The sequence below is a fragment of the Strongylocentrotus purpuratus genome, unplaced genomic scaffold, assembly GCF_000002235.5.
Source record: "Strongylocentrotus purpuratus isolate Spur 01 unplaced genomic scaffold, Spur_5.0 spur5_scaffold_14, whole genome shotgun sequence".
Classification (NCBI taxonomy): domain Eukaryota; kingdom Metazoa; phylum Echinodermata; class Echinoidea; order Camarodonta; family Strongylocentrotidae; genus Strongylocentrotus; species Strongylocentrotus purpuratus.
In genome coordinates, this window is record NW_022145599.1 from 28,277,137 (window position 1) to 28,338,084 (window position 60,948).

Sequence of the window (60,948 nt, forward strand, 5' to 3'; positions counted from 1 at the left end):
TAGAAGTCGAATGATAAATTATCACCATGAACTGATTAATGTTTTGTATTGCATTTCCAATTGCTGCTCAACTTTATCACCATCAGGCTATGCTTTTTTTTAACATTTTCATGACACACATGTTTTATAATCTCGATATAGTTCCCGGACTCTTTTTTCTATTTATTCCACTTTTAAAAAGGGCTATGGAATTATTATGATTTAAAACGCCTTTTCGACGGGCAATTTTCGAAGGCAAATCTCGGGCGTGAAATCCTGCAACGGCATTTTATGTTTTTTCCTTGAGGCCACTTAACAAAATATACATGTTTAGCATCCCCGCCCGCTTCCTTTTTGGGGGCCGCCTCCTATTTTTTATTTTTTGGGAATTTTGTTTAAATTTTTTTTTATTTAATTTTTTTTTTATAATTTTTTTATTTTTTTTAAAGAAAAAAAAAACATGAAAAACACTGCTAAAATGGATCTATTAATGATTTAAAAAAAAAAAAAAAATGTCGGCGGCCATCTTTAAAAAAAGCCCGACTGTCAGGGAAAATGTACCGAGCGACCATTTTGAGCGGCCAGTTTGAAAGAAAGAAGAAAAAAAGAAAAAAGAGGGCCTCCTTCCTATTTTTCGAAAAAAAGAGGACGCTAATAAAACATTTTTTTATTTTTTATTCGGCCTTAGAGTGTACTTTTCTTTTGTATTCGCTCCGTAGAACTCTACTTTATCAAACAGCAAGGTGAAATGAAAAGAGCGTCATCTTGAGTAGATCGTTTGTTTGATGTTATCCTTCTTATCCCTAATAAGAAAACCTTCAATTTATTAGAACCAAGTCATTGGAGGAAAAAAAAAACAGGATTTGACTGACAAAATATAAATTCTCCCAAGCTCAGGCTGTGGCGATGTGCAACGCGTAGCGTGAATATGAATGACGGGAGAGAAAGATAATTCCTTTGTCCATTATTACGATGCTAGAATCATATCGCGATGTGGGAATTATATAAATATATTGATAATCATTCAAATTACAAACATACACAAGCGACCCAAACAGTAATCAATTTGCCGACTATAACCGCATACATGTAGTCCTTCACATCATTCGTCTTTTATTTTTGGTTGTTGGGGACAATTAAACTCGCAATTAAATAACCATTAATCGTACATAGTCATTTTTATTTCACATTTCATACAGTTGTCACAAAAATTAAAAGGAGGCGTATTAAACCCAACAAAAATAAATCATAATTTATTCTGATCAAGATGAACGAGTTGATTGCCCCCCAAAACAAAGACGATCCCACCAGACAAGTTCATGCGGTGCTGTAGCAATGTACATCGCAAAGCTTCGCCACAATGATTGGAAAGATAATACCCCGCCCGTTACGACGCAAAACGGCGCGAGAAGAATAGATTGCGACGCGAGAAGAATACATCATTTTTTTTTACAAACAATGGAATTTTTATTGGAACAAAAACCGGAGGAGGGGAAAACAGACTTTGGCCGACAAATACTTTCTGTATATCAAGTTTAAGCTTTTCCACGCATCACGAGCGAGAACAATGACGGGAGAGATAATCTTCCATCGCCTGGTGGGGCGCAAAAGGGCGCAAGAAGAATAGAGCGGGCTTATACCAACAATAGACAGTTTCTTTTCATATGCAAGAATCAGGTGAGGGTGACTATTGCGCCCCTTCGCGCCCCTTTGCGCCTCAATGCGTCTCTTGGGACGCGACTGTTCTATTCATCGCGCCCCGACGCGTCCGGGCACAGTCGCAACTTTGGAAGGCTCCCCTAACCCTTCACCCCACAAAAGCAACAGCTTATGCAATTTGCGTGCTGACAACTGTTCATGTCCTTAAGATCATTGAATACTTTTGATTTAGGGCAAGTCAATTTGTAATGGGGGGGGGGGGTGGGGGGATTAATCTACTGGTAGAGGAAGCTGGTCAACCAAAATTTCTTGGGCCAGTTGGTTCCAACCCCAAATTATATTACTTGTGCATTTAGGTTGATTAAATTTTGGCAATGATAAAGCACCTGTCAGTAAATGATATGATCATGAATTTCTATAGTTTCATGTTGACCAGGGTGTAGCAGTGACTCTTTCACATGTACTAACAAGAATTGCATTCTGAATTGTCAAACTTGTGACTGTTTCAATGATTGTGGTGACTTTTCTGATGAGGAGTATTGTCATAAGCATACACATTTTTCTTCAGTTGACTTGTTCAATCTTGTGAATTTGAAATGGCATCATCCTTTCCAGGTCACAAGGTCCTTTTTTCAAGTTTGCAACATAGAATGCAGCAAAATTTTAAAAGTCTGGGTTTTGATATATTGACTACCAAAACAATTGTAAATCATTGCGACATTTATCTAGTTTATATTTTTGCATGCATATGCACATGACTTTTAGTTCAACTGGCATTAACTGTATAAGTGCACTTTATTCCAGCAACCCCCCCAGCAAACTCGTCCTGCTTCGAGTGTGCATCTGACTATGAATGTGTGTATGATCCAAGCTGGGTTTGCGATGGTGACTATGATTGCTTTTACGGAGAGGATGAATTGAACTGCACAGGTAAGATTGAAATTGTTTAAAATCACAGTACTATTATGTAAATTGAATGTTGCATCACTCTCTTGCTCAATGTGGCAACACTATTATGCAGAAGGTTACAGCTCACTTATTTTGAATGTTTCAACTCTCTTGTTTTAATGCTGCATCACACTTATGTTAAAGATGGCAAGATTCTTAGGTTGAATATTGCGACACTTTTTCTGTTCAAGATGGAAGATGGCAACATTCTTAGGTTGTAAAATTACTAAAATATAGCAGTTGACAAATTAATTTCATTTATGCTAACCCTTCACCCCACAAAAGCAACAGCTTATGCAATTTGCGAGGTGACAACTGTTCATGTCCTTAAGATCATTGAATAATTTTGATTTAGGGCAAGTCAATTTGTAATGGGGGGGGGGGGGGTGGGGGGATTAATCTACTGGTAGAGGAAGCTGGTCAACCAAAATTTCTTGGGCCAGTTGGTTCCAACCCCAAATTATATTACTTGTGCATTTAGGTCGATTAAATTTTGGCAATGATAAAGCACTTGTCATTAAATGATATGATCATGAATTTCTATAGTTTCATGTTGACCAGGGTGTAGCAGTGACTCTTTCACATGTACTAACAAGAATTGCATTCTGAATTGTCAAACTTGTGACGGTTTCAATGATTGTGGTGACTTTTCTGATAAGGAGTATTGTCATAAGCATACACATTTTTCTTCAGTTGACTCGTTCAATCTTGTGTATTTGAAATGGCATCATCCTTTCCAGGTCACAAGGTCCTTTTTTCAAGTTTGCAACATAGAATGCAGCAAAATTTTAAAAGTCTGGGTTTTTATATATTGACTACAAAAACAATTATAAATCATTGCGACATAGTCACATTTATGTCCTTTATATTTTTGCATGCATATGCACTAGTGACTTTTAGTTCAACTGGCATTAACTGTATAAGTGCACTTTATTCCAGCAACCCCCCCAGCAAACTCGTCCTGCTTCGAGTGTGCATCTGACTATGAATGTGTGTATGATCCAGGCTGGGCTTGCGATGGTGACTATGATTGCTTTAACGGAGAGGATGAATTGAACTGCACAGGTAAGATTGAAATTGTTTAAAATCACAGTACTATTATGTAAATTGAATGTTGCATCACTCTTTTGCTCAGTTGACATGTTCAATCTTGTGAATTTGAAATGGCATCATCCATTTCAGTTCAGCTAGAAATATACGAATAAAAGACAGACTATAGCAAAACCTTTGTATATGACTATCTAAAATTATCAAAACTAAAAGCTTTCATCTGGGCCCTCCTTTATGAACCTTAATATTAACAATAAGAAAAGCTCAATTTCTACGACAAATTTGCTCTTTGCCAATCAAATGCGTTGATTTCAGTAGCTTTTAACAGTTATTGTAATTGATAACAATTTTAATGAAACAGGGCCCGGGTGTGGAGTAAAAAAAAATGAATGTTTAAATATGAAGAATATATGATTTTAGGGTAAAACGGTTAAATATTATGACCTTAATTGCATAAATTACCACAAATATGCAAACATCAGCTTATTTCCATGCAATTTGCATTCAGAAAATTATAGCACAAAAGATAATTGCAAGCGAATGAAATACTTCATCACTGCACACACATGTGGGAAGGAAGCGTCTATAGATTTGAATACATTTGCTTGATAAACGACTTTGCATAGTAGGCCTATGATATCGAGCAAATGGCGATGCCTATGTTGTCCTTAGAAACTGTACATTATGCTAAGAATATCTTGTTTTATATACCTCTCACATACACTTTGATGGGGGTATCATGTAGATTAATGGGCAAGAATACAATAAAACTCTCAGAATAACTTAAGTTATTTCTTGGGGTGAGGTTTCCTTTAATCATTTTAACAGACACAATTCATCATATTATTTTACATGGGTTTTCTTCTTTACACTACTAAATTTTCAGCAGTGCACCTGACTCTAGGAGAAATGTGTTTGATCTCATCACCAAACTATCCTTCATTATTTCATATCTTACACTTTAAACAAATATTAAAAAATAATTTTCTACATACTCTTAATTAATAGTGTTGAGAACAGTATGTGTGTGCATATATGTGTGATTGTATATTTCTTTATTCATACTGATTAACAGGCAAAAGTGAAATGAAACACATGCCTTTGTTTTATATTTAAGCAAATAATGCAATATTCTTTTGTTTTCCTAGGTACTACTACGGCTAGTCCAACCAATGACACGATTTCAGGTATTACCATGATAACTACTCCATTAGTAAACACGTCTTTAAACACTGCACTCAATTATTTCATATATCTTTAGACAAACGTTTTTAAATAATTTTCTACATACTCTTATTTCAGTGTTGAAAAGAGTAAGTGTGTGCAAATGTATGTAAGTGTGTGCTATTTTTATGTGCAAATACCCCATGTGTCACCTGTATTTTAGAACTATTTTATCTGACCTTCTTTGAACCTAAATGTGCATACCTTATATTAAGCTACATTAAGGGTTGTTGTTGATTTTATTTAGACACAGTAAAAACACACTTTCAGCCCCAAAGGCTGCGTTTCAGTATGTCCGTTTGTATGGTAATACCCAAATGAATTTGACGTCAAGATTACCATACACCGGAAAAAATACAATACAATCATATGAGCAAAAATAATGTTGGACATTATGGCAAAGTGCAATTGCAGTAAATAAAAGTAAATAAAATAGATTTTTTTAAAAGAATTTAAATCTATGACTTGAACCAATTTGATGATCTGCATGTTCTTTTTTCATTTAAACAGACAAAATTTATCATCAAATTATTGTACTTGGTTTATTTCTTACACTACTAAAGTTTCAGCGGTTAACCTGACTGTTGGAGAAACGCGGTCAATTTCATCACCAAACTATCCTCATGAGTATCCAAACAACGCCTATTATACTTGGTACATCACGGCTCCATCAAACTACTCTGTGATCATCACATTCATAGCATTTAATCTGGAATCTTGCTGTGACCATCTGAGCATAGGGAATGGTCATACACCTGGGAACTTGGCGGTAAAAACTTTCTCAGGACAAGATATACCAGCTTCTTTGAGGTTTGTGTAAATGTATACATTATTTATATTTGTGCATTTTTTAATGCACATGTACTTGCATTTTAACTTGAAGAAGCCATATGAACAAAATAGTGTTTCACCTATACATGTGTCTCTAAATTTGCACATGTGTGTGTGTTCATGTAACTCAAATGTTCTGTTATGGTGGGTGTGACGTCTCATCCCAACAAATTTTGATATAAAGTACCGGTACATTAGTTTTTGTTGTGTGTCAGTTTCTATATTAATGCAATTTTGTCATTTTGGTCGGTCTGTCTTTTGTCATTATGATAAGGATATTTCTCTATTAAAGAAAGTAGGTGATCTTGCTCTCAACAGCAAATCACTTTCTCCTGTGCTACAAACTGAAAACCTCTGAGACTCTGATGTTGTCTGCCATGTCTCAGATATTTAAAACCATTTTTGCCTGTACGACAGATCATGAGTTGGTGCCAGGAGGTTCCTTCACACTGGAAAAGAAAAGAAAGAAACGATGAAATCATACTTTGGTTAGTCTCTCCCAATGACATCTGATGTGGTTTTGGACACTGCTCTATGAAACGACTAACTATAATAATATGCAAATCAGGATGGTTTGCAGGCAAGCTACAGTTAGATGAGTTTTGGGGTGTTCTTGCAAATGCAAACAAAAATCGAAAGGATTGCTATGACTATAAAATGTTTTTTTTTTTATGATACTACGTCATTGGTGCTGAAGTGTGAAATAACAGTGTATCCAGAACATAGTGAATAATCAGATAATATGTGTTGATATCATGAAAGGTGTTAAAGAATTTTGTCTTGTTCTACAGATTGTACAGTTCTAATAGTTGGATGCGATTCACCAGTGACGGTTCAGTCACGCATCAGGGATTCCAACTGCAGCTAACAGTGATCCCTAGATCTTTAGGTATGTACACACATCTAGTTTTGGTTTTGGTTTAAGCTCATCTGGCCCGATTGGTGCAATGAGCTAAACAGTATGCAATTGCATTTGGCGTCCATCATCCATCCACAATTTCTAAATGCTTCCTCTTCATAATTTCTCATCCGATTTGGATTCTGTTTTGCTTTATGGATAGGGCTGGGTAGGGGGAGTGGAAACTTCTAAACAGAATTGTGAAATTTGTATTAATTGTGCTTATTCATGCAATATTTTGGTATGATTGTATTTGTATTATATATTTTGTATCAGTTGTGAATTGTTTATATACATGTACGTACCACCTGGAAAGAAAGTTTCTTCTTTCTTTGGAAGAAGACAATAAAATTCTATTCTATTCTATTCTAAAAGCTTTAGTGTTAAAATACTCTATGTTTAAGGTCACAACACTCCTATTTTCAAGTTTGCAACATAGAATGTAGCAAAATTATAAAAGTCAGGGTTTGTATAAAATCATTAACTAACAAAACAATTGTAATTCATTGCAAAATGTATGTACTTTATATTTTTGTATGCATGCACGAGTGACTTTTAGTTCAACTGGCATTAACTGTATAGGTGCATTGCATGTGATTTTTAAAAAAAAACCTTATTCCAGCGACCCTCCCAGCAAACTCATCCTGCTTCGAGTGTGCATCTAACTTTGAATGTGTGTATGATCCAAGCTGGGTTTGCGATGGTGACTATGATTGCTTTAACGGAAAGGATGAATTGAACTGCACAGGTAAGATTGCAATTGTTTAAAATCACAGTACTATTATGTTCATTGAATGTTGCATCACTCTCTTGCTCAATGTGGCAACACTATTATGTAGAAGGTTACAGCTCACTTATTTTGAATGTTGCAACTCTCTTGTTTTAATGCTGCATCACACTTATGTTAAAGATAGCAAGATTCTTAGGTTGAATATTTCAACACTTTTTCTGTGGAAGATGGAAGATGGCAATATTCTTAGTTTGTAAAATTACTAAAATATAGCAGTTGACAAATTAATTTCATTTATGCTAACCCTTCACCCCACAAAAGCAACAGCTTATGCAATTTGCGTGCTGACAACTGTTCATGTCCTGAAGATCATTAAATACTTTTGATTTAGGGCAAGTCAATTTGTAATGGGGGGGGGGGTGGGGGATTATTCTACTCTAAGAGGAAGCTGGTCAACCAAAATTTCTTGGGCCAGTTGGTTCCAACCCCAAATTATATTACTTGTGCATTTAGGTTGATTAAATTTTGGCAATGATAAAGCACTTGTCAGTAAATGATATGATCATGAATTTCTATAGTTTCATGTTGACCAGGGTGTAGCAATGACTCTTTCACATGTACTAACAAGAATTGCATTCTGAATTGTCAAACTTGTGACGGTTTCATTGATTGTGGTGACTTTTCTGATGAGGAGTATTGCCGTAAGCATACACATTTTCTTCAGTTGTCTTGTTCAATCTTGTGAATTTAAAATGGCATCATCCTTTCCAGGTCACAAGGTCCTTTTTTCAAGTTTGCATCGTAGAATGCAGCAAAATTTTAAAAGTCTGGGTTTTTATATATTGACTACCAAAATAATTGTAAATCATTGCGACATTTATGTACTTTATATTTTTGCATGCATATGCACTAGTGACTTTTAGTTCAACTGGCATTAACTGTATAAGTGCACTTTATTCCAGCAACCCCCCCAGCAAACTCGTCCTGCTTCGAGTGTGCATCTGACTATGAATGTGTGTATGATCCAAGCTGGGTTTGCGATGGTGACTATGATTGCTTTTACGGAGAGGATGAATTGAACTGCACAGGTAAGATTGAAATTGTTTAAAATCACAGTACTATTATGTAAATTGAATGTTGCATCACTCTTTTGCTCAGTTGACATGTTCAATCTTGTGAATTTGAAATGGCATCATCCATTTCAGTTCAGCTAGAAATATACGAATAAAAAACGGACTTTAGCAAAACCTTTGTATATGACTATCTAAAATTATCAAAACTAAAAGCTTTCATCTGGGCCCGCCTTTATGAACCTTAATATTAACAATAAGAAAAGCTCAATTTCTACGACAAATTTGCTCTTTGCCAATCAAATGCGTTGATTTCAGTAGCTTATAACAGTTATTGTAATTGATAACAATTTTAATGAAACAGGGCCCGGGTGTGGAGTAAAAAAAATGAATGTTTAAATATGAAGAATATATGATTTTTGGGTAAAACGGTTAAATATTATGACCCTAATTGCATAAATTACCATATGCAAACATCAGCTTATTTCCATGCAATTTGCATTCAGAAAATTATAGCACAAAAGATAATTGCAAGCGAATGAAATACTTCATCACTGCACACACATGTGGGAAGGAAGCGCCTATAGATTTGAATACATTTGCTTGATAAACGACTTTGCATAGTAGGCCTATGATATCGAGCAAATGGCGATGCCTATGTTGTCCTTAGAAACTGTACATTATGCTAAGAATATCTTGTTTTATATACCTCTCACATACACTTTGATGGGGGTATCATGTAGATTAATGGGCAAGAATACAATAAAACTCTCAGAATAACTTAGGTTATTTCTTGGGGTGAGGTTTCCTTTAATCATTTTAACAGACAAAATTCATCATATTATTGTACATGGGTTTTCTTCTTTACACTACTAAATTTTCAGCAGTGCACCTGACTCTAGGAGAAATGTGTTTGATCTCATCACCAAACTATCCTTCATTATTTCATATCTTATACTTTAAACAAATATTTAAAAATAATTTTCTACATACTCTTAATTAATAGTGTTGAGAAAAGTATGTGTGTGCATATATGTGTGATTGTATATTTCTTTATTCATACTGATTAACAGGCAAAATTGAAATGAAACACATGCCAGTGTTTTATATTTAAGCAAATAATGCAATATTCTTTTGTTTTCCTAGGTACTACAACCAATGACACGATTTCAGGTATTACTATGATAACTACTCCATTAGTAAACACGTCTTTAAACACTGCACTCAATTATTTCATATATCTTTAGACAAACGTTTTTAAATAATTTTCTACATACTCTTATTTTAGTGTTGAAAAGAATATGTGTGTGCAAATGTATGTGTGTGCTATTTTTATGTGCAAATACCCCATGTGTCACCTGTATTTTATAACTATTTTATCTGACCTTCTTTGAACCTAAATGTGCATACCTTATATTAAGCTACATTAAGGGTTGTTGTTGATTTTATTTAGACACGGTAAAAACAAACTTTCAGCACCAAAGGCTGTGTTTCAGTATGTCCGTTTGTATGGTAATACCCAAATGAATTTGACGTCAAGATTACCATACACAGGAAAAAATACAATACAATCATATGAGCAAAAATAATGTTGGACATTACGGCAAAGAGCAATTGCAGTAAATAAAAGTAAATGAAATAGATTTTTTTTAAAGAATTTAAATCTATGACTTGAACCAATTTGATGATCTGCATGTTCTTTTTTCATTTAAACAGACAAAATTTATCATCAAATTATTGTACTTGGTTTATTTCTTACACTACTAAAGTTTCAGCAGTTAACCTGACTGTTGGAGAAACGTGGTCAATTTCATCACCAAACTATCCTCATGAGTATCCAAACAACGCCTATTATACTTGGTACATCACAGCTCCATCAAACTACTCTGTGATCATCACATTCATAGCATTTAATCTGGAATCTTGCTGTGACCATCTGAGCATAGGGAATGTTCATACACCTGGGAACTTGATGGTAAAAACTTTCTCAGGACAAGATATACCAGCGTCTTTGAGGTTTGTGTAAATGTATACATTATTTATATTTGTGCATTTTTAATGCACATGTACTTGCATTTTAACTTGAAGAAGCCATATGAACAAAATAGTGTTTCACCTATACATGTGTCTCTAAATTTGCGCATGTGTGTGTTTTCATGTAACTCAAATGTTCTGTTATGGTGGGTGTGACGTCTCATCCCAACAAATTTTGATATAAGTACCGGTACATTAGTTTTTTATGTATGTCAGTTTCTGGATTAATGCAATTTTGTCATTTTGGTCGGTCCGTTGTCAGTCAGTCTGTCAGACTTTTGTAGGTCTTTTGTAATTGTGATAAGGATATTTCTCTATTGAAGAAAGTAGGTGATCTTGCTCTCAACAGCAACTCACTTTCTCCTGTGCTACAAACTGAAAACCTCTGAGACTCTGATGTTATCTGCCATGTCTCAGATATTTAAAACCATTTTTGCCTGTACGACAGATTATGAGTTGGTGCCAGGTGGTTCCTTCACACTGGAAAAGAAAAGAAAGAAACGATGAAATCATACTTTGGGTAGTCTCTCCCAATGACATCTGATGTGGTTTTGGACCTAACACTGCTCTATGAAACGACCAACTATAATAATATGCAAATCAGGATGGTTTACAGGCAAGCTACAGTTAGATGAGTTTTGGGGTGTTCTTGCAAATGCAAACAAAAATCGAAAGGATTGCTATGACTATGAAATGTTTGTTTTTTTATGATACTACGTCATTGGTGCTGAAGTGTGAAATAACAGTGTATCCAGAACATAGTGAATAATCAGATAGTATGTATTAATATCAGAAAAAGTATTGACACAATTTTGTCTTGTTCTACAGATTGTACAGTTCTAACAGTTGGATGCGATTCACCAGTGACGGTTCAGTCACGCATCAGGGATTCCAACTGCAGCTAACAGTGATCCCTAGATCTCTAGGTATGTACACACATCTAGTTTTGGTTTTGGTTTAAGCTCATCTGGCCCGATTGGTGCGATGAGCTAAACAGTATGCAATTGCATTTGGCGTCCATCATCCATCCACAATTTCTAAATGCTTCCTCTTCATAATTTCTCATCCGATTTGGATTCTGTTTGCTTTATGGATAGGGCTGGGTAGGGGGAGTGGAAACTATTAATTTTGCATATTCATGCAAATTGATTCAAAGTCACAAAAAACATTTTCTCCTTCATTCATTGACCAACTTTGATTTTTTTTTCTTTTACAGAGCTGAATGAGATCCGCAGAAATTTTTCATATAATTTTGAAAGTTTGCTTTAAAATTGCCCCCCCCCCCAAAAAAAAAAAAAAACCAAAAAAATGCAAGAAATTACAAGAAAAACCTTCTTCTCCATAATTCATTGACCAGTTTTAATTTTGTCTGTTTTCTCTAATAGAGCTAAGTTACATACACAAAAATTCTACACAAAATGTTGAAATATTGACTCAAACATCAATTATATTTTTTGCTATTACAGCAGAACCTAGCATAACGCTAAAAAACAGCAGAACAGGGATAGAATGACGCTAAAATGCAGCGGAACATAGAATTACGCTGAAATACAGCAAAACGTAGAGTGACGCTGATATACAGCAAAACATATAATGAGGCTAAAATACAGCAGGAAATAGAATGATGCTGAAATACAGCGGAACATAAAATGATGCTTAAAAATGCAGCAGAAAATAGAATGATGCTAAAATACAGCAGAACCTAGAATTATGCCAAAATACAGCAGAACCTAGAATTATGCTAAAAAACAGCAGAACCTAGATTTATGCTGAAATACAGCATGAAGTAGAATTATGCCAAAATACAGCAGAACCTAAAATTATGCTAAAAACAGCAGAACCTAGAATTATGCTGAACTACAGCAGGAAGTAGAAATTAGGGTGAAATGCAGCAGAACATAGACAAACAAATCAAGAGAACACAGAATTGCGCTAAAATACAGCAGAACATAAAATTAAACTAAAATATGTAGGATATGATATTTTAGTGTAATATATAGGGGAACCCTGTGTGTGCTCTCCTAATATTTCACTTGAAATCAACAAGATTTGTTACCGTTATATTGTGCTCCCCTTATGCTTGATGTCATTTAATTTCTTATATATATAACTAGATTAAAGATACTATGTCCCTTTTGCAGCCAACATCACATTATGTAGAACGTTGCAGGAATTATGAATATGTCATGAATGTCCTATCTGTGAAATTTAAATGTTAGCAGTGTCCTAGTATTCAAATTATGCAAGGAAACCCATTTACTTTCTAGACTTCCCTGTCAGACACTATTGAGTGACTGACTGACATCTTCTTTTTCTTTGGTAATAATTACATACATAAAATGAGCTGTATAGGTACATTTGTCTACATCAATAACCCACTACTTGTAATGACCAAAATCAAACTGATTGAATGTTTGTGCAGCACCAAACGTAAGACCATTCGGTACAAGGGTCTGAAAATCAGACTATTACTTAGGTGATTGCAATCACTTATGTGGATTCAACAACTAATGGTCGTTATTTTTGTAAAAAAGCAATTTTCAAACCCTTTCGTTTTGAAGGTAGTTCTAAATAAGAATTGTCTTTCAAATGCCGTTGGAATCTAACATTTTTGATTTTTTTTTTTTTTGACCTGCAAATTAAATGGGACATAGAACCTTTAAAGTGTGCCACAGGTTTTGTCAAAATTTGTGTAAGAACAATGTCATTTTGACATTGCAAAAAACAAAGGTTCTAATGTCTGCCCACTCATTCACTTTACATTCAGTTCGTAATTTCGACATGAAAATCTGTCTAGGCTTGTGGATAAAAGTACTAAATCGGATATATCTCATTACTCTAGCCACACATTTATTCAAAGAAGTGTTTTGGGTGGTCTTTTAACATTAACTGTTTATGTCCGTTGGGCCGTTCAATACTTTGGATTGAGGGCAAGTCGATTAGATATTACATCTGCATTTAGGTTGATTCAATTTTTATCAGTAATTGATTTGTTTATGAGTTTCTATATTTTCATTTTGACCAGGGTGCGGCAATGACTCTTTCACATGTATCAACAACAATTGCGTTCTGAATTCTCTAACTTGTGACGGTTACAATGATTGTGGTGACTTTTCTGATGAGGAGTATTGTCGTAAGCATACACATTATTCTTCAGTTGACTCGTATAATCATGTGAATTTGAAAGGGCATCATCCGTTCCAATTGGCGAGAAATAACTATAACGGACGATATCAAAACCTAAATCTAAAATAATCTAAAATTATAAAAACTGAAAGCTTTCAACTGTCTCAACACCTTGGCCCTGTTTCAAAAAACTTTTTATCATTAACAAGTAACAATAACTGTTACAAGCTACTGAAATCGTGGCATTTGATTGGCAGAAAGCAAAATTGGCATAGAAATTTAGCTTTTGTTATTGTTAACAAGATTTATAAAACAGGGCCCAGGTGTTGAGTTAATGATACTTATTAATGTACCTACCAGTTAGATGTTATTGAAGGCAATGGATCATAACAATTGTATTGAATTCCTTTGCAATTTTACTTTTGATGATGTCTTTATGCTTAGAATAGAATACAACACAACACCTCTACTACCTTCCTTTAAGGCATCGGGTAACATTGTTAAATCTGAGAGGCATGGTCCTACGTGTTATCAGTGTCTGTGATATGGTGTAATAATGAAGCCCTGAAAAAATTGCGCTTCAAAATGATCATGAAGTGCCTCAAAAGAGTAAAAATCTTTGAGTGACCGGTTTTACCACACTCATTTTCCCCAATAGACTGTAGTGTTATGAAAACCGTTAGGCAAACACAAAATTTGATTCCGATTTCCAATCATAAATATCTTGATAATGAGACAGGCGACAGGCTTGTAAAAGTCATGGGGTTCCTGACTGACCTATTTATAATTATCATTGCAGCATGAGCTAAATCCAGGATTTTGTTTCAGAATCTGAGACAAAGCTACCCAATCCCTTAATATTATTCAAATCGAAAAATAATCTACTACGATCTTAATCATGTTAAAATGTTGACTATTTCACCTACCCGGTATATAAGTGATTTTCCATTTATGTAGAATGCTGTAATGTAGTGGAATGTGCTATTGTGTACCATTTGAATGATTTCTTAGAGACGACCAAAATATATGACAGATCTACCTATGAATGGTTATTTTCTGCTTAGACCTGTAAGACTCTTTATCATGTATTCTACCCAAATTTAAACCAACAAGGGATTCATCTTAACTTGAGATTTAGGTTTTCCTTTTGTAAAACGTAATTTCATACTCGGGGTTTGGGATTTGGTTTACTGAATTAGTAAAACACGAACCTACATGTACATGAATATACACATACAGCTGTTCATGTTAATTTTCCCCTTCTTATTATATGATATTTTCTGTTTATCAAACAGCACCCTGTGTTCCTCTAGAGAATATAGGTGAATGTGGACAATTACCGTATGACAGAACATACTTCTCGAATCAGTATTCTCCAAATTCTCCTCAGGCAGTTCTTTCTTACAATTTTGTGAGTAGCTCCAGTGTGTTTATATCTTATTTCATTCTCTGGATTACACATAAATATTTCTTTACACTTGATAACTAATGTGCTGTAGTAAAGCAATTTTTTTTCAGAAAGAAATTTATGAAGGATGTTATCAGTATTATTACAAAGGAGAAACTTGTATCATAACGTCCATGCTGAAAGTGTCCATATAGATTTCCTTCATACAAAAAAGTTGCTTTATGAGATGAACTAAATTTTATACAGGCCAAAACGATTGCATTGAACATACAAAATATATAACAGTAGCAATATGAGGGACTGCGGTGATGCTAGTTGCACAGTTTGTGTCGAACCTCTTTCTTATAATATTGAGTTGTAGTACATGTACCTTTACATTGGGAAACCCCATTTCATTTCATCCATCCTGCATTCATATTGAAAAGGCAATGTTTTGTTTTCTTCTCTATGCTGTTTGGGTCCATGTATTTTTGCTGTACACCTTGCCAATTAAATATTTGTATTTTTAATTACACTGTGCCATGAACCTGGGTTGAAAGGGAAGTCCACCCTGATATTAAGTTGGTTTTAAGAGAAACACGTCAGTGAAAGTTTGTGCAAAAACCAATTAAAAATAACAGAGTTTTTAATTTTTGAAATTGCTATCAATCAAACATAAATTGGTAACCCTGTGACGTATCTTGTGAGCTCTCCTCCCATTTGCCCTGTACTAAAAAACTTTCAAAAATTATATTTTCCCTGAAGAAAATTGTCAATCATACATTCACTCTAGATATAGTTATTGCTAATATGTTGTATGGCAACCCATGTAAATAACAAATGTATGCCGTCATCAATAACTAAGAAAAAAATGAAACTTTATGAAACTTTCTGTGCTAAGCAAATTGGACAGGAGGTCTCAAGATACATCACATAACTGCCAATTCGTGTTTGATTTATCGCAACTTCAAAATTCAAAACATTTCTTTAATATTTTTAATCAATTATTTTTCTTCAAACTCTCTCTTTCTGATCTGTTTCTCTCATTTTTCTGCTTCTATACCAAAGCAACTTAATATCAGGGTAGACATCCCCTTTAAATGTTTAAATCTTTTATCGCATTCCTACAACTATTATTTTGAATGAAGATTATACACAGTTTACAAGGTTGTCATCCCAGAGCCATCGACCTTGCATGCAACTTACTGTTTCCTGAATGCATCCATCAAGGACCTACAAATCGCCCATGCTACTCAGATTGTGTGAATATTACAGCACACTGTAGAGACCTCTTTGAGCAGCACTCAAACATGTCTTGGCCAGTGAACTGCAAAGACTTTACAGATAAAGGGAGAACACCTGATGGTTACTGCCAGGGAGCCACAGGAGGTAGGGATGATACAACATTTCATTTCATTTCATTTATTGGTTCAACCATTATTTTAAAACAACATTCAGAAATACAAACAATGTTTGAAGGACATATACAAAACATGTTGGACATACAAAGTAAAAATGGTTAGGGAACCTGAGAGAAGCTTAACCCTATTTAGCCCGGGCTATTTTGAAACTGCATAGCCCGGGGGGGGGGGGGGGGCTTCTAAGGCCCCTCCCCCCATGATCTCGGCCCTGAAACGCCCGATCGTCGCGAAAATTTGCATACATATCAAGTGAAGTGTTAAGCATTCTTTCTCACTACATATATTTGTTAGACCATTTGGAATAATAATACAACACAAAAATTGAAAAACCAGGGTTATTCCTTATGTTATTTATTGTTTTGATAATTTCTTATGTATTTCCTTGTTTTTTTAACATATGTATTTTATTGTTTTTGTTGTTTTATTTCATTTCCAACTATAATTTAACTATTTTGACCCAAAAATAAACACCTTAACTATATAAACAAGACCAAATAACCAATGTTTTATCTCTTTATTTGAAAAATGAGATTTCCATATGTTTTGTACACAAATCACAAAAATGAGCGATTTTCGGGCTGACATGCAAAGAAAAAAGGACTCGTGACTTTGTAATGGTAGGTCCGATTTTGGAAAAATTTCTTCCAAAAGATGCGCAAGGCTCAAAAGAAAAAAGTCACAAAATTTCAGTGCAAGATTTTCTTGCATCAAAAAATTATCGCGAAAAATGTCGAGGGGGGGGGGGCTTCTAAAGCCCCCCCCCCCCCGGGCTAAATAGGGTTAAGCTTGTAAGTGGAGTTCCCTGTACAATAAACAGGTAAAATTGTATAACAAAAACCAGATAATAAACTAAGACAAAACTAAACCATAGCACCCGTCGGCATTCACTGGCTATTTCGTTACGCCACAATAGCTGGCAGCAACTGCTCTGGGCGTTATTTCTTCAAAGATGTAGGGTTAGGGTTGAAATTGGGATTTTAGGTCAGGGTTGAGGCTATGATTAGTATAGCGTTGGGTATAGTTTTGAAATCAGGAACTCTTTTAGTTTTGTAGACAATAACCATTGAGCAATTATCGCAGAAGCATGTATTGAACAACTGCAATTAAAGGTACTATGTCCCATTTGCAGGCCAAAAAAAAAGAAAAAGTTAAATTCCAACTGCATTTGAAAGATAATACTAATTTAGAACTTCCCTAAAAAAGGTGGGGCTTGAAAATGTCTTCAAGTGGGAAAATAACGACTATTAGTTGTCAAATCGACTTTAGGGCTATAGAGCCCAAAAGTAATAGTCTTGATTTTCAGACAATTGTACCGAATGGTCATACGTTTTATGCTGCGCAAAGATTCAATCAGTTTAATCTTGGCCATCACAAGAAGTGGGTTATTGATGTAGACAAATGCCCGTGTACCCTTTACAACTCTTTTCATGTATGTTATTACCAAAGAAGAAAAAAAGCCAGTCAGTCACTCAATAGTGTCTGACAGTGAAGTCTAGCAAGTAAACGGGTTCACAGATGGGACATACATGACATATTCATAAGTCCTGCAAAGTTCTACAGCATTTGAGGTTGGCTGCAAAAGGGACATAGTACCTTTAATGTACACTTTAATACTATAGAAGGAGTTCCCAGTTGATGGCCCTGAATTTGATAATTTAATATGGTGTCATCTTGTGTAGCACTCATGTTCATCATGCTGTGAAGACCCTAGTGCTCCAACTGGTCCAGCGGTTACTTCAAATTGGTATCCTAGCTTGTCATAGCTATTGCATGATTACTTCATCAGTAAAAGAAAGCCAAATCCAAATCAGGAAATGTTGAATTCTGCTCTTTAATTTTCACCTTGTCTCTCCCTCTCTCGTTCTCACTCTTTCCTTGTCTTTTTCTCTTCCTGTTCGTTTCTCCCATCACTATTAAACTATCTCCCATCACTGTCTATCTTTCTTAATATTGAAACTCCCACTTTTCTCTCTTTCAACCCATCCCGTCTCCAAACATATAAAATACATTCCTATTATACATATTTAATCGTTTATCATTATTCATTGCATGTTGCTGTCTTCCTTTTACTAATTCGGCACATTATAGTTGAGTTTTTATGCACATTTTTTTTATTTGTTTTTATGGTGATTTATATAAATACATACAGGTGAATTAAACGGGTACCTGGTAGGAATTTATTCCTTGAAATGCTAGAGCGCCGTATGGCAGCCGTGCTAAAGCCAGGGTAATAATCGGGAGCGCCAGGAGTGTCAAATCTGACTGACATGAGCGCTATACAAGAACCCACTATTATTATTATTATTATACTACCAAATTTAAACCATTGTACTTTGCGATATTAGATAAGTGTTTCTTCAGTTTTGTAAATTTTTTTGCATGACTCCCTTAATATTGCTGATTAGCGCATGCGCACTAACGGGGTCTCTTATTTAACGTAAACCCTCATTTTATATTACTTATATAATTGAGATTAAATCTCAAACGAGTTCTCGTTTAATCTTTCAATTAAATTTGTTTGATTTTAGTGCAGAATAGATTCTTCCTTATTATAAACAATATATAACTTCACAAAACGTGTAATGCAGAGCGAAGAGAAAACCAAGGATATATGAAATTCCAAATTTTTACATAAATGATTTCAAGTGATCTGTCTATTATCTCATTTGAACAATAAATAATTTCTTTTTATTGCAGATTACGCAGGCAGTGTTCCACCAACATTAGGTATTGTTGTAGTTTCAGCACTTTTATCAATTAATACATTTAAAACCATATAATGCAAACAAATATAAACGTCTTTCCACTTTCTCCAACTCCTTTATTATCTCTGTAAATTCAAGTTATTAATTAGATTGCAGGCTGGTGCAGTGTGGTGGGAATTGGTATATAGGCTAGTCCCTGGTATTTCCTCTTGTGTCGCATACGTAATGATTGGGCACCTAATATTTGACTTAAAATTTGCCAATTTTTTATTAAAATTCCTTTGATGCTTAATGTGATTCTACATGTATTCATTACATTCTTTATGTTCCCACGTCTGCACACTCATTCAATTTACATGTCGCTTTGGGATATGATTCTTGAGTGGAAATTTACCATATCGAGGCTGGTGAATAGAATTGCTAAAATTTTACAGATATGTTTTACTTGTTTTTCACATATATCTCCGAGTCTATATCTATTTATGATAACAGAGACTCAAACAAATTTCTGTACTTTTTTTTTTTTTATTTCATAAGAATCAGTTGCACGTATATGTATGCGTAGACATATATAGGCACTCTAGCGATACTATGATTCATGGAATTCTTGATTAAAACTAAAATGTATCACTACCCTTGATATTTTCTTTTATATACTGCATATGAATATCCAAGGCCTCTGATTGGCCAAAACTGCAGGCATAAAATTTGAAACTGACTGCTGGACAGTGTAGCTAAACAAATATTGAATGCGCACAGTGCATATGTGAACATGCTTTAAATTTCACTCGAAAATGAGACAAATCCCTAAGTGCCATTAAAGGTCTGCATGGGTACAATGTATTCATGGGCATTGCATTGGGGACCCACTAAACACAAGAGTATTTATGCCATTAACAGCAGATACTGGAGATTGGCAATACACATCTTGTAGACTTGAAAGCGATTCTGTTTGTTTTTTTTAATTTAGGACTAATCAAATGTCAGGATACAAATTTTAACAAAAAATACAATTTTAACCAAAAAAAATTTAACAAAAATATTTGGTATTCTCTCTGACGTACTTGTCACAGCTACGTACAGCTGAGAGCACAGACAAGATACTGCTGATAGCGCATGCACAAATATATTGAAATTCCAATTTTAAACTACACTCAGCATAACAAGAAAGTGGACACTATTTCTAATTAAGATTTTCTAATAAGTATTGGAAGTATAGTTATATTTATATATCTAAATAAATATATATAGTAATCCTTGTTTAGATGATATGCACTTGGAATTGTACCATTCATGCATGAGTGAGCATAGCCATTTACCAATAAATGAGTTTCTAAAAGAAAATTGCGAAAATGGATCATCGATCCGACCATTCAAATGTGATGAGCATTTAGATCTTGTAGAATGAAATGTATCAAGAAACTACTAAAAAAATGGGATTTTCTTTCATTCAATTTCTTTATTCATACTGATTACCAGTCACAAGTGAAATGAAACACATTCCTATGTTTTAACAAATAATGCAATATTCTTTTGTTTTCCTAGGTACTACTACGGCCAGTCTAACCAATGACATGATTTCAGGTATTACCATGATAACTACTCCATTGGTAAACACGTCTTAAAACACTGCACTCAACGATTTCATATCTTAAACTTTAGGCAACTGTTTTTAAATAATTTTCTACATACTCTTAATTTCGTGTTTAGGAGAGTATGTGTGTGCAGTCACCTGTATTTTAAAACCATTTTATCTGAGCTTGCTGTGATGTACATTGTACCTTCTTTAAGCCTAAATGTGCATAATTATACTCTACATTAAGGGTTGTTGTTGATTTCATTTAGACACAGGAAAAACACACTTTCAGCCCCAAAAGCTGTTTTTCAGTATGTTCGTTTTTATGGTATTACACAAATGAATTTGACGACAAAATGACCATACACCTGAAAAATACAATACAAACATATGAACACCGTTAGGCAAACACAAAATTTGATTCCGATTTCCAATCATAAATATCTTGATAATGAGACAGGCGATCGGCTTGTAAAAGTCATGGGGTTCCTGACTGACCTACATATAATTATCATTGCACCATGAGCTAAATCCAGGATTTTGTTTCAGAATCTGAGACAAAGTTACCCAATCCCTTAATATTATTCAAATCGAAAAATAATCTACTACGATATTAATCATGTTAAAATGTTGACTATTTCACCTACCCGGTATATAAGTGATTTTCCATTTATGTAGAATGCTGTAATGTAGTGGAATGTGCTATTGTGTACCATGTGAATGATTTCTTAGAGACGACCAAAATGTATGACAGATCTACCTATGAATGGTTATTTTCTGCTTAGTTAGACCTGTAAGACTCTTTATCATGTATCCTACTCAAATTTAAACCAACAAGGGATTCATCTTAACTTGAAATTTAGGTTTTCCTTTTGTAAAACGTAATTTCATACTCAGGGTTTGGGCAACAGCTTATGCAATTTGTGTGCTGACATCTGTTCATGTCCTGAAGATCATTGAATACCTTTGATTTAGGGCAAGTCAATTTGTAATGGGGGGGGGGGGGAGTGGGGGATTAATCTACTGGTAGAGGAAGCTGGTCAACCAAAATTTCTTGAGCCAGTTGGTTCCAACCCCAAATTATATTACTTGTGCATTTAGGTTGATTAAATTTGGCAATGATAAAGCACCTGTCAGTAAATGATATGATCATGAATTTCTATAGTTTCATGTTGACCAGGGTGTAGCAGTGACTCTTTCACATGTACTAACAAGAATTGCATTCTGAATTGTCAAACTTGTGACGGTTTCAATGATCGTGGTGACTTTTCTGATGAGGAGTATTGTCGTAAGCATACACATTTTTCTTCAGTTGACTTGTTCAATCTTGTGAATTTGAAATGGCATCATCCTTTCCAGGTCACAAGGTCCTTTTTTCAAGTTTGCAACATAGAATGCAGCAAAATTTTAAAAGTCTGGGTTTTTATATATTGACTACCAAAACAATTGTAAATCATTGCGACATTTATGTAGTTTATATATGCATATGCACTAGTGACTTTTAGTTCAACTGGCATTAACTGTATAAGTGCACTTTATTCCAGCAACCCCCCCAGCAAACTCGTCCTGCTTCGAGTGTGCATCTAACTATGAATGTGTGTATGATCCAAGCTGGGTTTGCGATGGTATCGATGATTGCGATAACAGAGAGGATGAATTGAACTGCATAGGTAAGATTAGAAATTGTTTAAAATCACAGTACTATTATGTAAATTGAATGTTGCATCACTCTTTTGCTCAGTTGACATGTTCAATCTTGTGAATTTGAAATGGCATCATCCATTTCAGTTCAGCTAGAAATATACGAATAAAAAACGGACTATAGCAAAACCTTTGTATATGACTATCTAAAATTATCAAAACTAAAAGCCTTCATCTGGGCCCTCCTTTATGAACCTTAATATTAACAATAAGAAAAGCTCAATTTCTACGACAAATTTGCTCTTTGCCAATCAAATGCGTTGATTTCAGTAGCTTTTAACAGTTATTGTAATTGATAACAATTTTAATGAAACAGGGCCCGGGTGTGGAGTAAAAAAAATGAATGTTTAAATATGAAGAATATATGATTTTTGGGTAAAACGATTAAATATTATGACCTTAATTGCATAAATTACCACAAATATGCAAACGTCAGCTTATTTCCATGCAATTTGCATTCAGAAAATTATAGCACAAAAGATAATTGCAAGCGAATGAAATACTTCATCACTGCACACACATGTGGGAAGGAAGCGTCTATAGATTTGAATACATTTGCTTGATAAACGACTTTGCATAGTAGGCCTATGATATCGAGCAAATGGCGATGCCTATTGTCCTTAGAAACTGTACATTATGCTAAGAATATCTTGGTTTATATACCTCTCACATACACTTTGATGGGGGTATCATGTAGATTAATGGGCAAGAATACAATAAATCTCTCAGAATAACTTAAGTTATTTTTTGGGGTGAGGTTTCCTTTAATCATTTTAACAGACAAAATTTATCATATTATTGTACATGGGTTTTCTTCTTTACGCTACTAAATTTTCAGCAGTGCACCTGACTCTAGGAGAAATGTGTTTGATCTCATCACCAAACTATCCTTCATTATTTCATATCTTAAACTTTAAACAAATATTTAAAAATAATTTTCTACATACTCTTAATTAATAGTGTTGAGAAAAGTATGTGTGTGCATATATGTGTGATTGTATATTTCTTTATTCATACTGATTAACAGGCAAAATTGAAATGAAACACATGCCTTTGCTTTATGTTTAAGCAAATAATGCAATATTCTTTTGTTTTCCTAGGTACTACTACGGTTAGTCCAACCAATGACACGATTTCAGGTATTACCATGATAACTACTCCATTGCTAAACATGTCTTTAAACACTGCACTCAATTATTTCATATATCTTTAGACAAACGTTTTTAAATAATTTTCTACATACTCTTATTTTAGTGTTGAAAAGAGTATGTGTGTGCAAATGTATGTAAGTGTGTGCTATTTTTATGTGCAAATACCCCATGTGTTACCTGTATTTTAAAACTATTTTATCTGACCTTCTTTGAACCTAAATGTGCATACCTTGTATTAAGCTACATTAAGGGTTGTTGTTGATTTTATTTAGACACGGTAAAAACACACTTTCAACCCCAAAGGCTGTTTTTCAGTATGTCCATTTGTATGGTAATACCCAAATGAATTTGAAGTCAAGATTACCATACACCGGAAAAAAACACAATACAATCATATGAGCAAAAATAATGTTGGACATTATGGCAAAGTGCAATTGCAGTAAATAAAAGTAAATGAAATTGATTTTTTTCAAGAATTTAAATCTATGACTTGAACCAATTTGATGATCTGCATGTCCTTTTTTTCATTTAAACAGACAAAATTTATCATCAAATTATTGTACTTGGTTTATTTCTTTACACTACTAAAGTTTCAGTGGTTAACCTGACTGTTGGAGAAACGCGGTCAATTTCATCACCAAACTATCCTAATGAGTATCCAAACAACGCCTATTATACTTGGTACATCACGGCTCCATCAAACTACTCGGTGCTCATCACATTCATAGCATTTAATCTGGAGAGTGGCTATGACCATCTGAGCATAGGGAATGGTCATACACCTGGGAACTTGGTGGTAAAAACTTTCTCAGGACAAGATATACCAGCGTCTTTGAGGTTTGTGTAAATGTATACATTATTTATATTTGTGCATTTTTAATGCACATGTACTTGCATTTTAACTTGAAGAAGCCATATGAACAAAATAGTGTTTCACCTATACATGTGTCTCTAAATTTGCGCATGTGTGTGTGTTTATGTAACTCAAATGTTCTGTTATGGTGGGTGTGACGTCTCATCCCAACAAATTTTGATATAAGTACCAGTACATTAGTTTTTGTTGTGTGTCAGTTTCTATATTAATGCAATTTTGTCATTTTGGTCGGTCCGTTGTCAGTCGGTTTGTCAGACTTTTGTAGGTCTTTTGTCATTGTGATAAGGATATTTCTCTATTAAAGAAAGTAGGTGATCTTGCTCTCAACAGCAACTCACTTTCTCCTGTGCTACAAACTGAAAACCTCTGAGACTCTGATGTTATCTGCCATGTCTCAGATATTTAAAACCATTTTTGCCTGTACGACAGATTATGAGTTGGTGCCAGGTGGTTCCTTCACACTGGAAAAGAAAAGAAAGAAACAATGAAATCATACTTTGGGTAGTCTCTCCCAATGACATCTGATGTGGTTTTGGACCTAACACTGCTCTATGAAACGACTAACTATAATAATATGCAAATCAGGATGGTTTACAGGCAAGCTACAGTTAGATGAGTTTTTGGGTGTTCTTGCAAATGCAAACAAAAATCGAAAGGATTGCTATGACTATAAAATGTTTTTTTTTTATGATACTACGTCATTGGTGATGAAGTGTGAAATAACAGTGTATAAAATCAGATAATATGTGTTGATATCATGAAAGGTGTTAAACAATTTTGTCTTGTTCTACAGATTGTACAGTTCTAATAGTTGGATGCGATTCACCAGTGACTATTCAGTCACGCATCAGGGGTTCCAACTGCAGCTAACAGTGATCGCTGGATCTTTAGGTATGTACACACATCTAGTTTTGGTTTTGGTTTAAAGCTCATCTGGCCCGATTGGTGCGATGAGCTAAACAGTATGCAATTGTATTTGGCGTCCATCATCCATCCACAATTTCTAAATGCTTCCTCTTCATAATTTCTCATCCAATTTGGATTCTGTTTGCTTTATGGATAGGGCTGGGTAGGGGGAGTGGAAACTTCTAAACAGAATTGTGAAATTTGTATTAATTGTGCTTATTCATGCAATATTTTGGTATGATTGTATTTGTATTATATATTTTGTATCTGTTGTGAATTGTTTATATACATGTACGTACCACCTGGAAAGAAAGTTTCTTCTTTCTTTGGAAGAAGACAATACAATTCTATTCTATTCTATTCTAAAAGCTTTAGTGTTAAAATACTCTATGTTTAAGGTCACAACACTCCTATTTTCAAGTTTGCAACATAGAATGTAGCAAAATTATTAAAGTCAGGGTTTGTATAAAATCATTAACTAACAAAACAATTGTAATTCATTGCAAAATGTTTGTACTTTATATTTTTGTATGCATGCACGAGGCAATGACTCTTTCACATGTACTAACAAGAATTACGTTCTGAATTCTCAAACTTGTGACGGTTTCAATGATTGTAATGACTTTTCTGATGAGGAGTATTGTCGTAAGGATACACATTTTTCTTCAGTTGACTTGTTCAATCTTGTGAATTTGAATTGGCATCATCCATTCCAAGTCACGAGGTCCTTTTTTCAAATTTGCAACATAGAATACCGCAAAGTTATAAAAGTCAGGGTTTGTATAAAATCATTAACTTACAAAACAATTGTAATTCATTGCGAAATGTATGTACTTTATATTTTTGCACCCCCCAGCAAACTCGTCCTGCTTCGAGTGTGCATCTAACTTTGAATGTGTGTATGATCCAAGCTGGGTTTGCGATGGTGACTATGATTGCTTTAACGGAAAGGATGAATTGAACTGCACAGGTAAGATTGCAATTGTTTAAAATCACAGTACTATTATGTTCATTGAATGCTGCATCACTCTCTTGCTCTAAGTGGCGACACTATTATGTAGAAGGTTACAGCTCACTTATTTTGAATGTTGCAACTCTCTTGTTTTAATGCTGCATCACACTTATGTTAAAGATAGCAAGATTCTTAGGTTGAATATTGCAACACTTTTTCTGTGAAAGATGGAAGATAGCAATATTCTTAGTTTGTAAAATTACTAAAATATAGCAGTTGACAAATTAATTTCATTTATGCTAACCCTTCACCCCACAAAAGCTTTACAGCTTATGCAATTTGCGTGCTGACAACTGTTCATGTCCTGAAGATCATTGAATACTTTTGATTTAGGGCAAGTCAATTTGTAATGGGGGGGGGGGGTGGGGGATTATTCTACTGGTAGAGGAAGCTGGTCAACCAAAATTTCTTGGGCCAGTTGGTTCTAACCCCAAATTATATTACTTGTGCATTTAGGTCGATTAAATTTTGGCAATGATAAAGCACTTGTCAGTAAATGATATGATCATGAATTTCTATAGTTTCATGTTGACCAGGGTGTAGCAATGACTCTTTCACATGTACTAACAAGAATTGCATTCTGAATTGTCAAACTTGTGACGGTTTCAATGATCGTGGTGACTTTTCTGATGAGGAGTATTGTTGTAAGCAAACACATTTTTCTTCAGTTGACTTGTTCAATCTTGTGAATTTGAAATGGCATCATCCTTTCCAGGTCACAAGGTCCTTTTTTCAAGTTTGCAACATAGAATGCAGCAAAATTTTAAAAGTCTGGGTTTTTATATATTGACTACCAAAACAATTGTAAATCATTGCGACATTTATGTACTTTATATTTTTGCATGCATATGCACTAGTGACTTTTAGTTCAACTGGCATTAACTGTATACGTGCACTTTATTCCAGCAACCCCCGCAGCAACCCCCGCAGCAAACTCGTCCTGCTTCGAGTGTGCATCTAACTATGAATGTGTGTATGATCCAAGCTGGGTTTGCGATGGTATCGATGATTGCGATAACAGAGAGGATGAATTGAACTGCATAGGTAAGATTAGAAATTGTTAAAAATCACAGTACTATTATGTAAATTGAATGTTGCATCACTCTTTTGCTCAATGTTGCAACACTGTTATGTAAAAGGTTACAGCTCACTTATTTTGAATGTTGCAACTCTCTTGTTTTAATGCTGCATCACACTTATGTTGAAGATGGCAATATTCTTAGTTTGTAAAATTACTAAAATATAGCAGTTGACAAATTAATTTCATTTAGGTTAACCCTTCACCCCACAAAAGCAACAGCTTATGCAATTTACGTGCTGACATCTGTTCATGTCCTGAAGATCATTGAATACTTTTGATTTAGGGCAAGTCAATTTGTAATGGGGGGGGGGGGTGGGGGATTAATCTACTGGTAGAGGAAGCTGGTCAACCAAAATTTCTTGGGCCAGTTGGTTCCAACCCCAAATTATATTACTTGTGCATTTAGGTTGATTAAATTTTGGCAATGATAAAGCACTTGTCAGTAAATAATATGATCATGAATTTCTATAGTTTCCTGTTGACCAGGGTGTAGCAGTGACTCTTTCACATGTACTAACAAGAATTGTTTCTGAATTGTCAAACTTGTGACGGTTTCAATGATCGTGGTGACTTTTCTGATGAGGAGTATTGTCGTAAGCAAACACATTTTTCTTCAGTTGACTTGTTCAATCTTGTGAATTTGAAATGGCATCATCCTTTCCAGGTCACAAGGTCCTTTTTTCAAGTTTGCAATATAGAATGCAGCAAAATTTTAAAAGTCTGGGTTTTTATATATTGACTACCAAAACAATTGTAAATCATTGCGACATTTATGTACTTTATATTTTTGCATGCATATGCACTAGTGACTTTTAGTTCAACTGGCATTAACTGTATAAGTTCACTTTATTCCAGCAACCCCCGCAGCAACCCCCGCAGCAAACTCGTCCTGCTTCGAGTGTGCATCTAACTATGAATGTGTGTATGATCCAAGCTGGGTTTGCGATGGTATCGATGATTGCGATAACAGAGAGGATGAATTGAACTGCATAGGTAAGATTAGAAATTGTTAAAAATCACAGTACTATTATGTAAATTGAATGTTGCATCACTCTTTTGCTCAATGTTGCAACACTGTTATGTAAAAGGTTACAGCTCACTTATTTTGAATGTTGCAACTCTCTTGTTTTAATGCTGCATCACACTTATGTTGAAGATGGCAATATTCTTAGTTTGTAAAATTACTAAAATATAGCAGTTGACAAATTAATTTCATTTAGGTTAACCCTTCACCCCACAAAAGCAACAGCTTATGCAATTTGCATGCTGACATCTGTTCATGTCCTGAAGATCATTGAATACTTTTGATTTAGGGCAAGTCAATTTGTAATGGGGGGGGGGGGGAAGGGTGGGGGATTATTCTACTGGTAGAGGAAGCTGGTCAACCAAAATTTCTTGGGCCAGTTGGTTCCAAGCCCAAATTATATTACTTGTGCATTTAGGTTGATTAAATTTTGGCAATGATAAAGCACCTGTCAGTAAATGATATGATCATGAATTTCTATAGTTTCATGTTGACCAGGGTGTAGCAGTGACTCTTTCACATGTACTAACAAGAATTGTTTCTGAATTGTCAAACTTGTGACGGTTTCAATGATCGTGGTGACTTTTCTGATGAGGAGTATTGTCGTAAGCAAACACATTTTTCTTCAGTTGACTTGTTCAATCTTGTGAATTTGAAATGGCATCATCCTTTCCAGGTCACAAGGTCCTTTTTTCAAGTTTGCAATATAGAATGCAGCAAAATTTTAAAAGTCTGGGTTTTTATATATTGACTACCAAAACAATTGTAAATCATTGCGACATTTATGTACTTTATATTTTTGCATGCATATGCACTAGTGACTTTTAGTTCAACTGGCATTAACTGTATAAGTTCACTTTATTCCAGCAACCCCCGCAGCAACCCCCGCAGCAAACTCGTCCTGCTTCGAGTGTGCATCTAACTATGAATGTGTGTATGATCCAAGCTGGGTTTGCGATGGTATCGATGATTGCGATAACAGAGAGGATGAATTGAACTGCATAGGTAAGATTAGAAATTGTTAAAAATCACAGTACTATTATGTAAATTGAATGTTGCATCACTCTTTTGCTCAATGTTGCAACACTGTTATGTAAAAGGTTACAGCTCACTTATTTTGAATGTTGCAACTCTCTTGTTTTAATGCTGCATCACACTTATGTTGAAGATGGCAATATTCTTAGTTTGTAAAATTACTAAAATATAGCAGTTGACAAATTAATTTCATTTAGGTTAACCCTTCACCCCACAAAAGCAACAGCTTATGCAATTTACGTGCTGACATCTGTTCATGTCCTGAAGATCATTGAATACTTTTGATTTAGGGCAAGTCAATTTGTAATGGGGGGGGGGGGGTGGGGGATTAATCTACTGGTAGAGGAAGCTGGTCAACCAAAATTTCTTGGGCCAGTTGGTTCCAACCCCAAATTATATTACTTGTGCATTTAGGTTGATTAAATTTTGGCAATGATAAAGCACTTGTCAGTAAATAATATGATCATGAATTTCTATAGTTTCATGTTGACCAGGGTGTAGCAGTGACTCTTTCACATGTACTAACAAGAATTGCATTCTGAATTGTCAAACTTGTGACGGTTTCAATGATCGTGGTGACTTTTCTGATGAGGAGTATTGTCGTAAGCATACACATTTTTCTTCAGTTGACTTGTTCAATCTTGTGAATTTGAAATGGCTTCATCCATTTCAGTTCAGCTAGAAATATACGAATAAAAACGGACTATAGCAAAACCTTTGTATAAGACTATCTAAAATTATCAAAACTGAAAGCTTTCATTTGGGCCCTTCTTCATGAACATTAATATTAACAATAAGAAAAGCTCAATTTTATAACAAATTTGCTCTTTGCCAATCAAATGCGTTGATTCAGTAGCTTATAACAGTTATTGTTATTTGTTATTGATAACAATTTTAATGAAACAGGGCCCAGGTGTGGAGTAAATGATGATTATGAATGAACTGCATCAGTTTAGTTGTTATTGAAGGCAAGGTCGTTATGGAGTGCAATTATTGTATGGAATTCCTTTGCAAATATCATTGTACTTTTGATGATGTCTTTGTGCTTAGAATTGATTAGGATATTCGATCTTATTTTACTCTTTGAAAATGAATATTTTACTAGAATTTCCAAGGATCTTTCATCCTGCTTTTGTATAGCTTTTGTATCTCAACTCCCTGGGGAGCGTTCCAGCCAGGCATCATTTTACAGACGCTCAAAATGCTGAGCATACTTCATTAACTTTCGCATCCTACCGGGTACCCATTTAACGACTGGGTGGAGTGTGGGAAATTTAGATTAACGTCTTGCCAAAGGACGTTTATGCTGGGCTGGGATTTGAACCCCATACCTTGTGATCTGCGGTTCGATGACTTATCCACTAGACCACAACACCTCTACTACCTTTCTTAACCCTATATAGCCCGGGGGTTGGGGCTTTAGAAGCCCCCCCTCTACATTTTTCGCAATCATTTTTTAGTGCGAAAAACTCTTGCGCTGAAATTTTATGATTTTTTTCTTCTTCCGGGTCTTGAGCATCTTTTGAAATGAATTTTTCGAAAATCAAACCTCCTGTTACAAAGTCAGCCCCAAAATCACTCATTTTTGTGATTTGTGTAAAAACAAAAGAGATAAAACATTGGTTATTCGGTCTTGTTTATAATTTACCGGTAGGTGTTTGTTTTGGGGGTCAAAATAGTTGAATTATAGTTAAAAATGAAATAAAACAACAAAAACAATAAAATACATGAGTTAAAAAAACAAAGAAAACTAGAAATTTAATGCGTCATGGGGAGGAATTAGGTGGTCTGTCTTCAATTCTAATGATCATTGAAAGGTCAAAAAGAAAAAAAAGTGAAGAACAAAAATTGTTGGAGACGCCCGGACTCGAACCAGGGACCTTGAGGTCGGAAGTCAAGTGCGTTACCGATATACCAAAACGTTTCCCATAGCGATTACACGTAAACGGAAAATGAAATTCTCAAATCATACGTTGCAAGTGAAATATGAGCATGATCCCGGCATCTGATCGAGAAATAAATGGCACACTTATTGTCTCAGCTACAACATACTCGAAGCTCAGCAAGAACGAAGCAAAAACGACGGAGATATTGCTCGTGAAAGACGGGAATGTAGAATCCAGTTTTGAGAAAAAGTCATGCCCCATAGAGAATACACGCAAAATGTGAAAAATTGACATGCCTCCTTTAATCGCAAAAATACGCTATGATACTTTCGTCAAAATGAAAATTCGTGAATACTGCATTTGTAGAGAATTGTCTCAGCTAAAACATCAAAAATCGGAATTAAATTGATCAATATTTACAGAGATACAATCAATTTTCCAAAAATATGCTGACGTCATAATATGCATATTGAAATTTTGAGTTCGGAGGCCATTATGATGACGTCATGAGTTCATTAAGGGTCAAATGAGACATGAAATCATATCTCCAATTCATACTCTATCAAAATATGGAGAAAAAAATTGGGTTCACCTTGCATCCTAAAGCGCTACAATGGATTTTGTATAGGCATGTTTTTGCCCATGTATGCTAGGTATTACAAGAGCTCGCACGCACGGAAATTATCTTAAACAGACGCTCATTACCTTATTAATGTGCAGAAAAAGATGAACAGGGTATCAAAATGCTTGGAAAAATGTGCCGAATATGATGACAGAGAAAATCTGGCTATTCTATGTTGAAAAATACCAGTACGCTTGAAAACGCGCACGCATGCGTGCGTGCGCGTTTTTTTTGCAAAATGCTTAAAATGGCCTGAAACATATGCAAAATAAATTTGAGACGATTTGGAGCATTTTTATTTTTTGCGCACGCTTACGCGCGGACGTACACATGCGGGTGGTTCTTTGACCTGAAATTGACCGGACGGATATTGACCTTGATCATGATAAATATGAATAAGGAATGCCTTTCCGTTATGAATATATGATGATGAGTTGAAAGAACAAAAAAAAAAAAAAATGGCGCCTGGATGACGTCATAAAGACTTGATGTCTTTGAACATGTTCCTGTCATGTCTTATGGCAATGACCTATGACTGTGCCAAAATTGAACGAAATTGACTGAACCGATCTTGAGTTATCATCGGAACAAAAAAGTGTGGAGAAATAAAAAATAAATAATAATAATAAGAATAATAAGAAAGAAAATTCTGACGAAAACAATAGGTGATCTGTCGTAAACGACAGACCACCTAATTATCAAAGCAATAGATAACATACGGACTAACCTGGCTATTTCAAATTTGTTTGCTTTATTATTATTCCAAATGAGTATATGTAGTAAAAATGAATGTTTAAATATGAAGAATATATGATTTTGGGGTAAAAAGTTAAATATTATGACCTTAATTGCATAAATTACCATAAATGCAAACATCAGCTTATTTTCATGCAATTTGCATTCAGACAATTATTGCCAAAAGATAATAGCAAGTGAATGAAATACTTCATCACTGCACACACACGTGGGAAGAAAGCGCCTATAGATTTGAATACATTTGCTTGATAAACGACTTTGCATAGTAGGCCTATGATATCGAGCAAATGGCGATGCCTATGTTGTCCTGAGAAACTGTACATTATGCTAAGAATATCTTGTTTTATATACATCTCACATACGCTTTGGTAGGGTATCGTGTAGATTAATTGGGCAAGATTACAATAAAATCTCTCAGAATAACTTAAGTTATTTTTAGGGGTGAGGTTTCCTTTAATCATCTTAACAGACAAAATTTATCATATTATTGTACATGGGTTTTTTTCTTTACACTACTAAATTTTCAGCAGCGCACTTGACTCTAGGAGAAATGTTTTTTATCTCATCACCAAACTATCCTTCATTATTTCATATCTTAAACTTTAAACAAATATTTAAAAATAATTTTCTACATACTCTTAATGAATAGTGTTGAGAAAAGTATGTGTGTGCATATATGTGTGATTGTATATTTCTTTATTCATACTGATTAACAGGCAAAAGTGAAATGAAACACATGCGTTTGCTTTATGTTTAAGCAAATAATGCAATATTCTTTTGTTTTCCTAGGTACTACTACGGTTAGTCCAACCAACGACCCAAGTTCAGGTATTACCATTATAACTACTCCATTGGTAAACACGTCTTTAAACACTGCACTCAATTATTTCATATATCTTTAGACAAACGTTTTTAAATAATTTTCTACATACTCTTATTTTAGTGTTGAGAAGAGTACACGTGTGTGCATGTATGTAAGCGTGTGCTATTTTTATGTGCAAATACCCCATGTGTCACCTGTATTTTATAACTATTTTATCTGACCTTCTTTGAACCTAAATGTGCATACCTTATATTAAGCTACATTAAGGGTTGTTGTTGATTTTATTTAGACACAGTAAAAACACACTTTCAGCCCCAAAGGCTGTTTTTCAGTATATCCGTTTGTATGGTAATACCCAAATGAATTTGACGTCAAGATTACCATACACCAGAAAAAATACAATACAATCATATGAGCAAAAATAATGTTGGACATTATGGCAAAGTGCAATTGCAGTAAATAAAAGAAAATGAAATAGATTTTTTTTCAAGAATTTAAATCTATGACTTGAACCAATTTGATGATCTGCATGTCCTTTTTTTCATTTAAACAGACAAAATTTATCATCAAATTATTGTACTTGGTTTATTTCTTACACTACTAAAGTTTCAGCTGTTAACCTGACTGTTGGAGAAACGCTGTCAATTTCATCACCAAACTATCCTCATGAGTATCCAAACAACGCCTATTATACTTGGTACATCACAGCTCCATCAAACTACTCTGTGATCATCACATTCATAGCATTTGATCTGGAATCTTGCTGTGACCATCTGAGCATAGGGAATGGTCATACGCCTGGCAACTTGGTGGTAAAAACTTTCTCAGGACAAGATATACCAGCGTCTTTGAGGTTTGTGTAAATGTATACATTATTTATATTTGTGCATTTTTAATGCACATGCACTTGCATTTTAACTTGAAGAAGCCATATGAACAAAATAGTGTTTCACCTATACATGTGTCTCTAAATTTGCGCATGTGTGTGTGTTCATGTAACTCAAATGTTCTGTTATGGTGGGTGTGACGTCTCATCCCAACAAATTTTGATATAAGTACCAGTACATTAGTTTTTGTTGTGTGTCAGTTTCTATATTAATGCAATTTTGTCATTTTGGTCGGTCCGTTGTCAGTCGGTCTGTCAGACTTTTGTAGGTCTTTTGTCATTGTGATAAGGATATTTCTCTATTAAAGAAAGTAGGTGATCTTGCTCTCAACAGCAACTCACTTTCTCCTGTGCTACAAACTGAAAACCTCTGAGACTCTGATGTTATCTGCCATGTCTCAGATATTTAAAACCATTTTTGCCTGTACGACAGATTATGAGTTGGTGCCAGGTGGTTCCTTCACACTGGAAAAGAAAAGAAAGAAACGATGAAATCATACTTTGGGTAGTCTCTCCCAATGACATCTGATGTGGTTTTGGACACTGCTCTATGAAACGACTAACTATAATAATATGCAAATCAGGATGGTTTACAGCCAAGCTACAGTTAGATTAGTTTTGGGGTGTTCTTGCAAATGCAAACAAAAATCGAAAGGATTGCTATGACTATGAAATGTTTGTTTTTTGATGATACTACATCATTGGTGCTGAAGTGTGAAATAACAGTGTATCCAGAACATAGTGAATAATCAGATAGTATGTATTAATATCAGAAAAAGTATTGACACAATTTTGTCTTGTTCTACAGATTGTACAGTTCTAACAGTTGGATGCGATTCACCAGTGACGGTTCAGTCAAGCGTCAGGGGTTCCAGCTGCAGCTAACAGTGATCCCTGGATCTTTAGGTATGTACACACATCTAGTTTTGGTTTTGGTTTAAAGCTCATCTGGCCCGATTGGTGCGATGAGCTAAACAGTATGCAGTTGCATTTGGCATCCATCATCCATCCACAATTTCTAAATGCTTCCTCTTCATAATTTCTCATCCGATTTGGAGTCTGTTTGCTTTATGGATAGGGCTGGGTAGGGGGAGTGGAAACTTCTACACAGAATTGTGAAATTTGTATTAATAAAGTCACAATGAATGAGATCCGCAGAAATTTTTCATATAATTTTGAAAGTTTGCTTTAAAATTGCCCCCCCCCCCCAAAAAAAAAAAAAAATGCAAGAAATTACAAGAAAAACCTTCTTCTCCATAATTCATTGACCAGTTTTGATTTTGCCTGTTTTCTCTAATAGAGCTAAGTTACATACACAAAAATTCTACACAAAATGTTGAAATATTGACTCAAACATCAATTATATTTTTTGCTATTACAGCAGAACCTAGCATAACGCTAAAAAACAGCAGAACAGGGATAGAATGACGCTAAAATGCAGCGGAACATAGAATTATGCTGAAATACAGCAAAACGTAGAATGACGCTGATATACAGCAAAACATATAATGAGGCTAAAATACAGCAGAAAATAGAATGATGCTGAAATACAGCGGAACATAAAATGATGCTTAAAAATACAGCAGAAAATAGAATGATGCTAAAATACAGCAGAACCTAGAATTATGCCAAAATACAGCAGAACCTAGAATTACGCTAAAAAACAGCAGAACCTAGATTTATGCTGAAATACATGTACAGCATGAAGTAGAATTATGCCAAAATACAGCAGAACCTAAAATTACGCTAAAAAACAGCAGAACCTAGAATTATGCTGAAATACAGCAGGAAGTAGAATTAGGGTGAAATGCAGCAGAACATAGAATGACCAAACAAATTAAGAGAACACAGAATTGCGCTAAAATACAGCAGAACATAAAATTAAACTAAAATATGTAGGATATGATATTTTAGTGTAATATGTAGGGGAACCCTGTGTCTGCTCTCCTAATATTTCACTTGAAATCAACAAGATTTGTTACCGTTATATTGTACTCCCTTTATGCTTGATGTCATTTAATTTCTTATATATATATATATATATATATATATATAACTAGATTAAAGATACTATGTCCCTTTTGCAGCCAACATCACATTATGTAGAACGTTGCAGGAATTTTGAATATGTCATGAATGTCCTATCTGTGAAATTTAAATGTTAGCAGTGTCCTAGTATTCAAATTATGCAAGGAAACCCATTTACTTTCTAGACTTCCCTGTCAGACACTATTGAGTGACTGACTGACATCTTCTTTTTCTTTGGTAATAATTACATACATAAAATGAGCTGTAATATGGTAGGTACATTTGTCTACATCAATAACCCACTACTTGTAATGGCCAAAATCAAACTGATTGAATGTTTGTGCAGCACCAAACGTAAGACCATTCGGTACAAGGGTCTGAAAATCAGACTATTACCTAGGTGATTGCAATCACTTATGTGGATTCAACAACTAATGGTCTTTATTTTCCTAAAAAAAGCCATTTTCAAACCCTTTCGTTTTGAGGGTAGTTCTAAATAAGAATTGTCTTTCAAATGCCGTTGGAATCAAACATTTAAAAAAAAAATTGTTTGACCTGCAAATGGGACATAGAACCTGTAAAGTGTGCCAAAGGTTTTGTCAAAATTTGGGTAAGAACAATGTCATTTTGACATTGCAAAAAACAAAGGTTCTAATGTCTGCCCACTCATTCACTGTACATTCAGTTCGTAATTTCGACATAAAAATCTGTCAAGGCTTGTGGATAAAAGTACTAAATCGGATATATCTCATTACTCTAGCCACACATTTATTCAAAGAAGTGTTTTGGGTGGTCTTTTAACATTAACTGTTTATGTCCGTTGGGCCGTTCAATACTTTGGATTGAGGGCAAGTCGATTAGATATTACATCTGCATTTAGGTTGATTCAATTTTTATCAGTAGTTGATTTGTTTATGAGTTTCTATAATTTCATGTTGACCAGGGTGCGGCAATGACTCTTTCACATGTATCAACAACCATTGCATTCTGAATTCTCAAACTTGTGATGGTTACAATGATTGTGGTGACTTTTCTGATGAGGAGTATTGTCGTAAGCATAACACATTATTCTTCAGTTGACTTGTATAATCATGTGAATTTGAAAGGGCATCATCCGTTCCAATTGGCGAGAAATAACTATAACAGACTATATCAAAACCTAAATCTAAAATAATCTAAAATTATAAAAACTGAAAGCTTTCAACTGTATCAACACCTTGGTCCTGTTTCATAAAACTTGTTATTAATAACAAGTAACAATAACTGTTACAAGCTACTGAAATCGTGGCATTTGATTGGCAGAAAGCAAAATTGGCATAGAAATTTAGCTTTTATTATTGTTAACAAGATTTATAAAACAGGGCCCAGGTGTTGAGTTAATGATACTTATTAATGTACCCACCACTAAGATGTTATTGAAGGCAAAGTTGTATAGATCACAACAATTGTATTGAATTCCTTTGCAATTACCATTGTACTTTTGATGATGTCTTTATGCTTAGAATAGAATACAACACAACACCTCTACTACCTTCCATTAAGGCATCGGGTAACATTGTTAAATCTGAGAGGCATGGTCCTATGTGTTATCAGTGTCTGTGATATGGTGTAATAATGATGTCCTGAAAAAATTACGCTTCAAAATGATCATGGAGTGCCTCAAAAAAGTAAAAATCTTTGAGTGACCGGTTTTGGTAACCCGACACATGCTCCGCCGACATTTACTCCGCAAAACGCGACAATTGCTCTGCGACATTTGCTTCGACGTCAAATGCTCCGCCGACAGTTGCTCCGCCGACAGTTGCTCCGCCGACAATTGCTCCGCCGACAGATGCTCCGCCGACAATTGCTCCGCCGACAATTGCTCCGCCTGAAGTGACAATTGCTCCGCCGACATTTGCTCCGACGACATTTGCTCCGCCCAAAAAGTGTCCCATAAACTACAAATGCTACTAGTACTACGACAAATGCTTCGCCGACAATATTTTCTTTACACCTATTTTTTTCGTTTCTTTTTTTCTTCTTCATTTTCTGAATGCATTTCTTGAAATAATGTAGATGAAATGAAATGAATGAATGTTGATGAAGTGGGAGGAAAAAAGGAGTTACCTAAAAGTCATTTCGAATATACTGAAATAACTTTCCATCTATCACTGTACTTCCCATATAATGTATACTAAACACTCATTACATGTCGTGGGAAGTTTTTAAAAAAAAGTAGAGCAGCAAGCCACATTCCCCAATACGTGCATACCTCCTAGTTAATTTCAAGTAGCTCATCAATATGTAATACCTGAAATTACCTCGATCAATGCATCTTACTAGGTAAAGCATTATACAGTGTACTAGGTCATCATGGAAGTTTAGAAAATAAGGGCACTTATATACGTAAGGAAGAGAACCCATTCAGACGGGAAAAATGAGATGGCAGCCTTTCTGCTTATTCACATTTATACAAATCATTTTGTTGCAGTTTGATGTTAGTTCTTCATGATAAGCCAATTGCTCTTCTTCCGGTGGCCTCGTGAGTCCCTTAAATTATTCAGTGAAAACAAAGTACTCGAATGAAACGGAGTGTTTTACACACTAACATATATATATATATATATATTAAAGCTACATACACTTAACTAAAGGAAAGAAACCTTTAGAAAATGGACTGGATATTATTGAAAATATTATTCTAAACAAGAATGTACTACATGATTGTATTACTTTACGTTTCAATTTCACGAGAGAAATAGAACTCGAGAGGGGAGCAGAGAAGAAGTGATGGAAATGAAAGAAGACTAATAGCATGAGAGGAAAGAAAAGAGCAAAGAAGACAAGAAAACGGTGTAAACAGGAAAAGGAGGAGCATGGGAGAGAGAGAGAAAGAGAGAGAGAGAGATAGCCTTGAGCTTTGGATCAGCTAATGAGTAATACATGAAACAGATTTTGAGCGGAGTAATTATCTTTCGCCGGAGAACTTGCGTAAGGAGCTATAACTTTATTTTTTATTTTTTTAAATCAAACATTATGGGGAATAGCAAAAAAACGGTTGTCTTCTTTGCTCTTTTCTTTCCTCTTTTCTTTCCTCTCATGTTATTAGTCTTCTTTCATTGAGGTAATTTCAGGTATTACATATTGATGAGCTGTTTGAAATTAACTAGGAGGTATGCGCGTATTGGGGAATGTGGCTTGCTGCTCTACTTTAAAAAAAAAACTTCCCATGACATGTAATGAGTGTTTAGTGTACATTATGTGGGACGTACAGTGATAGATGGAAAGTTATTTCAGTATATTCGAAATGACTTTTAGGCAACTGCTTTTTCCTCCCACACATCAACATTCATTCATTTCATTTCATTTACATAATTTCATGAAATGCATTCAGAAAATGAAGAAAAAAAAAAAAAAAAAAACAACCCGTGAAAAAAAAATATTGTCGGCGAAGCATTTGTCGTAGTACTAGTAGCATTTGTATTTAATGGGACACTTTTTGGGCGGAGCAAATGTCGTCGGAGCAAATGTCACCGGAGCAATCGTCGGCGGAGCATGTGTCATGGAACCCCGGTTTTACCACACTCATTTTCCCCAATAGACTGTAGTGTTATGAAAACCGTTAGGCAAACACAAAATTTGATTCCGATTTCCAATCATAAATATCTTGATAATGAGACAGGCGATCGGCTTGTAAAAGTCATGGGGTTCCTGACTGACCTATTTATAATTATCATTGCAGCATGAGCTAAATCCAGGATTTTGTTTCAGAATCTGAGACAAAGTTACCCAATCCCTTAATATTATTCAAATCGAAAAATAATCTACTACGATCTTAATCATGTTAAAATGTTGACTATTTCACCTACCCGGTATAAGTGATTTTCCATTTATGTAGAATGCTGTAATGTAGTGGAATGTGCTATTGTGTACCATGTGAATGATTTCTTAGAGACGACCAAAATGTATGACAGATCTACCTATGAATGGTTATTTTCTGCTTAGTTAGACCTGTCAGACTCTTCATCATGTATTCTACTCAAATTTAAACCAACAAGGGATTCATCTTAACTTGAGATTTAGGTTTTCCTTTTGTAAAACGTAATTTCATACTCAGGGTTTGGGGTTTGGTTTACTGAATTAGTAAAACACGAACCTACATGTACATGCATATACACATACTGTTCATGTTAATTTTCCCCTTCTTATTATATGATATTTTCTGTTTATCAAACAGCACCCTGTGTTCCTCTAGAGAATATAGGTGAATGTGGACAATTACCGTATGACAGAACATACTTCTCGAATCAGTATTCTCCAAATTCTCCTCAGGCAGTTCTTTCTTACAATTTTGTGAGTAGCTCCAGTGTGTTTATATCTTATTTCATTCTCTGGATTACACATAAATATTTCTTTACACTCGATAACTAATGTGCTGTAGTAAAGCAATTTTTTTCAGAAAGAAATTTATGAAGGATGTTATCAGTATTATTACAAAGGAGAAACTTGTATCATAACGTCCATGCCAAAAGTGTCCATATAGATTTCCTTCATACAAAAAAGTTGCTTTATGAGATGAACTAAATTTTATACAGGCCAAAACGATTGCATTGAACATACAAAATATATAACAGTAGCAATAAGAGGGACTGCAGTGATGCTAGTTGCACAGTTTGTGTCGAACCTCTTTCTTATAATATTGAGTTGTAGTACCTTTACATTGGGAAACCCTATTTCATTTCATCCATCCTGCATTCATATTGAAAAGGCAATGTTTTGTTTTCTTCTCTGCTGTTTGGGTCCATGTATTTTTGTTGTATACCTTGCCAATTAAATATTTGTATTTTGAATTACACTGTGCCATGAGCCTGGGTTGAAAGGGAAGTCCACCCTGATATTAAGTTGGTTTTAATAGAAGCAAGAACATGAGAGAAACACGTCAGTGAAAGTTTGTGCAAAAACCAATTAAAAATAACAGAGTTTTTTATTTTTGAAGGTGCTATCAATCAAACATAAATTGGTAACCCTGTGACGTATCTTTTGAGCTCTCCTCCCATTTGCCCTGTACTAAAAAACTTTCAAAAATTATATTTTCCCTGAAGAAAATTGTCAATCATACATTCACTCTAGATATAGTTATTGCTAATATGTTGTATGGCAACCCATGTAAGAAACAAATGTATGCCGTCATCAATAACTAATACCCCATTCACAGTGGCCTCAAACACCGCGACAGCAGCAGGACTGTCCCGCTGCTGTCGCGGTGTTGTCTTCAGTGTGAAGGCTCGGACCCGTTATAAACTATCGCGGGATAACACCGCCTCGCGATAACGCCGCGACAAACTATCGCTAGGTTCGCCTAGCTACAGCAGCGGGACAGTCCCGCTGCTGTCACGGTGTTTACTCAGTGTGAAGGCTCTCCGCTCTAACACCGCGACAAACACGTGTGATTTGTTTACTTACCTATCACTGACGTCTTTTCTCCAGCAATGGGGAACATAAAGCGAAATAGAAATAAAGTAACCAGTGGATTCAAATTGATTTTATTATAATGTAGATATTATAATTATCCAAATAAAAATATTTCACACTTCAAAAAATTAAAATATTCTGACTGGAAGCAATAAAAATGCTAGTTTTTTAAAAAGTAATATGATCGAGGATACAAAAAGCAACTATATCGGGGTCACTCGCGGGTCATGAGCCATGCATACACGTGTTTGTTACGGAGGTAATAAAAATCACCCGCTGCAGCGTGAATGGGTACATGATATTTATCCCGCTGCTGCAGCGGGATAACTTTTCTACTGTGAATGCATTTGTAGCGGTGTTATGGCGGTGTTTGCTCCGCTACAACGCCGCTACAAATTTCAAAACCACTGTGAATGGGGTATAAGAAAAAAAATGAAACTTTATGAAACTTTCTGTGCTAAGCAAAGTGGACAGGAGGTCTCAAGATACATCACATAACTGCCAATTCGTGTTTGATTTATCGCAACTTCAAAATTCAAAACATTTCTTTAATATTTTTAATCAAATGTTTCTCAAACTCTCTCTTTCTGATCTGTTTCTCTCATTTTTCTGCTTCTATACCAAACCAACTTAATATCAGGGTAGACTTCCCCTTTAAATGTTTAAATCTTTTATCACATTCCTACAACTATTATTTTGAATGAAGATTATACACAGTTTACAAGGTTGTCATCCCAGAGCCATCGACCTTGCATGCAACTTACTGTTTCCTGAATGCATCCATCAAGGACCTACAAATCGCCCATGCTACTCAGATTGTGTGAATATTACAGCACACTGTAGAGACCTCTTTGAGCAGCACTCAAACATGTCTTGGCCTGTGAACTGCAAAGACTTTACAGATAAAGGGAGAACACCTGATGGTTACTGCCAGGGAGCCACAGGAGGTAGGGATGATACAACATTTCATTTCATTTCATTTATTGGTTCAACCATTTTTTTAAAACAACATTCAGAAATACAAACAATGTTTGAAGGACATATACAAAACATGTTGGACATACAAAGTAAAAATGGTTAGGGAACCTGAGAGAAGCTTAACCCTATTTAGCCCGGGCTATTTTGAAACTGCATAGCCCAGGGGGGGGGGGTGGGCTTCTAAGGCCCCCCCCCCCCCCCCCCCCCCCTATGATCTCGGCCCTGAAACGCCCGATCGTCGCGAAAATTTGCATACATGTCAAGTGAAGTGTTAAGCATTCTTTCTCACTACATATATTTGTTCGACCATTTGGAATAATAATACAACACAAAAATTGAAAAACCAGGGTTATTCCTTATGTTATTTATTGTTTTGATAATTTCTTATGTATTTCCTTGTTTTTTTAACTTATGTATTTTATTGTTTTTGTTGTTTTATTTCATTTCCAACTATAATTTAACTATTTTGACCCCAAAATAAACACCTAAACTAAACTATAAACAAGACCAAATAACCAATGTTTTATCTCTTTATTTGAAAAATGAGATTTCCATATGTTTTGTAGACAAATCACAAAAATGAGCGATTTTCGGGCTGACATGCAAAGACAAAAGGACACGTGACTTTGTAATGGTAGGTCCAATTTTGGAAAAATTTCTTTCAAAAGATGCGCAAGACTCAAAAGAAAAAAGTCACAAAATTTCAGTGCAAGATTTTCTTGCATCAAAAAATTATCGCGAAAAATGTCGAGGGGGGGGGCTTCTAAAGCCCCCCCCCCCCGGGCTAAATAGGGTTAAGCTTGTAAGTGGGGTTCCCTGTACAATAAACAGGTAAAATTGTATAACAAAAACCAGATAATAAACTAAGACAAAACTAAACCATGGCACCCGTCGGCATTCACTGGCTATTTTGTTACGCCGCAATAGCCGGCAGCAACTGCTCTGGGCGTTATTTCTTCAAAGATGTAGGGTTAGGGTTGAAATTGGGATTTTAGGTCAGGGTCGAGGCTATGATTAGTATAGTGTTGGGTATAGTTTTGAAATCAGGAACTCTTTTAGTTTTATAGACAATAACCATAGAGCAATTATCGCAGAAGCATGTATTGAACAACTGCAGTTAATGTACACTTTAATACTATAGAAGGAGTTCCTAGTTGATGGCCCTGAATTTGATAATTTAATATGGTGTCATCTTGTGTAGCACTCATGTTCATCATGCTGTGACGACCCTAGCGCTCCAACTGGTCCAGCGGTTACTTCAAATTGGTATCCTAGCTTGTCATAGATATTGCATGATTAGTTCATCAGTAATAGAAAGCCAAATCTAAATCAGGAAATGTTGAATTCTGCTCTTTAATTCACACCTTGTCTCTCCCTCTCTCGTTCTCACTCTTTCCTTGTCTTTTTCTCTTCCTGTTCGTTTCTCCCATCACTATCTATCTTTCTTAATATTGAAATTCCCACTTTTCTCTCTTTCAACCCATCCCGTCTCCAAACATATAAAATACATTCCTATTATACATATTTAATCGTTTATCATTATTCATTGCATGTTGCTGTCTTCCTTTTACTAATTTGGCACATTGTAGTTGAGTTTTTATGCACATTTTGTCTAATTTTGTCTTTTAATCAAATTGTATTATTTTTTTATGGTGATTTATATAAATACATACAGGTGAATTAAACGGGTACCTCCTTGAAATGCTAGAGCGCCGTATGACAGCCGTGCTAAAGCCAGGGTAATAATCGGGAGCGCCAGGAGGGTCAAATCTGACTGACATGAGCGCTATACAAGAACCCACTATTATTATTATTATTATTATTATACTACCAACTTTAAACCATTGTACTTTTCGATATTAGATAAGTGTTTCTTCAGTTTTGTAATTTTTTTTGCATGACTCCCTTAATACTGGTATAGACCCTATAAAAAATTCATATATCTTTCTTTACAATTTATTTCTATGTTAGACCTGTTCAAAACTGACATCTGTGGTACAAGACCAGCATATAGACAGAAATTTGCCGAAATAGTAGGTGGCGTGGATGCAAATGAAGGCGAATTTCCCTGGATGGTATATTTGAAAGATAACGGATCCGGTTTCTGCGGAGGTACTCTAATCTCTTCCGAATGGGTAGTGACAGCAGCTCACTGTGTGTAAGTTGGACCTTTGCACTTGTTTTCATAAAGCACACCGTACCAGTTACAAGGTAACCAATCAAAGGGCGTACAGCATTATTACCCTGGTCAGTGGATTGATTCTGCGATTTACAGTGCACACTCTTTACTCCCTTTGGAGCATTCCAGTAGGTAACTTTTACAGGCTTGCACATGCTAATCTATTAAAACACAGTTATGTTTGCATCCCACTGGGTATCCATCTAACACTTGGATGAAGAGCAGCAATGTAGAGAAAATGCCTCGCTGAAGGACATAGTACCATGCTGGGCCTAAAACCCAGGACCTTTGTATCCCCATTCAAATGTTTAAAATACATATATGACTCCTATTTCATTCAATAATGATTTTTCAATGTTTGCTGTAGAGGTCTAAAGCAGGTTCCTGCAAAATCACAGCAATACTATATTTCCCATCCATCATTTGGTCGTGGGCAACTTCAATAGCCCCTTTTCTTGAAGGAATATTCTATATAGAATAAGAAGCTCATGCAATAATTGGTTTGGTATTATTTCCTTAATAACATATTTTAGAAATAGAAAGTATAAAGTGTCTTCATATCACTGGGAGGCTCTAAACAGTATTACAACTGGTGATTGGATGTCCCCTCCTAGATTTGATAATCATAATTGCTGTATTATTAATTTACGGCTCAAAAAGTATGTAGAAAGAGCATAAATATTGTAATATACCAGGTAAACAATTTTACAAAATGGAGATATTGTTTTATTTTCATTTCATGAGGAACATACATGTATGGATTGAAGAAAGTTTGGCAGTCTATTATCTTTTGCTTGATAATACAGAACTATCACTTCCGAAACACATCAAATGTTTATCCTTTATACAGGCGCGGATCCAGGATTTTCCAATAGGGGGGGGCCGGAAATTTGAAAATTGCGCAGACCTTTTTTTAAAACTCAACATATCAATACTTACAAGGTCATATTAGAAGCACCATACCGGTACAATTTTTGTCGTTTCAATCGGGGGGGGGGGGCTATAGCCTCTTGCCCGAAAAAGTAATTTTCTGGTTTCACAATTCGGCTAGTGAGCGAAGTGATCGAGCAAAAATTTGAGCATAATATGTACATGTATATTACGAAAGTGTTATTTATCACGAAAATAAACGAGAGCTCGCTGTCCCCCCCCCCCCCACCCCATTACGCGCGAAGCGCAGAAGCTGTGATGTTTCATGAAATTATTAGAGGAGAGGATTCGTTGAACCATTCTCGACTCTAAATCATTGTTTGAATTTATTTCGTCCCCCCCCCCCTCTCGCGCGAAGCGCAGAAACTTTGACCTTTCATAGTTTAATAAAATTATTAGAGAAAGAATTAGAAGATTCGTTGTTCCATTCTCGACTCTAACTTCTTGTTTGAATTTAGTTCGTCCCCCCCCCTCTCGCGCAAAGCGCGGAAGCTTTGACCTTTCATTAATTATTAGAGAAAGAAGAAGATTTGTTGTACCATTCTCGACTCTTCTTCTTTGTCTGAATTCAGTTCCCCTCCCCCTCCGCGCGAAGCTCGGAAACTTTGACCTTCCATAGTATTGAAATTATTAGAGAAAGAATTAGAAGATTCGTTGTTCCATTCTCGACTCCAAATCCTTGTTTGAATTTAGTACGTCATCCCCCCCCCTCGCGCGAAGCGCAGAAGCTTTGACCTTTCATTAATTATTAGGGAAAGAAGAAGATTTGTTGTACCATTCTCGACTCTTATTTCTTGTCTGAATTCAGTTCCCCTCCCCCTCCCGCGCAAAGCGCGGAAACTTTGACCTTTCATAGTTTAATGAAATTATTAGAGAAAGAACTAGAAGATTCGTTGTTCCATTCTCGACTCTAAATCCTTGTTTGAATTTAGTTCGCCCTCCCCCCTCTCGCGCGAAGCGCGGAAGCTTTGACCTTTCATTAATTATTAGAGAAAGAAGAAGATTTGTTGTACCATTCTCGACTCTTATTCTTTGTCTGAATTCAGTTCCCCTCCCCCTCCGCGCGAAGCTCGGAAACTTTGACCTTCCATAGTATTGAAATTATTAGAGAAAGAATTAGAAGATTCGTTGTTCCATTCTCGACTCCAAATCCTTGTTTGAATTTAGTCCGTCATCCCCCCCCCCCCCCCCTCTCGCGCGAAGCGCGGAAGCTTTGACCTTTCATTAATTATTAGGGAAAGAAGAAGATTTGTTGTACCATTCTCGACTCTAACTTCTTGTTTGAATTTAGTTCGTCCCCCCCCCCTCTCGCGCAAAGCGCGGAAGCTATGACCTTTCATTAATTATAAGAGAAAGAAGAAGATTTGTTGTACCATTCTCGACTCTTATTCCTTGTCTGAATTCAGTTCCCCTCCCCATCCCGCGCGAAGCGCGGAAACTTTGACCTTTCATAGTTTAATGAAATTATTATTAGAGAAAGAATTAGAAGATTCGTTGTTCCATTCTAGACTCTAAATCCTTGTTTGAATTTAGTTCACCCTCCCCCCTCTCGCGCGAAGCGCGGAAGCTTTGACCTTTCATTAATTATTAGAGAAAGAATTAGAAGATTCGTTGTTCCATTCTCGACTCTAAATCCTTGTTTGAATTTCGTTCGCCCTCCCCCCTCTCGCGCGAAGCGCGGAAGCTTTGACCTTTCATTAATTATTAGAGAAAGAAGAAGATTTGTTGTACCATTCTCGACTCTTATTCCTTGTCTGAATTCAGTTCCCCTCCCCCTCCTGCGCGAAGCGCGGAAATTTTTGACCTTTCATAGTTTAATGAAATTATTAGAGAAAGAATAAGAGGATTTGTTGTTCCATTCTCGACTCTAAATCCTTGTTTGAATTTAGTTCGTCCCCCCCCCCCTCTCGCGCGAAGCGCGGAAGCTATGACCTTTCATTAATTATAAGAGAAAGAAGAAGATTTGTTGTACCATTCTCGACTCTTATTCTTTGTCTGAATTCAGTTACCCTCCCCCTCCGCGCCAAGCGCGGAAACTTTGACCTTTCATAGTTTAATGAAATTATTAGAGAAAGAATTAGAAGATTCGTTGTTCCATTCTCGACTCTTAATCTTTCTCTGAACGTAAAGCGCAGAAGCTTAACGTTTTATTAAATTATTAGAGAAAGAAGACGATTTGTTGTACCATTCTCGACTCCTGATCCTTATTTGGATTTAGTTTACCCCTCCCGCGCGAAGCGCGGAAGCTTTGACGTTTCATTAAATTATTAGAGAAAGAAGACGATTCGTTATACCATCCTCGTCTCTTAATCCTTGTTTGAATTCAGTTTCCCCTCTCTCCCACGCGAAGCGCGGAAGCTTTGACGTTTCATTAAATTAGTAGATAAAAGTATAATTTGTTGTTCCATTCTCGGCTCTAAAATCTTGTTTTAATACAGTTTCCCCCCTCCTGCGCGAAGCGCGGAAGCTTTGACATTTCATTACATTATTAGAGAAAGAAGATAATTCGTTGTTCCATTCTCGACTCTATATCGTTGTTTGAATTTAGTTTTTCCCCGCTCGCGCGTAGCGCGGAAGCTTTGACATTTCATTAAATTATTAGAGAAAGAAGACGATTCTTTGTACCGTTCTCGACTTGTCAGAATTTCAAAAATATTTCCTTGTCTGCTCCTTTTTCGTCTTATGTCCTCTCACTGCCCCTACCGCCCCTGGCTACGCGCCTGCTTTACAGGGAAAATGAAACAATCATGATTGTGATAGCACACAATTAGACTAGTAGAAATGAAAGATTTATTACACCAACCATGGATAAATCCATGGTTTTACCAACATGAGTTCAAATACAAGCACAAGCGAGTTGGTATGAGCTCAATCCAAATGAAGGGCAAAATAAGAGTTGTGAAGCGGCCCTACCGCTAATTTAAAATTTGACTGTTGAGTATATAGCTTCTATTTAAAAGACATCCAAAATAGTGTGCCCTTTTTAAATTTCTCACTAAAGAGTGGTGACCTTTGTAGCGCAGGGGCTGTTTTTAACGTTTAACTTTGAATCCGCGGCTCGAGATTTTTTGCGGCCGGCCCGGCCCCCTCTATTTAATGACGTTTGCCAAGCCTACTGGAATGACCCCAAATCTCCCGATTACAGTTTTTCCCTTATTCGTTGTTACTGTCACTAAGCGCCATTTCCTCCCCCCCCCCCACCCCCCCCCCCCCCCCACTCACTCAGTGTTATCTAGGGTACGCGCAATTATGTTCCCTCTCTTTGAAAGCACCCCTCTATCTCTGGTGTGTAAAGTCAGTACGGGCCGGACTTTGTTGCGTGAAAAGTAACCCTTTTTTTGAGATTTTGGAAACACAAATGGGGGGGGGGGGGACTTTCTTCGTTATCATTTCTCCTTTTTTTTTCTCTCTCTCTCTCTCTGTTTCTTTTCTCTTCTTTCTTTTCTCTTCTCTTTTCTTTTCTCTTCTCTTTTCTTTTCTCTTCTCCTTTTTTTCTTCTCTTCTTTCCTTTTTTTTCTCTTCTTTTCTTCCTCTTTTTTTCTTTTTTTTTGCGCCGCCAATAGGGGGGGCCGCGGCCGTTTCGGCCCCCCCCTGGATCCGCCACTGCTTTATACCGTAGATACCATTGCCAATAGAATGGAAATAAACTTCTTTTATCAATAAAGTTGTGATTAATCATTTTGTCACAATCATTCATGAAAAGAGGTAAGAAAAACTATTCCAACTCTATGGGCAACAGTGTATGTATATGTGTATATATATATATATATATATATTTGTATATGAATGTATGTTTATATATAAATATATATATATATATATATATATATACATATACACACATATACATATTTACATACGCTCTTGCCCGTACAGGTGGAATGTTCTTTTTCTTACCTCTTTTCTTGAAATGATTGTGACAAAATGCTTGATTCTTGATAGACAAAGTATGTCTTTTCACAACTTTATTAATAAATCTCTATGACTCTTCAGATTTTTATATATACGGTATACATATATATGTACATGTGTGTGTGTGTGTGTGTGTACACATTATGCATATGCACACATACATGTTTTTGATCATGGAATCAGATTTAATGCACAAATTTTTGTTACATGCCTCGTTATTATTACAAATTATTTCATTCACCTGGTACAAATAATTATATTTCAAAAGTCGGAATGCGAGTTTCATGTTGGTCGGTAGAACAAGATATAATAGCTGTGTTCCCACAATGGCAATTTTGGTTGGCGTACGGTTCGTGTTTAGAGCTATTCGGCGTAAATATGGGCTACCAATGTAATACAAACTGAATAAGACTCACTATTTAAAGTTCAAAAGAAATGTTTAAGAATAGCTACCAACTCTCATTATGTAGCACCATCTGCACCTTTTTTTATCCCCTCGCAGACGAAGTCGGAGGGGATAAACGATGTCGTGTGACCGTCCTGTCATAACAAATCTGGTTTCCGTTCGATAACTTTAGTAACATTGAAATTAATATCGCTAGTGACATTCGTTTGTCTCGCAATGTATAGTCAGCAAGGGATCTGAAAGATCACGACGTTTCGTGTGCCGCGTGTAACGTGCTAACACGACTAGAGGGTAGGGTAAGTTGACCGTGTGGATGCTCTCACATGGCACCCTGAGTATCAAAATGATAAGAAATTTGGTCCAGTCTTGGTAAAGTTACCAGCTCTGTATATATGGGACTACACAAACATGTGGCATAAAAATCAGTCACAATTTTTATGATGTTATATGCCATATTTAGAATATCAAGGCATTTGCAGATCCATGCCTTCCAGAGAACATTTTTTTCTCTGATGTTCTTCCACACTTGCAAAATACAATGATAACACTCACAAATTATTGTTCACCTCTTCCCAGAACTCAACCTTCTCTTTAAGGTTCAACATTTTCTGGGGTCCTCAAGTGGGCCCCGGACCTTACACCATAAAGGCTTTAGCACTTTGCGCGTACAATCTGTACATTTCACACCCCCTTTTGGAAAATCCTGGATCTGCCCCTGGCTTCCGGAAGTTACGCTGATTATAAGACTGGGTCAGTGGAAGGTCGTGTTAACTTGATCGTGGCAAGTTGGTCCGAGCAAGAGGGTATGGACAACTAATGGTGTGAGTTAAATATTTATGGGATATTTACTGCTGCAGGGATTAACTTATGCCAACTAGCAAGCCCCCGTCTGAACAAGGCTTATGTTTGGCCGCAACCTAGCTAGAAGCAATTAGTGGATGTAATTCACATTCTGACTATTGAAATACAATTATTTGTAACAGGTGAGTGAAATGATTTGTAACATGGCAGTTAACAAAGAGTTATGAATAACATTTCATTACATTCCCAGAATGTTTATTACTTATCTATTAATGACTCATTTTCAATATTTTTTTTATTTTGGTGTGTGTTTCAGTGTTTTCCTTCACTCTGATGATCTCTATGCTATTTGTTTTAACAGTCTGTGATATTGAACATTTTGATGTTTCAAAACATGTATGTTATGTGTTGTTTTGATGAAAGTGTTGAAATAAACTTTGAACATTATATTTCATCTCCATAGCTCTTCTGGTAGCCCCTATACTGTGGATGAAATTGTCTTTGGGAATCTCAACATTGAAAGCACTTCACCACATGTCCTCAGCATTACACCCAGTCAAATATTCATTCATCCCGACTATGATTCTATCACCGTTGATGCAGATATAGCACTCATCCAACTCTCTACGCTAGTCAATTACACTGATTACATCAGACCAGCATGTCTTGCAAATTCATCTCAAGAAACCACTGTATACAAGCAATGTTTAGTTAGCGGATGGGGAAATACTCAAATTGGTACGTTGTAGCTCAATTTTGGTTTTACAAATTTAATTTTTTTTTGGGGGGGGGAGGGGGTAGGCGGGGAGGGGTAGCCAGGCACCTGGTACACTCTTCCAAAATTGTCATAACAAAAGGGTCCTCATATTTTAGGGATCCCATTCAAAACAAGAGTAGGAAAACAAAATTAACATTAACGTTCATTGGGGTCCTCGAACACCTGAGCCAGAAGCTTATAGGAACCACATCAAGTGTAGGAAAATACGGACAAAAAAGTATACATGTAAATAGATAAAGTTTCACGTTTTCCCCATTTTTAAGTTATCAGATTGTCCTAGTTTTCTATCAACATGATTAATTCTTATTGCATTATGGCTGCAGTTTTGCACAAATTATATCACAAATCCCATTGGACAGTATCGCATCTGGAATTCAAGGAGTTAAAATGGTGAATTTTTTCATATCATATTCTGTAGATGGATATCCAGACCACTTGCAGAAGGCATTCGTGGGTTTGATTAGCAGAATCACCTGTGGAAGTCTACTTGGGACTGAAAGCTTTACAGACAACATGATATGCGCAGGATATGAAAGAGGAGATATAGATACCTGTTCCGTTAGTTTTCCCTCTTCTACATTTGATAGTTGAATATTAATTCATCATTTAGATAAAATAGGGTATTTGTTAGAGAGCATACTATTGGCTTAGAAGATATTAACTAGCTGACTCTCAAAATTTTGTTATATGTGCATGAGCGTGAACCTTACATGCACAATATGTGTACTAAATTGAATTAGACTCTGCACCTCTCCCTGCATGTATCCATTCATTGCATTATCTTAGCTGTGAACATGTAATTCAAGGGCAACCTGAATATAATCGCCTGACTCCAGATATGAGATCGCAAATACCCCAAATTTTGTATAACAAATAATGCATGCATTGCATCGCTCAATATATAATACCCCCCCCCCCCCCCCCCAAATGCAGAATTTCCCAGGCTCATGCCTGTGGCCCCAGTGAAATATAACATCACTTGTGCAATTGTTAATTTGTCAGTGAAAATATTATATTGCATGAATATTGAATGCCAGAGCATGAAATAATAGTATAATATTATATTTTGAAGGGTGATAGTGGTGGTCCTTTAGCGTGTGAAGGTCCAGATGGTAGATGGCACCTGGTCGGTGTAACCAGTTGGGGATATGGATGTGCGGAACCAGGAAGTCCAGGAGTGTACGCGAGAGTCTCTGAGCTGTTGCCTTTCATTCTAGGAGTTGTGAAAAGTATGTTTAAGTTCATAAATATCTTGGTATTGAAAGAAATTTAACATATGACAACACAAGCATTTTTTTTAAATGAATGTATCTCAGAAATATATTCTGTAAAGAGAAAGCTCTAATCTGCTCTTTAAAAAAACACCAATGAAGCAACATTGGTTTAATTAAGCAACAATATATGTATAGAAACCCAATTGTTATATGAAAATTAATCATGGAGACACAATTTTTACAATTGGTAAATCTAACTTCGAGACATGTTTAGGTGAATTTATGTAGAGGATAAGTTTTGTGCCCCCTCTATGACTTAAATTTGTTTGATTTTAGTGCAGAATAGATTCTTCCTTATTATTAACAATATATAACTTCACAAAACGTGTAATGCAGAGCGAAGAGAAAACCAAGGATATATGAAATTCCAAATTTTTACATAAATGATTTCAAGTGATCTGTCTATTATCTCATTTGAACAATAAATAATTTCTTTTTTTATTGCAGATTACGCAGGCAGTGTTCCACCAACATTAGGTATTGTTGTAGTTTCAGCACTTTTATCAATTAATACATTTAAAACCATATAATGCAAACAAATATAAACGTCTTTCCACTTTCTCCAACTCCTTTATTATCTCTGTAAATTCAAGTTATTAATAAGATTGCAGGCTGGTGCAGTGTGGTGGGAATTGGTATATAGGCTAGTCCCTGGTATTTCCTCTTGTGTCGCATACGTAATGATTGGGCACCTAATATTTGACTTAAAATTTGCCAATTTTTTATTAAAATTCCTTTGATGCTTAATGTGATTCTACATGTATTCATTACATTCTTTATGTCCCCACGTCTGCACACTCATTCAATTTACATGTCGCTTTGGGATATGATTCTTGAGTGGAAATTTACCATATCGAGGCTGGTGAATAGAATTGCTAAAATTTTACAGATATGTTTTACTTGTTTTTCACATATATCTCCGAGTCTATATCTATTTATGATAACAGAGACTCAAACAAATTTCTGTACTTTTTTTTTTTTTATTTCATAAGAATCAGTTGCACGTATATGTATGCGTAGACATATATAGGCACTCTAGCGATACTATGATTCATGGAATTCTTGATTAAAACTAAAAAGTATCACTACCCTTGATATTTTCTTTTATATACTGCATATGAATATCCAAGGCCTCTGATTGGCCAAAACTGCAGGCATAAAATTTGAAACTGACTGCTGGACAGTGTAGCTAAACAAATATTGAATGCGCACAGTGCATATGTGAACATGCTTTAAATTTCACTCGAAAATGAGACAAATCCCTAAGTGCCATTAAAGGTCTGCATGGGTACAATGTATTCATGGGCATTGCATTGGGGACCCACTAAACACAAGAGTATTTATGCCATTAACAGCAGATACTGGAGATTGGCAATACACATCTTGTAGACTTGAAAGCGATTCTGTTTGTTTTTTTTAATTTAGGACTAATCAAATGTCAGGATACAAATTTTAACAAAAAATACAATTTTAACCAAAAAAATTTAACAAAAATATTTGGTATTCTCTCTGACGTACTTGTTCCCATCAGCCAAAGTCTTGGAGATAAGGTCCTTGCAGGTTGATAAAACACAGTACCGGCTGTCGAAAATCCTAGCCATAAAGCTAAACTAAAACATGATTTCAACCCTAATCCTAACCTTATGTTCTTGACGAAAATAATCCTGGATCAATCGTCTGTACAGCAGCTGTCGGAGCACAGCACAGCACAGCTGAGAGCACAGACAAGATACTGCTGATAGCGCATGCACAAATATATTGAAATTCCAATTTTAAACTACACTCAGCATAACAAGAAAGTGGACACTATTTCTAATTAAGATTTTCTAATAAGTATTGGAAGTATAGTTATATTTATATATCTAAATAAATATATATAGTAATCCTTGTTTAGATGATATGCACTTGGAATTGTACCATTCATGCATGAGTGAGCATAGCCATTTACCAATAAATGAGTTTCTAAAAGAAAATTGCGAAAATGGATCATCGATCCGACCATTCAAATGTGATGAGCATTTAGATCTTGTAGAATGAAATGTATCAAGAAACTACTAAAAAAATGGGATTTTCTTTCATTCAATTTCTTTATTCATACTGATTACCAGTCACAAGTGAAATGAAACACATTCCTATGTTTTAACAAATAATGCAATATTCTTTTGTTTTCCTAGGTACTACTACGGCCAGTCTAACCAATGACATGATTTCAGGTATTACCATGATAACTACTCCATTGGTAAACACGTCTTAAAACACTGCACTCAACGATTTCATATCTTAAACTTTAGGCAACTGTTTTTAAATAATTGTCTACATACTCTTAATTTAGTGTTTAGGAGAGTATGTGTGTGCAGTCACCTGTATTTTAAAACCATTTTATCTGAGCTTGCTGTGATGTACATTGTACCTTCTTTAAGCCTAAATGTGCATAATTATACTCTACATTAAGGGTTGTTGTTGATTTCATTTAGACACAGGAAAAACACACTTTCAGCCCCAAAAGCTGTTTTTCAGTATGTTCGTTTTTATGGTATTACACAAATGAATTTGACGACAAAATGACCATACACCTGAAAAATACAATACAAACATATGAACACCGTTAGGCAAACACAAAATTTGATTCCGATTTCCAATCATAAATATCTTGATAATGAGACAGGCGATCGGCTTGTAAAAGTCATGGGGTTCCTGACTGACCTACATATAATTATCATTGCACCATGAGCTAAATCCAGGATTTTGTTTCAGAATCTGAGACAAAGTTACCCAATCCCTTAATATTATTCAAATCGAAAAATAATCTACTACGATCTTAATCATGTTAAAATGTTGACTATTTCACCTACCCGGTATAAGTGATTTTCCATTTATGTAGAATGCTGTAATGTAGTGGAATGTGCTATTGTGTACCATGTGAATGATTTCTTAGAGACGACCAAAATGTATGACAGATCTACCTATGAATGGTTATTTTCTGCTTAGACCTGTAAGACTATCATGTATCCTACTCAAATTTAAACCAACAAGGTATTCATCTTAACTTGAAATTTAGGTTTTCCTTTTGTAAAACGTAATTTCATACTCAGGGTTTGGGCAACAGCTTATGCAATTTGCGTGCTGACAACTGTTCATGTCCTGAAGATCATTGAATACTTTTGATTTAGGGCAAGTCAATTTGTAATGGGGGGGGGTGGGGGATTATTCTACTGGTAGAGGAAGCTGGTCAACCAAAATTTCTTGGGCCAGTTGGTTCTAACCCCAAATTATATTACTTGTGCATTTAGGTCGATTAAATTTTGGCAATGATAAAGCACTTGTCAGTAAATGATATGATCATGAATTTCTATAGTTTCATGTTGACCAGGGTGTAGCAGTGACTCTTTCACATGTACTAACAAGAATTGCATTCTGAATTGTCAAACTTGTGACGGTTTTGATGATTGTGGTGACTTTTCTGATGAGGAGTATTGCCGTAAGCATACACATTTTCTTCAGTTGACTTGTTCAATCTTGTGAATTTGAAATGGCATCATCCTTTCCAGGTCACAAGGTCCTTTTTTCAAGTTTGCATCGTAGAATGCAGCAAAATTTTAAAAGTCTGGGTTTTTATATATTGACTACCAAAACAATTGTAAATCATTGCAACATTTATGTACTTTATATTTTTGCATGCATATGCACTAGTGACTTTTAGTTCAACTGGCATTAACTGTATAAGTGCACTTTATTCCAGCAACCCCCCCAGCAAACTCGTCCTGCTTCGAGTGTGCATCTACCCTAGTAAAAAATAAATAGGAAAAAAATAGAAAAAAAATAGGGAAAAAATAAATGCAAAAATATATTTTTTTCCTATTTTTCTCATCCCCAAAAAAGCTATTTAATTGCTATAGTTTTGGAACAAAAAATAGGAAAAAAATAAAGCCACAAATAGTTTTGAAATATATTTTTTTCCTATTTTTCTCGTCCCCTAAAAATAGGAAAAAAATAAAGCCACAAATAGTTTTGAAATATATTTTTTCCCTATTTTTCTCATCCCCCCAAAAAGCTATTTAATTGCTATAGTTTTGGAACAAAAAATAGGAAAAAAATAAAGCCACAAATAGTTTTGAAATATATTTTTTTCCTATTTTTCTCGTCCCCTAAAAATACCCAAAAAAGCTATTTCAAATAGCATAGTTTTGGAACAAAAATAGGAAAAAAATAGGAGACTTAAATAGCGTTGAAATAAAAATAGTTTATAAATATATTTCAGACATATTTTTTTCTGAAATATATTTCTAACATATTTTTTTTACAAACCAAATATATTTAAAATCTATTTTTAAAAAAATGGAATATTAATTGAATGATTGGTGTACTGTATAATTGTTTGGTAGCAATTAAATCTCTGTCAAGCTCTACTTTGTAGCACCTTGTTGTACAATATATGCATGTAAGTGCATGTCATGCGCACATGTACAAAATAATTGGATTAGTCGAATCCCCGTCCACATATTACCCGTGTAAAAACTAAAATAGGAATAAAATAGGGGGGGAATAAATACACTAAAATATTTCTATCCTATTTTTCTGCTGCCAGATGTACAAGATAAATAAAATGCAAACACATTTTTATTTCAGTTTGAAACGTTAGAACACTTTATTACATAAAATATCACATGCAATGTACACCCATAGGGTGAATGAGAATACTAAACAAACAGTCCACAAACTATTAAAACATATTTACAAAAGTCACACTTACAAAACTTGAGCAGCATTTCATATAGAAAATTTTGGATTTAGAGGTAAGAACGGCCGGTAAATATTATGTATCTTTGGCAAACCGATTGGCGTATACCCGTCTTATAAATGATACAAATATTACGCAAAGGTAGTACTAGGTCTTTGTAAACATAAACGCAAGAAAGAAAAAAAATATATCTTTTTCTTCTTCATTAAATTGTTCCCTATATAATCACTGGTAAAAATTGCAGATATTGGGTTCACATATATATATGTATTAGTTGTGTAAACGAAACTATTATAATGTAAATCTAATCTGAATGTAAGATATTAGAATTTAAAAAAAAAAATGAATTTTCACATTTTTGGCTAATAAAATACTAGCATATATACAGGATGTGAACCAGTATTGAACAGCTTATACATGACTATAAAGTGTTACATGATACTAGTAGCAAGGCTATCTGGCAAGTTTCAACAGTCTAAACAAAATCTTTAAAAATGTCTATAAATGAAAACATGTGAAGGCAAAGGTATAGTTCACATCTATAACAATGTAAAAAGTGTTAATAGCACTGGCAACTTGGTCTATCTGTCAAGTGTCATAAGGATGTCAAACATGAATAGTCTTCAGATGTCTTTAAAACTTTAAATGAATACTAAGACAAAGCTTTATTACTGTTACATGAATACACATCTATAAAGTGTTACATAATACTAGCATCAACTACATAGTACACGTGAGCTGACATGGCAAAGAGTATAGTGAAACAAAGTTATACAAAAATATTCATACGCAGATATAGAATATATATATATATATACATCAATACATGTATATATTTAATTACACCGTGAGGTAATTCAATTTGTGTTTGTTAAGATTGCCTTGGTAAAAATTAAGCTGTGTATTGAAGATTTATGTCTCAGATTCATTCCGACCGCGAACACATGTTTGATTGTGGCAGGGCGAGGCAACCTGGAAGTACTTGCTGAATGTTTGTTGGACGGCATTATTGGCATCATTTTGAAATGCTTTCCATTAATTACAGATGAACAATAAGTCATTAACCATGTATGATTCTAATACTTTCACTCATGTCTTGCATTTCCTTGATGTGTGTTGGACAGTTCAGTCTAACAAATTAAGACTGTATGTACATGTACTCTAGAAGACAAGGGTGCCAGTGCCACACAGTCCAAGTTGATGACTTTCCAGCAGCCGAAGCTAAGATACCCTGAAGAAGAAAAAATAATAAGTAAAAAAAAAATAAGCAGGTTGTAGTATATTCTATTATGCTTTCAAATCAAATCTAGGAAAATTTAAGAGTTGAACGTGGAATGTACACTGTACAAATAAAATTCATGTAAGAACTACAGTTACTTGCATCCTTCACAAATTCATGACATGATAGATGCTTGACTACTTACATGTATGAATTATGATGATTGAATGATGAGCTATACTTTGCAACTATATGGTCATGCATGATGCAATACACATACATGTGCATGCAGGATCTGCACAGCCAATTGAATGCGGATTGTGATGGAAAAAAAATCATAACACACATAATATATACAGTGTATGTGACATACAAATGTACGGCTTCTAAGAATCAACTTTGCCATTCAATTTCTGTTAAAAATATGCAAGAAAATCTTGCACGTATGATTTAGGATGATTTATTGGCTTATGAAATTTCTACCTGGCTGTAAAAAGTGTAAAGAATTGCAATTCATTCAAAACGAGTGCAGATCCTGTGCCATGTGTTGAATGGAGATGCTATATATCCACATGCGTTCACATGTCTTACCAACTACCATGCAGCCAGCACGCGCATGTGGCGGAATCTAGCCTACACTGCACTGCGTTAATTTGCTCAAATATATTTGTGAATGAGTAGACCTACTATAATACGCTAATTCCATTCTTTAATGAGATTCGTCATGTTTGATTGTTCACTTCCAATGAAAAGCCTTACGTAAACACAGATATATAGGTGACTATGTAAATTATGTAGACATTACTACTAGGGAATATAATCTACGATCTTCGTCAACTGTGATCAGTTTGATGATGGTTTGGATTTTTTCATGAACCAAATAAATTTACAAAATCAAGATTTAACCAATTTCCTAATTTAATTGTACAGAAAGCAATTTTATTACTCACCTTCAAAATGAAGATCTTTAAAGTAGCTCCAGCAGCTAGCAGTAGCAGTCCAGTGCATGTAGTGCAAAGCAAGTTGATCGTATTTCTCCAACACAAGAGTGCTAGTGTGGGACTGTAGGCCTAATCTTGGTAATAAATTCGATCCTTTCATTTTGTTCTTTCAATTCTTGCGCTGGAATTACTCTTGAAATTGTCCTTTCCTGGTGTAAATCTACCCCTTATTACCCATACTGTGGGTTTTACAGGAAGACAAGTCTGGCGAAATGGCAAAGTAATGATGGAAATATGCGCCGTTGAGCTGATCATCACAGAGTCTGAGTGAAGATTTGAATTTGAAAATAAACTACCGGTTGGCCTATTCGCTTTCTACCACTAGATGGCAGCACACATTTAGTTGTGTTTCATTATGATTCAACATTTTTGAAGAGTACCCTTTCACCTTTGTATTTATTATGGGGAAATTGTTACAATTACATCCAATTGGATAAGTTCTAGTCACTATAACACTATAGTAGTAAGCTAATTCTTTTGCTAATTACATACTTTTTTACTTGAAATATTCAAAATCGATAGTCATTTCATTTAAAGATAAAATTAAAACATTCTTAATTCTTGATTAAATGTTCACAGGCCTATACGATATATTTATGCTCCCTTAAAATGTTCACAGGCCTACGAAATAATTATGCTCCCTTAAAGGAAGAGTTGAGTTCTAAGGAGGGCCAGTAATTTGTCCAAATCTTCTTTGAATTTTTTTTTTTTCATTTTAAAAGACGAAATATCGCAATTTTTGTTAACATTATAGTTATATTGTGAAATATGTTTTGAATTGTGCAAATATATATTTATAAAGTGTAAAAAAGTTTCAACAACCTTAAAAATCAAATATCGGCCTATATTAAAAGC

General features: G+C 35.2%; 2 protein-coding genes and 1 long non-coding RNA gene across 3 annotated transcripts; 2 read left to right on the forward strand and 1 right to left on the reverse strand.

The window, feature by feature from the left end:
- The first annotated feature begins 2,410 nt into the window (after nt 1-2,410).
- LOC105444362 (low-density lipoprotein receptor-related protein 12-like) lies at nt 2,411-18,059 on the forward strand. The gene is made up of 14 exons (XM_030985191.1): nt 2,411-2,568; nt 3,526-3,651; nt 4,785-4,823; nt 5,424-5,670; nt 6,483-6,580; nt 7,212-7,337; nt 8,282-8,407; nt 9,536-9,562; nt 10,159-10,405; nt 11,252-11,349; nt 13,449-13,556; nt 14,845-14,960; nt 16,085-16,325; nt 18,037-18,059. The coding sequence occupies exons 5-14, from the start codon at nt 6,505-6,507 to the stop codon at nt 18,057-18,059; spliced, it is 1,188 nt and encodes a 395-aa protein (XP_030841051.1). The 5' UTR covers nt 2,411-2,568; nt 3,526-3,651; nt 4,785-4,823; nt 5,424-5,670; nt 6,483-6,504.
- An 896-nt stretch (nt 18,060-18,955) lies between these two features.
- LOC105439626 (atrial natriuretic peptide-converting enzyme-like) lies at nt 18,956-56,936 on the forward strand. The gene is made up of 23 exons (XM_030985193.1): nt 18,956-19,084; nt 20,608-20,646; nt 22,183-22,308; nt 23,440-23,478; nt 24,081-24,327; nt 25,158-25,255; nt 26,127-26,240; nt 27,189-27,326; nt 28,219-28,356; nt 29,255-29,392; nt 33,476-33,514; nt 34,116-34,362; nt 35,204-35,301; nt 37,367-37,474; nt 40,643-40,758; nt 42,584-42,824; nt 44,827-45,013; nt 51,547-51,821; nt 52,280-52,419; nt 52,934-53,090; nt 53,583-53,612; nt 55,310-55,348; nt 56,875-56,936. Exons 2-23 carry the CDS (start codon nt 20,637-20,639, stop codon nt 56,934-56,936), a joined length of 2,787 nt encoding a protein of 928 aa, XP_030841053.1. The 5' UTR covers nt 18,956-19,084; nt 20,608-20,636.
- Nucleotides 56,937-57,755: 819 nt separating this feature from the next.
- LOC115923601 lies at nt 57,756-60,492 on the reverse strand. The gene is made up of 2 exons (XR_004063991.1): nt 60,043-60,492; nt 57,756-59,104 (listed from the first exon to the last, which is right to left on the reverse strand). It is a non-coding gene; the product is annotated as an uncharacterized LOC115923601 (long non-coding RNA).
- Nucleotides 60,493-60,948: the final 456 nt, after the last annotated feature.

What these genes read in the sequence shown, in the direction of transcription:
- LOC105444362 (XM_030985191.1), top strand. Translation starts at nt 6,505, where the DNA reads ATGCGATTCACCAGTGACGGTTCAGTCACGCATCAGGGATTCCAACTG. An exon ending in GATATACCAGCGTCTTTGAG is followed by an intron (nt 10,406 to 11,251) that starts GTTTGTGTAAAT and finishes CTTGTTCTACAG; the next exon opens with ATTGTACAGTTCTAACAGTT. An exon ending in CTGCCAGGGAGCCACAGGAG is followed by an intron (nt 16,326 to 18,036) that starts GTAGGGATGATA and finishes CATCTTGTGTAG; the next exon opens with CACTCATGTTCATCATGCTG.
- LOC105439626 (XM_030985193.1), top strand. An exon ending in GGATGAATTGAACTGCATAG is followed by an intron (nt 22,309 to 23,439) that starts GTAAGATTAGAA and finishes TTGTTTTCCTAG; the next exon opens with GTACTACTACGGTTAGTCCA. An exon ending in GGATGAATTGAACTGCATAG is followed by an intron (nt 28,357 to 29,254) that starts GTAAGATTAGAA and finishes ACTTTATTCCAG; the next exon opens with CAACCCCCGCAGCAACCCCC.